We start from the raw sequence: 70,686 nt of genomic DNA, 5'->3' as shown, positions 1-70,686 counted from the left end.
GGTGAGCAGCAGGATAAAACATTTATTATGAGGATGTATAGAGCTGTGTATTAAATGCGACGATGCAGCAGAGCCCTGGAGACTGATCCCATCTGTTCAGGGCTTGGTTGTGCAGTTGGAAACTCATCAAAATGTGGTCCCCAAGGTTTATGCAGCCCCCCTTTGTCTCTCCATTTGCTACCTCTTTGTCTTATTGCTGAGAGGGTGGGGAGCCAGGGGCAAGAGCACAACCCCGGTAGTGAGGAATGGGCGGGGGGGGAGAATTGGTGGGCCCGAGTATTAATGGAGACAGTATCCATGAAATGACCCAGTGGAAGTGACGCTTCCTGGGCATGTTTTACGCTTGCATGAGCATATGGCTGGGGCAGGGTGGGGAGCTCTGGAAATGAGAGAGGGAGTGTGGAAAGAGACTAGTCAGGATGCTACTGTATGTTTTGTTTAGTCTCTCATCCATGTGCTTTTGAAATAGACAGCTGAGCCTTCAGTGGGAGTTGCATCTTCTTGACGCATTTTAGAGGATCAACCTGGACCATAGCACATACAGTAAGTCACGCTAACTGTTTATTTTTTGGCTGCTGAATCTCATGGAAAAGTTTTGATGATTTGCTTTAGTGTGCAGTTCTGGTGAGGTTATTTGATTTTCCCTCTGCTAATCACATGTGTGTGGTTGTCCAGTGAAAATATTTCCTTATACTGTTTGCTCTTCATGATGTAGACATAAATTTCAGGATTTTTTTGTTCAGTGCAAAAGGAGTTTGCACCTGCTAACAGCTAAGCACCAAGGTGAAGCATAACCATGCAACATGATGACGTAGCTTATGAACGTCTGCTAGCTTGATCCCTTTTGACAAATCCTGTTTCTGTTTTACCCACGTGGATCAGAGTTTATGTAACGTCATATTTCACAGCTTATTTTGTTCCAGCTCCTTTAGGAGGGCTTTCCTGGCCCTTTTCAGGTTTTTTTCCAATTAATAGAGCTTGATGTGCCAACTGGTACCGAGAGAATTGCTTCAGGCAGCAAATAGCCTTGTTTAATGGGGATGAATATTAATTTGTTTTGAGTAATTATTTCGACAGTGCTGTTACTTATTGATAAGGGGATATATGTACAGTATAATGCAACGTATTTTCTGGAAGTAATTTTACTAGGATTACACCAAGAACGGCAATGTCTTGATTCCCACTTATACAAATGATTACCACATTTTTTTTTATTGTTTTTGTCAACTTCCTAACCTCCAATCAATCCAACCTTCTATCAATTGACTTTAAGGGAACAGGCAATTTCTTCTTTGTCAGAGTCGATACACTTATATTTACACAGTATATCATATTTATTTTGATTTGGAAGTTAAATTGCTACTGAGGCACAGGAATGCACAAAAATAAATGTTTTCATACATTTTTCGGACTGAGAGCCCCAGAAACTCTGTGTGTTAAAGCATGAGGTTGGGTTTCCAGTAGGTGAGATGGGGACAGTTGCTAAAAAGCGCAGCCCAGACAAGTTCTTTTGAAATGGCTAAAACAGAAACAGACATTTTTCCACTCAATATTTATTACAATTCAGAGAGGGCTGTGACTTTGGATTGACCCTGGAGTAACAAACCTACATTTTCACCTTTAAAAAAGCACTGGCTTCAAATGTTGGCATGACTACACAATCCATGTAAATGTCATGAGTTTTATGGCATTTTATTGCATTGAAATTAGAGTATGAAGTAACAAAGCCATTATTTCACAGACGGATATGGATATTTATAGATATATAGCACTGTATAAAGCCTTGGGCAGTGGCAATAACACTTTCATGTAGATTTCCTTGCTGTTGTAAATTACTGGAGAGCTGGCTTGCATCTGAGAAGTGATGTGAGAATATAGTGTTGCTGTTCTATGTGTGTTTGAGTGCCATATACAGGAAATGGATGTGTTCTTTGCTGTTTACAAATCCATGAACGTGGTGGCAAAGTGTGGAAAGAGTCAGGGAAAGGAATCACGCTGGAAGCCATGCTTAATTCATCTATTGTTTCATCTTACTTGTCGGCCTAAGAGTTTAGTCACGGTCAGTGGGAGCAGAGTGACCCCTCTCAGGTATTGTTGTCCTGCTAAATGTGTCTTTACAAATGTATTTTCCTTACAAAATGCAGCAGACTTCAGATTGGCATGGACTGCTGGAAGGGATTGGAGAGTGACAGACAGCAGTGGGCTTGACTGAGAAACAAACAAGCTGTGAAGAGAAGAGCTGAACGTTTGCCAATGAAAAGATTAGAGTGGCATTTGGTTCAAGTGCCAAGATGCATCGTTGCTCTTGCCACACCGCCATGGCAACGGGAGCTTTATGCTTTCCTTCCTAGTCTCCCCACTGAGTGTCCAGACTATACTAAAAAGTCATTTAAACATTTTGTGATTATTCACACTGACCCTAACATTTACCTATCTAGTCGTGTACACAAATGACATTTGTATAAATTCAGCTGCCTGAAATAGACATTTACCACATCAGCTCACGCATTTCCATGTTTTCATTTCTTCTAAATGACATGTAAATGAGTGAGCTGCATACAAGTCTATTGTAAATGTGCACGTAATCTCAGCTGAGCATCTCTACAGGCCCATCCATCCCAGTGCTCCCATTTGTCATGCTTGGCACCTCTGTTCCTCAGTGACCAATCAGGAGTGCCTCCTTGGCGACTAAAAGCACCCCCTCACCACCTCATCATCAGATGTGATTGACAGCCTCCCACAGGAAGGAGGGGGGTTATTTACCTCATATGTTCTCATGGGACTAAGTTAATGATCCCAGCCAACAAAATAATACAAAGAGGGAAAGGGAAAAAGCCTGAGAAGTCGGTGCCTGGTTGAACCATTTGGAGTAGTGTTGGCTTCCTTTAGAGAGGATTAGAGAAGAAGAGGCTGTGTGAGGAGAATTTCAGAGATAGCGGTGAGACAGACGAAGCAGCAGAGCCCTGGCAGAAAGTAAGAGCTAAAAGGAGGCTTCTGAGGCAAGTCAGTGTTTTCAGTAAAATCTCTTCCTGGGCTTTATTTCTGTATTCATCTGTCACACAGAATATGGACGGTCTTATTGACTGACTAACCGACTGCGAGGTAAGGGATCATTTGTATTTCCAATGGGTGGCACTTTAAAGTCTCTTTTAAGTCTCCTTTAGACTTTTAAGTTTGGCTCTGAGAAAGTTTTGGTGTGCTGAAATAAACATTTTTTGCAGTATTATGCATGCTTTTGTTTGAATTTTAGCAGTGTATTTTCCTGGATTTACAGAAAAGTGAAGATTACAGGGAGAATGAAATACCAATGATGATGTTGCAGTCAGCAGGTCTGGTCTGTTTTTTGCACTGTTCTCCACCATGGAATTAAATTATTTTTTAAGCTTGACTGCATATAGTTTAACACTTAACCTTATGTGCATACTGGAGTTACCATCGGATTAGATGTCATGCAATTACCAACATGTTAATGTGTTTAGATTTTTTTTTTTAATTAATTCTTTTTTTTTATATAAAATACTTACTGAAAATACCTTAGAATTTCAGTTGTTTTCATTGCTGTCATATCTATTTTCATACTTTATTGAGCCCTACAGGCTAAACTGAAACACAGGAATCTCTTATGCTGCGGTTTTACCACATAACACAAACATTTATTTTACACAGAGAGACTGTATTGAAAAAACTGACTTTATGTCGCTGACAAGTTTGTCTCAGGTAATGCCTTCCAACTAAATACCCCCAAATCTAATAGTTAAACAATGAGCGTAGGTTAAAATCCACATCTGTGAAACTGATCAAACTTTATCCAATCAGCATCACCGTTTGGATGCCAGTCGTGTCAGCCAGCACATGTTTGTGTTGGGAACATTTTCCACGCAGCCAAAGACTGGTGAACAGATGCCAACAATCTGAGACGACTTTCAGTCAACTGTTTCAACCACAGTAAATTCCTGTGTGCTTCCATTTCAGTGAATGTTTTCACATGGAAAACAAAAGAGGGCTATGAGAATAAGGTTGCTGAATAAAAGCTTTCTACCCAATGAGGCTGATGCGCTCGATCGAGATCTGCGCTAATGAACATGTCAACCAACATCAGAATGTGGTTGCGAGTTGTCTGTTCATCCATGTCAGCATTGGGCCATTGACATAGACTAAGCCTGATCAATGATTGCTCCTGCACTATTTTCCAGCTATATTCCTACTGCAATAAATTAATAAGGATAAATATATAGCAGTTCAGATTTGGACTGAATACAGTTGATATTAGCTGCACCTGTGAATGTCATTATACCAATTAGGCAAAAAAACAAGAAAGAGTGTGTCATTAATTAATTGCTGTTTCTTGTGGTGTGGGGATGAGATGTTTGAAAGATGTTTTTTTGAGGATGACAAAAACAGCTTTGTTGAAAATCATGGCAACACTCCATGCTCTGATAGCCCAGAGTGATAGATCTACTCTGCAGAAGTCCTGCCCCTTTCATATGATTGGCTATTGCAACAATTTGCAGCCCTCTGTGTCTAAATGGGGTAGGTACAGTTCTCAGTGAGAGCAGAGGAAGGCTGGAAAGTTTCGATCCTGTTGGTTTTCAGTGTAGGCTTAGAGAACAGGCTTAGAGGGTCAGAAACTCACGTAAGACACTTGGAAAGACGAGTCACTACTCAAAGTTCAGACCACCGCAGTGGATCAGCTTTGCAGAGCCCAAATATCCACACTGACTGACCTTAAAGGTGGCTCTTCCCTCTCCTGCCTGTTTATGGATGTAATCATGTGGCGGGTAAGTCTGAGGGTCATTCTAAACTTAAAAGCCTCAATGTGCATGCAGTCTGTACTTTCGGTGACTCTGTGTTTTGCAAAAACATTGAGTCATCATATGTTTCTAAGCCTCCAGGCTCCAGGGCTCTGTTCAAGTGCTGAGGTTGTTTGGCTTTGTTGTGTTCACAGATTCCTTCATGTTTTGAGCTGAATAATACTTGAGGGGTAAGATGACCTACTGGGAAGGCTGAGGGGAATTTTGTGACTAAAAGCGTCAAAGAGAGTGGGAGTAGCCAAAGTAGCTTTACAGTGTCAAAGCAGCTGTTCAGAGTTTCCTACAATACACATATACTTCTACATGGACTCTATCTAAAGGAAAATAATATAATTTGCGGTAGCACTCGTTGCAACATTATGCTATTCTTCTCCATTCCATCATAGAAGTTTTTTATTACCTTTACTCAAACTGAGACATCCACCACAGTGCTAGGAGAGATAAACCAGCCTTTCATCCTTAATCTGGTAACCTTTGACCCACAAAATACTCCACTGATAAGATAAAAGATACATACATTTCTTGCCTGCTATGTTCATATATGTAGTGTCAATACATCTGGACACAATTTTAGACAAGCTTAAGTTAAAAGCGTATACTAGTCATTTTACATGAGGCTAATGAAGGGTAAAACTGGGACGTTGCAGTTGGGTCTGAAGTTCCCCTTATTAATTAGTAACTTATCTTGTTCCTGTGAGGAGGAACGTAAGACATCTTCCCACCAGACTGCGCTGCGTTTGATCACCAGTGTGACAAATAGATATCTAGCTGTCACCATGGAAACACATGGAGGTCTTTAAAGAGTACATTGTACCATTAGTTTGTAGAAAATGGTAAGGTTTTTTGCAGATTAGTGAATAATAATGATGATGGCATTATTATTATATATTATTTTATTTATTATTATTATATTATTATTATGTTGTTATTAATTTACTTAAAATTTACTTAAAATTGAATACCAAAAAAATACAAAATTATTTTATTTACAGATATTCTGGAGTTGTAAATGTATAATGTCACCAAGCAATCTTGGCCTTTTTCATTGTAGGCCAAGTTTCTTCTGTTTTGGGATAGATGTGTGCTGTATTTTATAAATCAGCCACACGGTGGTGCTCTGTGAGTGTTTCCCACAATACCAAAACATCATTCTTGTTGTTTTGTGATGTCTGCAAATTGCTGGTCTATATATAAAGTACGATGAATAAACACGTAGTGGTTTACCCATTTTGATTTTTAGAAAATGCGTAATGCTTACTTTTAGTTTCGAGCCCGGTGACATATTTCCTGTGTCTGAGTTTCGAGGCAACAGGCTGCAGCAGTCTGCCTGGAAAGTCACATTCTGTAAAAGTTCCTGTGGTTGTGGGAAGGATACAGTGTTTCCCCACTGATGCCACCTGCCAAGCCGCGGAGAGGAAATGAGAGTTTGGTGCAGCTTCTGATGCTGACCAGGGTGACCTGTACAGCACAGACAGTAAGCATGCGGAGAGAGGAAGGAAAAAATAACTTGTTTGACTGACCTTTAGACCTCCATTTCAAGCTCTTGCTCTGTAAGAAACTCATTAGCTTCAGATATTACGTAGTCTACATTATATATTTCAGTGCTATTTCTTCATCTGGAGCTTCATTATAGAACATCCTGTTCAGTCGGGAAGGAAGCTCAAGCCTCTGAGTGGAAAGTTGATCTCTTACTTTCATTACAATTTAATGTCTGTTAACATCAGTTTGCCAGATGTGTGTGCACAACAAAAACATATGAAACTGTTAAACTTCTCCATGTAATCCTGTTTTTGTTTTACTTTTTATTATTAATAACATTTCAAGTTTAATATGCAAACATATGGGGAAGGGAACATGAGGTCTTGCTTGGTATCAACAAATATCAGAGAGAGGTAGACGGGTACACTTCATTATGCAGGGATTTCAATATGTAGCATTGCTGCTTAATGTACAAGGGACAGAAAAATCAATTAAAAAACCCTAATCAGTATCTGTTTCCTGTAAGTAACAGTCCCATTTCCTTCAGTATTTTTCCCCTGTGTTTTTCTGTAGACGAAGGGTATAAGTCATCTTTTCCATGGAGCGTATATAATTGACAATTCCTGTGAAAAGGTCCACAGCAGGAGGATTTCTCACAGCTTTTATTTCTGACAGCTTTTTTACATGCAACCAAGAAAATCTTCAGAAGGTAGGCATCATCTTTACATAAGCCTTCAGGTGTATCTACAAGATACAGAGAGAAAAATGACACATCCATGTTAAGGCCCAGGATCCTAGACATTATACGTCCCACAAAAAGGTTGAATACATGGACGCAACCAAAATATGTGGGCATGGTCCACTTGCATTGATCCACACTCCCTCCAGCAAGGGTGCTTGGTCCCAGTTAATTTGGATTTCTATTTTGGTGTTATAAAGGACCAAATCAAGCTCTTCCAACAAAAATCCCTCCAGATCAGTGAGTTACTGGTGAAACACTGAGTGTAAATGTGTCATTTCAGTCTTGCTCAGATAGGTCCCACCAAAAAGCCTCGCTTGGCCATATCCTCCACTGCTTCGAAAGCGTTGTTGTACAGTAGGTGACGGTGCTAGAGTTGAGGTGTCTTGGTTAGCGGGGTTTAGAAGCAGCTTTTGTTTTCCTTAAGCATCTGCTTGATTGAAGCGTACTCCTTTCTCTTCTGTTACACCTCTTCAGCATAGTCATGGTTGAAATACACCCTGTCCTGCACATAAATATTCTTCTTCTTCAAGGCAGCATGCAGGACTTTCTCCAAAGTTGTAAACTGCAGGAACCAAACCACAATTGAGTGCGGTGGTATATCAGCTTGTGGTTTGGGGGCCAGTGCTTGATGAGCCCTTTGATTTCTTAGTTCTTTTCCCTGATAAAAGTTCTGTCTTAATTAAGTCCTCGAACAAACATGTGCATGGACGTGTCCACAACATTTTCTGGGACACCATATATACAAATGTTGTTGCACTGGGAGTGATCTTGCAGGTCCGACAGTTTGTCCTGGTTGTTGGTTGTTGAGTAGTTAGATTAAAGTCTCTTTAACTTCAATATCTCACTTTTCTGTTTCTGCCATGATGGATGGCTTTCTTGATTTGGCCAGCGGCATCTTGTATTTTCTGGTCGATTTAAGTAGTCAGGTCATCGAGCTGTACTTTCATATCCTGTCAATATTTCTTTTCTCATATATGACTTCAAGTCGCTCATCCCTTTAGCCATGACTTCACTCACCACTTTACAAATCGAGCTGAGTGTAGCTGCTGTGCCCCCTTTGTCTTCAGAGTCACCATTTTCCCCTGAGCAGGCTTTGCTAATGGTCAGTGTTGCCAGATGGGAAATGTTGAAGTATTGTACCAGAGGCTTAAAATTGTTGTACTTTGAGGAAAATTATCGGACGTGAGTCATAACCAAATGTAGAACAAATAGGTGTAAAAGTGTAATTTCAGAAAACATGTATTTATTAAGGCGAAGAACTTTTTGACACTGCCTACAAATCTAGCCACATTGTTTTAAAAAATAGAAATAAAAAATTGCTGGTGTAGTTATATGATATGTGGAAGGAGGTAGTCTTTCGGGATTCACTCAAATAAAAGTGTTCCAACATTGAAAACAAAAGCATAGCTGTTCAATAAACTAAGGAACAAAAACATTCCTGTATGTCTGTTGGTAATACTTAATTTTTGGCTGTTCCAACAGCAACTCTACCCTCTTCTTCACCTCTCTTTTGTCCTTACAGTCCTCACCTTCTTGTTCAGCACTCATTTTCTTTACTTTTTTTTCACATGGATGCAGCAGTGAGCTATCTCTCACAGGAGAATGACAGCCATACTTGGCTGGAAAGACATAACATGAGAAGAGATGCGAAAACACAGATGTAGGATCCATGTTTTTACTATCCCGATCGTGTTGGGAAATTAATAAAATGAGATAGCCTAGACTGATTAGTGTGTCACAAAATGATCAAATTATTATACATTATGGGACTTTTGGCATTATTGATCATTATTGATTGTTATTGTTATGATTGTTGTTATTCTCTTGCCTATTTTTCTATTTTTGTCCCTGTTCATTTTCCTTTCAGTTTGAATCTGGTTTAGAGAACTAAAATACTTGAATTTCGGGGATTTTATTTGGCTGATACCTGAGCTGTATCTTATGATGCCATGCTTTAGCTCGTGCCACCGGAAGCCATCTTGTATATCCATGTACTCCTATTTGATAGATAGCCCAAATGTTTAGATATATAATTAACTTGTCCTCTATAATTATTTAAATAACAGTATTAATGGATATTGGTCAGGACCAGGCTTTCAGTAATGTGTGCAGCTGCAGATCAGGTACATTTGTCAGTCTAATCAGCTGGCTTGTGCTCCTATTGCTGTAAATCACTTTAGGCCAGAGTGGGCTGCTGCTGAGTTGGCTGCTTTAGGGAGCAGCAACAGGCCACATATTGGTCACAGCTATGCTGCGAAGACAGGATTACAGATAAATATGTTAGGTGTCTGCCCCAGGAAAGAAGACAAAGAGCAATCATACTCTTCTAGTCCCTGAATACATGGTTCACAGCCATCGTCAAGGGTGATAAAAGACCAGAACTGAATAGATTAAAGAAAGTGCTTGAGCAAGAAATTGTCTTCCTGTCTTTGAGATTGTTATTGTTTCATCTCCAAATGACCCATTACCTCCTAATCAAATAAAACTCCAAATGTTTAGTTTGTCTTTTGACAAAGACTCACGCAATTGCGATGAGTGCATATGTCTCACACCTGTCACATCTGCTAATACTCAGCATTAAGCACTCTGATTCATAATTCTGCTCTGCCGTAAACTACGGAGCAATTAAATTTATATGAAGTGAGCCCAGAAGAAGGACATTTACTTAGACTTTTCGTTGGTTAGCAGACACCGTACTCTTCCAGCCTTGACTGAATATTGTTGGTCAAACGTGGTTGTACAAGTAATTAGAGCCAGCCAATACATTTAATATTGATCTTGTGATATGACAGAACTTTAGTATTTTTCTTGTCTTTAAGACAGCATTACAATTCTTAGCTCATCTATCTGTTGTAAGTGAGCAACGTCAACTGTGAATCTGTTTGGTTACCACCATATACATATTACTAGACCTGCAATGATTAGTCTATTAATCAATTAGTTGATCAACAGAAAATTAAATGGCAACTATTTTGATAATCGAATAATCATTTTAGTCTATTTTTAAGCAAAAATACCAAACATTTGCTGATTCTAGCTTCTCAATTGTGAGAATTTATTGCTTTTCTTTTGTCATATGTGATAGTAAACTGAATATATCTGATTTTTGGATGGTTGGTCAGACATTTGAAGACGTCACCTTGGGCTGTGGTAAAGTATAATACATTTTTCAGTATTTATAGGCTTTTTATAGACAAAATAATTGGCAGATTAATTGATAATGAAAATAATCTTGCTAATAATGCTTTTCAATCTTAAAACAATCTTTTGAACCTTGTGAACATATGAGTATTCTTTGAGTAGAAGAGAGGAAGACTAAGATCATAACTGTTTTCAAAAGAACAACTCAAAATCTTTTTTTCTGGTTCTCTTCGAATACTGAGTTCGTCTCGCTAATCACATGATACTAAATTCCTTCTCAGTTGGAGACTATATAGAAGAAACTCAGGGAATGCCAGTCACATTCCCATGTGCATCTCCTAAGCGATGTAGCTCACACCCACCGCTTTGTCTGAACTTTAGCACGCCTTTAATATTTACAGTGTGTATCTGTCTATCAGAGGGGATAGTCACTCTGGGGACTCCTTTGAGTGACAGGAGGATTCAAATGGAGCATAGCAGGGGTGTGTCTGGAAATAGAGGCACATGGTAAGCAGATGGTACCTCGGTGATTTCCACATGAGGGCCAACTGGGACAATCTTGGATGTAGCAGATGATGTTGCATAGTGTCTTCATTTGTTGTCTTATCTGTCAGAGAGCAGACTTCACTTTTTGCTTCCTGGAGGTTGATGGAAATGTTCTAATCTAGTCAGTGTTTAACCTTTCAGCTATTTTGAGGTAAATTGTGTTTGAATTGTAACATTTGTTAGACATATCTAAGTATCTGGAGAAAAAGACAACAGACTGTTTGCTGATTCCACATCACCTTGTTTGTTAGATACTGAGGGAAGCGCATACCACTGTCCCACTTTACAGATGAGTCCTGCTCCCCCTCAGTTATGTTGTATCCTCTCAGCTTTTCTCTTTGAATCCCTGGTGGCAGAGCCAAGAAAAGTTCCAGTCAACAGCATTGTGCTGCTTGGGGCAGAGGGATGGTCACGCACACAAGTAAACCTGAAACTGATCCTGACGCTTTGAATTTCTGAATGGGCTGGGCTGAGAGGACACTAACCTGCCTGTGAGGACATGGGCCGGGACTCTGCACAATCCTGTGCCTCGCTTATTTGCCGATTATGACTCTCTTTCTCTTTCGCTCTCTCTCTCTCTCTCTCTCTCTCTCACACACACACACACACACACACTCTCTCTCTCTCTCTCTCTCTCTCTCTCTCTCCCCCCCCCCCTCTCTCTCTCTCTCACACACACACACACACACACATACACACACACACACACACACACGCACTCTCTCTCCCTCGCTCTCGCTCTTGTCTTCTTCCAGTACTGGCCAGCTCTCCAGCTGTAGGTGGAGCTGGCTTTCCTGGAATTGTCGGGCAACTTTTCCTGTTGTGCTTGCTACCTCTTGCTCAATCTCTTGCCTAATGACAGCTCTGCTGCAAGATTACTGTGCTGTGGAGACTTGTGCCATCTGGATGCCCATCTTTACAGCACGTTGGGGGTTTATGGCTGGTGCATTTGTTGTCATGAACATATTTTCATGATTCAGGTCAGAAGTTTTCCTTCAGCAGAAATGTCTCGGCAGTGCAAAGTGGGGCGAAATCCATCGGTGGGTAAAGTAAACTGTGTATGAATGGAGGAGCTTTCAGGAGTGCGTAATGTACTTTGATGCTGTAACACAGTTTTGCCACGGTGTTCTTTTACAAGCTCTCTTGAACTTCAGGATATTTTATACCGTAGGCAATGACATCACAGGATTAGTGTCTTTTTGCATTGTGTTTGTCATACAAAGCTCTTTGTTCATGTTGTAGTTAGGATAGCCTGCTTGAATTAGGTCTTAACTAAACCTGTTTGACAAGACCTGTGAAAGTACAGTAACAACTATGTTGTAGCTGATAGTTTTGCTAAAAAATGATGTGATGTTGTCTTGAATCTCAAGAAGAACCCTGTCAAACAAATAGATAAAGTTAAGTAGTTTCATGTGCCAGAGTTTTATTTTTTTGTAGAGATGAGTTTGCTTTTATGCTATTTGCAGTATATATATGCATGAATAAGTTAAGGATTATGCAAACATTATTTAAAACTGAAACCAAAATATTGTGTGTAAAATTAACAGTATCTAAAATTTTAGAGAGAATATATTAATGGATAATAGAGGCTCTAATAACAATATAGGTGCCAAAGGCTTGATTTAGCATGTTTATGAGTAGTTTGCATAGTGGAGAGGTTGTCTTTGATCCTCAATAATAACTTGAAGACACCTGAACTTGCTCACTTTGTCTGTAAAGAACAAAATAGCATAGAGACAAAGGCCCACAGATGCATCACTGTCACAAGAGACAAGTGCAACAATTGCCTCTTGTCTGGTACAGTACAGCGGGATGGTTGAATCTGAATAGAATGGAAAGAACAAACCCAGGTCTGTAGCTCAGAGGTAATTGCTGTATCCTCACAACTTCAAAAGGCTACTTGTGCCCGAGTGTCCTAATAATGAGCTTTTGCCTTCTTCACACATAATGAGTGGAGGTAGAGAGTTCACATAGAGAGACGCTGTGAGCACAGTGTGTCCACTCGCAGCTGGGGTGTCTGACCGGCCATGAACAAAGGCTTAGTGTCTGTGATAGCGTGGAGCTCCACTCATCAGCAAGCAGGCCAATAGACTTCTGCTTGGCTGAGCTGTCAGTCCTCGCTGGCCTGCTGGCCTTCGGGCTACAGTATAGAGAGGAACACATTGGGACAGGCTAGACTGCTCCTGTGCCAAATTAAAATGAGCCACTGCCGCATTTTCTAAGTTGTAAGTCCAGCCAAACAGACCATACAGCATTCTGATACATTTCTAATGTGGAGACACATGTTTTTGTTTAAGTATTCTGCTTGTTTATTTTATTTCCCCAATTTGCTTCATTTCCATAATCAGATTTCTTTTACAAATATTTACATAGTATTTATATTCATAATTCACATCTAGTTTGCAAAGGAAATTTAATGAAACTCAAGGCGGAGATGAATCATTTTGATTTTATTATGATAAGCACTTGATAACAAAGACGGAAAATGCATGATGTCTGTTTTATTCACTTTGTTCCCCCCAAGTAACCTTAATGTCTAAAGCTGGACATGTTGAGGGGACATTACCTCCTATTGAAGAACTTTTTATAGTTGTCCCAGTTTTTTAAATTCATGTCTGTGTCATCTTTGCAGATAGCTGATCAGCTTCCCTGGATTTCGCTGACAACCCCACTTTGTTTTGCCTGAAAATGGAAACATTGGAGTCGGAGCTGACCTGCCCAATCTGTCTGGAGCTCTTCGAGGACCCGCTGCTCTTGCCCTGCGCTCATAGCCTTTGTTTCAACTGTGCCCATCGCATCCTAGTCTCTCACTGCACCCCCAGCGAGCCAATTCAGTCTATCAGCGCCTTTCAGTGCCCAACCTGTCGCTATGTCATCACCCTCAACCAGAGGGGCCTAGAGGGACTCAAACGTAACGTAACTCTGCAGAACATCATCGACCGCTACCAGAAGGCTTCTCTAAGTGGACCTAATTCTCCTAACGAGACTCGGCGTGAGCGAACCATCCCCAACAGCAAAGCCATGACATCTCCCAGCGACAGGGTGCAGTGTCAGTTCTGTGAGCAGGACCCTCCACAGGATGCTGTGAAGACCTGCGTGACCTGTGAGGTGTCATACTGTGAAGAGTGTCTCAAAGCCACCCACCCAAACAAGAAGCCTTTCACGGGCCACCGTCTAATCGAGCCCTTGCTGGATTCCCATCTGCGTGGGCTCATGTGTCTGGAACATGAGGATGAGAAGGTCAACATGTACTGTGTGACAGATGAACAGTTGATCTGTGCCTTGTGCAAGCTGGTTGGCCGACACCGGGACCACCAGGTAGCAGCCCTCAGTGACCGATATGAGAAACTCAAGGTAAGAAATGATCTGTAGTTAGAGGAATGCGTGGAGACCTACAGTATGATGTGCTGAAAAAAAAACAGTTCCTACTTTTTATTTTATCTGCACAGAGCTGATAAAATCTGATTTCTGCATTCTTTCAAAGCCTGTTTTCAGCTTATCCTTGTATGACAGGTGCACAAACAGATATAACCTGATAATATCCATTTTATATATGAAATATGTAATCAAAAGTGACCTTTACTACTGCTTGGTTTTAGCGATTGAGAGATAACTCGCAGTTCATCAGCATATTTTTAAAAAAGTTGCTCACAGCATAAATTCAATATTATTATTTTGGGGTATTATGTTACTATAACCCAAAATCTCTTCAATTGCTTTAAAACCGTGCAGTTTAGCTGAACCGGTTGTACTATAAGAAGAGTGAAGCTTCTGACATAATTGTGTTAAAAATTTAGTAAGTTAGTATCTTCTGTGAAAGGAAAATTATGTAAATAATGCAAATGATCTGCCACTCAATAAATAAAATGTAATCCTGCTTGCAATTATAAATAAGTAGATGCTGAATAATTTATTGGAAAGTAAGACAATCTGCAGCACAGTATAAACACAATAAACGACCTACTGTATGATGACCGATACAAAATAACAAACTCTACAAACTCTTTCAGTTACATTTGACAGTAATGCGTGTGACGGTAATGGACTCAGAAATTAAGATAAACATTTTCACGAGTAACGCCTTCCAGTTAAATGCATGTGAGGAATATTCATGAAAAAGCCTTGGAGGACTGGGTCTCTCTTGGACAGTTTAAAATGTAATGACAGCCAAAGCAAGAGACTGCTTTCACAGTTTTAGGTTAAGTGGAAATATTCACTCTCAGCAGATGCATTAACATCAATAAGCCATGACAAGATGCTGTTACTGTAGCTGGAACGTGTAAAAAGGAGGCTCTGCGTTCCTTCCATTGTAGGTGTGAGCGAGAGTTCGATTTTTGGAAGTCATGGGATCATTTCATACTTAACCACAAGGCAAATAGAAAGTTAGCATCACGCCATTTAACACAATTCAAGCAAGGCTCAAAATCAAAATCAAAATATCCACTACTTTAAGGTCTTTCACTCAATGGATTGAGCTGGTTTGAGCTCTTCAGTCCAGCTGAAGTTTGCTATCCTAAAGTATATCCTGAGAACTGCATGGCATACACTGCATGAAACTTAAAATGAGGGTCCTCCTTGTTTTCACAAACACTCACAGTGTTTCATGCATGACTCACAAAAAAAAAGGGGGGGGTGGGGGGGTTTACTGTATCTAAAGTTTCACTCAAAACCCTTTTGTGCCTGCTCCTCTCTTTCACAATGCTTGATCACAGTGGAACTGGGATGCAGCAATCTTTTGCAATATATTTGGCAAGATAGGTCAGAGGACCCGTCTTAACCTGTCTCCTTTGTTTGATCATGCTGTCGTTGTGCAGAAATCTCCTGGCCGCTTTCTCTGTGTGGGGCGTGATCATTCACACCAGGAGGCAGACCAGGTGATCAGCATTATTTCTTTAATTCCACATTCAGGGACAGGTTTATTTTATGAAACCTGAACGTCACTTATCAAGGGCTTCTATTGGTGTTGTTATAACAACAGAATGAGTGAAATGAGAGTGAAACACATTCTGCGCTCATTACTCCTGGTCAGCCACATAAAGTAAAGGGAATGTAGTCTCGCTGGTTATTAATGTGCAAGTAATATTCTGCTTTGTGTTTTCATTATTTGATGTAGTAGTTATTGTATTGTTCTTTCTCCTTTAATACGGACATTCTCCAAGACATTTGGATACTGGATGAATCCGAAGGCGAGTCTGCTTTATCTTCTTATAGATTTACAAGCTATGATCTTTTTTCTCTGATTTATATTTTCAATTGCTTGATGCAATTTTATAATGGAATTTATTCTGCTATTTGATGTTTTTATTTGCTTTTGTATCTTGCTGACCTTATATTGACAGAAGAAACAAGCAATTCCCATCTTAGAGAAGAGAGTTTTTCTATAAACAGAAAGGAAGAGAAACATTGTTTTCTTTTCTCATGGCAAGCAGGCCAGGACCCAGGTGGCATGCAGCTGAGCCTGTTCATATTTGTTGATTTTTTCCAAACACATGTTTACAGCTACAGTGCCTCACATTTCCCAGACTTTTCCACACAAAGGGATATTGTGATATTGTAAAGGCATAAGTGTGTGCACATGTGTGCATCCAAGTGAAACGCAGTGTAATCTCTTTAGGCAGTTTTTTGCACTTTATAACATGACCCTGGTCAGGTATTCTATCAGTTATTATCTATCCACCATCTATTTTTATGTCAATTTAGTCCTATTCAGAGTCAAAGGAAGGGATGGAGTTTATTCCAACATACCATGAGTGAAAGGGTTAACTGTCACATATAAACAGACAAAACTCTTCTATCTATGGGCAATTTGAAGTTTCAACTTCATTTGAGTCAAATATCTTGAAACATCAGGAAGAAACTGATGTATACACAGCGAGAACATGCAGAAATTTATGAATGAAACTCAAGGTTAAAGTGCTAACCACTGGTCCATAGTGCTGCCATATCTATTATTAGTAATAGTGGAAAAATGGACAGCTTGGACAAAAACATAATGTTGGTAAAAAAATAATGATATGTAGTTCAGTCTGTACATGTTTTAAAGAATATTTAAAAGACTGTATTATACAGCATTAATTATCTTAGCAACAGCTCTAAAGACACACATTTTGGATAAACTATACTTTCATATGTCTTTGTATTATTGTATTACTTCATGATTACTGTTCATAAAAACCTTAGAGTAGTACTGGTAGGCAACTGGGCTACAGTACACCATGTTTGCAAAGCACCACTTTACAGTATCTGCTATACCACATTATGAAATCTTAACAGGCCTATGTGAAAAGCTTTTTCTGCTAACCTGTTAGCAATTAACTATAATTATAAAATAACTATAAAATACCATTGCTTTATACATTTCATAGAATATTGTGTATTCCACTTTATTGAGACACACAGTATGACACACACACACATGCTATGTATGTGTGCGCTACATATATGTTATTTTTATCAAAGGGTGTGGGCCCAACCATCTATGTTAAAACAGGCCTGGAACCTGCTTAGTAGGCCTGTTTCACAACAGATATTTTGACTTGTCATAGCAGGAAAAACAGAGCTGTTAAAGTAACATTAACAAAAGTTCTATTAGCTTCAAGTGCTTCAGTGAACCATGACAGTGAGCCCACATGTACAATACCAGTATCCTGAAACTGAAACAGCTAAATGCAATTCAGCCATCATAAGGGCACAAACTGCCCATAACAAAGTAAAACTCACACATGTGTAACAGGAGCTGTAGTGCTCACAGGATAAAGCGACAAACTTTGACAATGGATACAAATCTCACATGTTGACACAGGATAAAATTCCAAGTCCTGACAGTGACCTGTCAGGACTGAGAGAGGAAGGAAGAGAGACTGGCCAAAGCAAAGGTGTGGGACCAGAAGCTTTCACACACAAAAGGAAGCCGCTATTCTTTCCTCGCATCAGGTTTAAATGATTTTAGGAAAGAGAACTCCATTAGAGAGATCTGTCCAAACACAAAAAGGGTATTAATGTTGCAGGAGAAGGAGTATTTTAGGCACATGGAGAAATCCACTACATGAAAAATGGTAGAAGAAACTGTGTCTCTCATGCTTCCTTTCATCATTTTCTTTTTCATTTGCTATCCCTCTCTCTGTATGGCTTTATTTATGTGATATCTATCATATTCAAACTACAAAAACAACTCGGGGAGTTTTAAGCTTATACATTTGGCTATATTCAACATCAATTGAATGAATATGTTATGCCTCTTATGTTCGTTTTGAACTCGGTTCACCTTTACCTAGTACTCAGCATCTGAAATGGCTTTCATCACCTCCTCTTCTATATAAATAAATCATATTTGTGAGAGTGGTAAAATAAAGCCTCGGCTATTTTAGTACACACGACGCACACACCTTATGAAATCACAATGTGAAACGTGTAACCTGAAAGCTCTGAACTTTGGATCTTTGCAGGCCTCCCTCTCTTGCTGTTTGTTCTCTTCTTTGATTATTTGCAGCATTTGTTGATGTTCAAAAATATCTTTTTGCCCATCGAAATGTCCCTATAAAATTTTTGAATCGGGAAGTTGTACATTGTGTTTTCAGCATATGGAGATGAATTGAATGTTATATACATCTTGGATTACATACCATTTACAATGTGTAACCATCTCAGACATCAATTCATCAATATATATTTTTCTTAAACCTTGCGTGATGATTCACAGTGTCATTCCCAGGATAGTGCACTTTAAAGGCTTAGTCGGGCTGACCTATTCACATAGGCTATATAATTATATAGATGTAATAATAGATTAAAATAAGCTTTTTTAACTGATTAAATTTAAAACATAGTCCTGCCACCACATAAGAAAAGACTGATAATTTAGATTTAGCTGTTGTTTGGGGTTGGTTTGTGTATTAAAACACCTGCCAATCAATTTGTGAGTGATATTTAAGTGATGCCATGACAGTAGATTTTGGGAGGACAACTTTTTTTGTCATTTGAATCATATAAAGCACAATTTAATGTTATGTAATAACACATAAATCCTTCATTCAAGAAGAATAATGTTTGATATTGGAATACATTTTGTACAAACACAGTACAGAGTCATCATGCTACCCAATTACAGTAAGAGATTAAGTTTGAAACATAAGCCTTTGATCTGAGTCAGTGATTTACACAGCCGGGGTTTAGTTGGTCCAAATCACTGGCAGATGCTCTGCTAAGCTCCATGGCCTCAGCAGGCAGTATGATGGGATCTTTGGCACACAGGGAGGACTGGGGGCTCCGTACTGATCGGAAACGAAATGTGGCCAGTCATATTTAGTGGCAGCATTGTCTGTCTTCTCCTGTGCCCGTGCCAGATATGAACCCTATGTTTCCATTCACTTAACTCTCCTCTGAGATTCATTCACCTGTTTATAGCTTGATCAGGGGGGCAGTGTGTAATGAAATATTCTTTTTCAATTTTGTTTTTCAGCAAGCCTTGGATTCCAACCTCAGCAGTCTACTCAAGAGGACCAGTGAGTTGGAAACTCTGATGGGCAAACTTATCCAAACCTGCCAACACGTGGAGGTGAGGTTGTTTATCTGTTCCTGTTCACATGGGGGCTCTTTGCCTCTGTGACATTTCATGGGCAATAACTTCTTAAATTATTAACATAGCGATGAATTGTTGTATCTGAAAAGTGGCTTTTCATCATGTCAACAAGATTAAGCTCCTATTAGCCTGTAAATCAATAGTTTCTATAGTTAATATGCATGTAGTTTGCAACAAGTTGAGCATTAGGTAGGTTAAAGATGAATAACAGAAGGCCAAATATTTATCAATTAACTGGTATATTGTATTTTATTATTATTATTATTATTATTATATCACCTCACTGTACATTTAGTACTGATCCTTGCTTAACATAGATTTAAAATGGCATGAACTGTACTCTAATATGGTTTTTCTGTCACACGGGGTTTGTGTAAGATTAATTATGCTGTCTGTAATGCATGCTAAAACGATTTCATCAAACGAACCTGAAGCTGTGGAGCAAAACATATTGACAAAGCAAATGACTTCCAAAACACTTCCATTATTGACTGTTACTTACGTCCTGTCTAGGTAAATGCATCAAGACAAGAAAACAAGCTGGTTGAGGAGTGTGACCTGCTGATTAATATCATACAGCAGCGAAGACAAATCATAGCTACCAAGATAAAGGAGGGAAAGGTAATGTTTGTCACCTTTTGTATCTTAATAACCTTGTTAGCTGACAGCTGACAAACAAGCTTACAAGTCTACACCTGAGCACACTGTTCTTATTAAAATGCAACATTAACAAATCATTGTTGTTGGGTAAAAACCAAATGTCTCCAAAACATTTTTCTTCTTATAAATGAATAAAACACACTCTATTACAGCCATACTTGGTCTGACGGTGGCTAATGTTAGCTAACATTAGACAGATATTCTTGACATTACTGAAGCTGTGTCGCTAACGTTATTACCCTTCTCTACTGCTACTGTAATGCTACTGTTACACTACATTTTAGCTCGTCACAGATAAACATTTTAAGAATTTGATTACAAAAGTATAACTCAACTTTATTGATATAAAGAAGTAAAACACAGTGCACTTCACCATGAGACATGTTTTTTGTTTCCTGCTTGGAGTGTTTAATTCGCTCTCAGCCAGATCGCTGAATGATGATGTCTTCAAAGCACCTGAATTTAGAGAATCTAAAGCAAATTAAATTCTTCTGTAGTAATAGTCTCGCTTTAAGAAACTAAAATATCTTTTTTTTTTTGGATTCGCAAGTTTTTGAATTTGTCTTATTGGTTTTGAATATAAACCCCAATGGTTGTAGATTTTTTTAACGCCGAGAGGAACATGTATAGCCTAAATTTAGGGTTACAAGTTTTTAATCCAACAATGATGTATTGCTAATTGTAGACTGCATTCCGATTAGAAATGTCCTTATATGTGTTGTAGTTATTATTTGCGCAGAGAAGCCTATAGTTGCATGAAAAAACACACAAAGCATCAAACATTCAGAGGAGGCTCTTTGACATTTCTGCTTATTTAAAATCATTATTTCTTCAGATTTGTTTGGATAGAGTCTTTTATTTGGTTTTGTATATTTTTCAAGCTGCTTCCACTAAAATACTCATCTTGTTTTGGGGTACTTCTGGCACAGTGTCCATACATTTAATATAAATGTCCTGTGCCTTTTGTATGATTTCCCTTCATTTCCCCATGTTAGACACATGGCATGCTTTGCCATGTTCAGTGTCAGAGTAAGATGAACCCTGCTTCCTGTGATCGCCCTCTCTGGAGGAGGACTCTTTCCTTCCTCACCGCGTGCCTTCTGTCAGGTTTTGAGGTTGCTATCAGCCACTAAGCCAATGAGGCACAGAGGGGGGACATAGGAGGGTCTGGTTACTATGGCAGCGTTAGAAGAAGAATGATCTTTATTGTCATTTTGCATGACTTTTCCAGTGTAGTTAAAATAAAACAAACAGCAAACATATAACAGCAGTACCAGAAAACAGCAGTGCTAGCATAACATTTAAAAAGTAGCGCTTGTGCAAGTACAACTAGGCACTAGTTAAATTAAATTTACACATTAACAAATTTACAGAGGTTGAATGCTACAAATTTTTAATAAATAGATGCTAAACGTTTGTGTCTATAAATTGTGTCTGTAGTAACAGTCTCTGAGGATGGAGGTGGGTGTGTGTGTGTCACAGTCCTTGATGTATGTGTGTGTGTGTGTGTCACAGTCCTGGTGTGTCACAAGGGATGCTTCATAAATACACCTCTAATACCAGCTTATTAAACAGGTTGAATCTCACAGCCTTGTGAGTATTACACAACTGAAAAAATTATCAAAGGTGTAAATCAGATTTTTCTCCAGTAGGATTTTCAAATTGGCAGGGAAAAATCTAATCTAGCATCTGGCAGGTTGGTGTCTCCCAGGTTGCACATTGGTTGGTTATTTACCAAGCTATTAATCTATCCAGCATGTCTTTTTTTTCTGTCCAGGCTGTGCGACTGAGGAAACTAGCCCAGCAGATAGCCAGTTGCAAGCAGTGCATTGAGAGATCCTCCTCCCTCATCACTCAGGCCGACCAAACCCTCAAGGAGACAGACCACACTCGCTTCCTTCAGACGGCTAAAAGTATTTGCGAGAGGTGAGGCAACAGTGAACATCAACATTGTCAGCAAAGGATAGATACAGTGTATAAAAGTGACAACACCTCATAATGTACTTCTGTATTACAGAGTCTCTATGGCAACGGCGTCCTCTCAAATCCTGTTACCCGAAATAAACTTAAATGACACCTTTGATACTTTTGCTTTGGACTTCACAAGGGAGAAGAAAATGCTAGAAAGTTTGGATTACCTTACAGGTGAGCGGGGCCTTGCAGGTTAAATACACCATATTGTATTGTTTGGCACAAAGTACATCTGTGAATTATCATAATCTATGGCTCGCTCAATATGTGGTGCCAAATTAGTTTAGTTTCACAACTTTTGGCCAGTTTTCCACACAAACACTTTATAATCCTCCAATTTATAATTTTATATAATTTGGGGGGTTCCTTTATCCAAACTTAAAATTATTTTTACCTTACCCTTGAATTATGGATTTGTACAATTTAAAGGCTTTGGGATGGGTACTGTGGAAGCAGGGAGTTTATATTTCAACTAAGTGAGAGGGCTAAGCTATAGAGAGTGACAGAAAACAAAAAAAAACTTACAAATGTTTGGCTGCAGGTAAGTTTTATTTTCTGCTGAATGAAACAGGTTTGATTGTTTATGCTTAGTGCCTGTTGTGCAGTGTGAATTTAACTCTGCATGGGGGCTGTAGCTGCAATAGCTGGAGGAACTGCAACCCAGCTTAATTACACTTGTTAGAATAAAAAAAAAACACAAATGGGTGGTGCGATTTGGCACCATCTGTCTCTGCAACACACTGTGATTTTTTTTCTTTGTTGTTTTTTTGTTGTGCAGAATGAAATCCACTCAGCTTTGATTATTGTCTTAGAACATCAACATATGTCTTTTGTTTTCCAATTGCAGCACCAAATCCACCGGTAATCCGTGAGGAATTGTGCACAGCTTCATATGACACAATCACAGTTCACTGGACATCTGACGATGAGTTCTCTGTTGTATCGTATGAACTTCAGTACGCCATCTTCACCAGCCAGTCTAATGTTGTCAGTAAGTCTTTTGCTGGAGTGCAGTGAAATGTTCGTGGTGGAAAACATGACAATCGTGGAGGGATTTGAAAGGGATTTCACTTGAAGGGCTTTCCATTGTTTGGTGGCTATGTTACAATACCCAAATAATATTGTATTGAAGCAGCAGGAGAGGAGACTTCTGTTCGGCAAAACTCGTTAGCAAAATACACTGCCATTTTTGCAGTGTGTAGGATGGGATATTGAGAAAAAAATTACAGCTCAGTCAGACTGGATTTACATCCAGATGCACATCATAAGCTCGATATTATCTCGGAGTTGAAATGAGCAAGAGACTGTTTGAATTGATTGCTCTAACAAGGTCACAACATGCTTGATCAGGCAATTTATTCTCATGTGCCTCAGTGCTCTAGTATCCTAGGATGAGTAGTAATGCGACTTTATTTGATGAGACAAAAATAGCAGCTATAGATTAAAGCTCTGCATACAATTACGCTGTATTGTCTCACTTCTTGATTTCAAATACTGAACAAGACCCAAACTCAACAAGAGTTTTAATGATGAATTGGTTTGTTCTTTGTCAGTGACTTTCTGTCTGTCTGGACTGCAGGTTTGTGTAACTCTGCTGATAGCTGGATGATAGTACCAAACATCAAGCAAAACCACTACACTGTGCATGGGCTCCAGTGTGGCACCAAGTACATTTTCATAGTGAAGGCCATAAACCAGGCTGGGAACCGGAGCAGTGAACCAGGGAAACTCAAGACCAACAGTATGTCAAGTTCGGCAACTGCAAACATTAGTTTATTCTAGCACTAATAGACAGTGAGAACTGTGATACATTTTACAAACCAGCATTTTTAAAAAAAAGTTTCAAATGCCTGTCTTTCTTACAGGTCAGCCATTCAAATTGGACCCAAAGTCTGCTCACCGGAAACTGAGGTTGTCCCATGACAACCTGACTGTGGAGAGGGACGAGACATCGTCCAAGAAGAGCCACAGTCAGGACCGCTTCTCCAGCCACAGCAGCTACGGTGTCACAGGAAATGTCTATATTGACAGTGGCCGCCATTACTGGGAGGCTCTGATAGGAGGAAGCACATGGTAAAAACACCCAATACCTTGTTTTTTTTATGTTGTTTCAGATTTACCACGCTATAAATGTATTTATGACATTTTGTTTCCATCCTTCATGCAGGTTTGCAGTGGGCATCGCCTACAAGTCAGCACCAAAACACGAGTGGGTCGGCAAGAACTCAGCCTCCTGGGTACTGTCTCGCTGTAACAACTCGTGGGTAGTGCGTCACAACAGTAAGGAGATGCCCATCGAGCCATCGCCCCACCTGAGGCGTCTTGGAGTATTGTTGGACTATGACTCTGGATCTCTGTCTTTCTACGACGCCGTCGGCTCTCAGCACTTGCATACGTTCGACGTCACCTTTGCACAGCCAGTCTGCCCTGTGTTTAATGTGTGGAACAGATGTGTAACAATCCTCACTGGACTTCCCATCCCAGATCACTTAGAGGGGACAGACTACAGCAACTGACAAAACCTGTCCTGCTGGATTTTCTTTGTGTATCCAAAAAGAGACCAGAATGCCTGCACCTGCACCTCTTTGACTGTGCCCCCCATACTGTTGGCAAAATTTAAAAAAAACAAACAAGATGCAATTAAAGGTCAAAGGTGGACATTCCCAATCACGCCTTTGTTGAAATTAACTGATATTTTTGGACGTATTTAAGAAATGATTTTTGCATTTGTAGATGTATTAATTTGCTTTGCACATTTATGTACTGTACATTACTCTGCTGGATCATTTTAAAGGTTTGCTTACAGTTTAAAAGTTGTGGAGATGTTTTTGAATAGGTTACAGGTTCTTTTTTTAATTTCTAAATTCGTATTATATGTTTTTACATTCATGTGTTGTTAAAGGTAATGATAAACCTTCATGTGCAAGCAACAGGGGACTAAGTCTTTGATCCTAATGTTTCTGGAAAGTTGTGTGATAGGATATTTTCTAATGTTTTTGAACAATTTTTTAGCACTTTGAGAAGACGAAGCCTGCCACTATAAAAATGTATTTCTAAGCCACTTGTACCATAAAATGTTTCCCTTTCTTCTTTTTGTATTGAAAAAGCACCCGATGAAATAGATCACATTTAAATGATTAACAACAATCGCTCTTAGAAATGTCAATTTAAAATCAGTCTTAGCAAGTTTTCCAGTATTTATCTGTAAATGCTCGATAACAGTCCAGCATTATGAGATGATTTATCTCCTCATGGTAGCTTCATACTGGTTTGAATAAAAAAAAAGAGTACAGTTCATCATCAACCGCTTCATCACAATTTTCACATTTAAGTTTCTCTGTGACAAGATGTAATAAAAGTGACTTCATTTGATAATCAGTGTGACTTGTTCTGCTTGTTTTAAGAGGTACCGAATGCTAAAAATGTTTCTCATTAAGATGATAATTTAGTACATTTGTTTATGCTAATTTACACATGATCTCTCATTAAAGCTTGAGCAAACCCTCACAACATCACCGTGAAAAGAAAACACCACAACCATAGAGCAAAGTGTCAGTCTTGCTCTACGGGATTCACTCTGACCCACACTGAGCCAAAATACTACTTCTGACATGATTTGCTCTGACATCCCTTTTTGTACTAGTGTAACATGGCTCGAATTCTGCAGCGTCTCCTTTCAACTAAAGTAGACAAGAGCAACAAAGAAAAAAAATATATGAACTCTGTGTGACCTCCCCATGAGACACCCTGCAGACAGGGCTGTAATACGTGAACACTACCTCCTCCGTGTACTGTCACCAAGACTTTGTTGGATTTTGAGATGTGAACATTTTTGCATATTAACAAATACGGGAAATGATTCAGGAAATTATAATAACTTGTATACATAATTCTGGTTTTGAATTTTAGTTATTTTCACAAATGATTTTGCCAAAAAAATAAGAATCCTTGGAAACAGTTTCATATAGAAAAAAGATTGCGTAAAAAGATTTAGGTAATAAAAATGTTTTCCTCATGTAGGGATCAGTTGGTGCGCATAAGTTAATATGCTGCATAACACAGCAGCTAAAAATGCCTCAAGACCATAAAAATGTAATGCAAAACAAAATTATATTTCTGTTTTGTTTCATTTAATCATATACAGAGCATGTTGTAAGAAATCATTTCTTTTTTAACTTTAACTTTTTCTCAAGACAACAGACCTCTGATTGAGTTGTTTGCAGTTATTTCATCACTGATAGTATATTGAAACAAAGTAAAAAAAAAAAAAAAAAAGTAAATATATTTGTCCAATGTCTGCTTTCCATTATGAGATAGAAAGAAAAAAAATCCGCTGTAACAAAGAACACATTTCAACAGGACATGATTTTTGTTCTTCAGTGCTTTATCAGCTATATGACTACATGACGACAGACAGCAGAGTTGGCAGAGATTTAAGTTGAAGTTCTTGTTTGTTGGAAGTTAAGAAAAATTGTCAAGTGAGTAAATGCAATGCTTGCAATAAGTCTGTTCAGATGATTCACTCTGAGTGTGTACCAAGAGGAAAAAAAACAAAACAAAAAACAAAAACAAAACTTATTTGCAGACATAATGAGAAACTGCAGAAAAACCTCATTTAGAGTATTAAAATATGCCTCAAGGCTCCACCTGCTGGATTTGTTTTTTTTTTTTTTGTGATTCATTGATTTCCTGGTAGAGGCAAAATCCCAATCAGGAAATGTCTCAATCACATTGTTCTAACTTGTCTTGTAATGTTAACGTTTTAATATTTTTATGGGCTCCAGCTGCCATTCAGGTGATAAAGGTAAATCCAGTCAAAACAAAATATAGAATAAATAGCCCTTGGTCAGGAATAATCAGAATGAGACTGATAAAGATTATAAAACGATATAAAACTATTTTGTTCCAGCAATTATGTATCTTTATTTTACAATTTAAACCTGAGTTTAAAGTGTGTTTTAAAGTGTTTTTTTTTTCTTCATGATCCTTTATGAAGTAACTGATTTAATTTGCTTAGATTCTGTTGTACCCCCCCAAATAAATAAATAAATACACTTAAACCTGATTTTGAACTGATCAGAAGACTGCTACAGAACATGATGCATTACTTCTGCTTGGGGTCTTAGAAACCCCAGCTGTAAATAGGGTTAAATGCTGTGGATTTTCATATGCTTCATATCTGTGATTGGTGTTGACAGTATTTTCTTACGCCGCACTACCCATTTCAAATTGCACATATTTGCATTTTTTTCTTTTTGTTCTGGGGGAGTTTTGAGAGGTCTAACAGGGTGTTTAATCTCTCTGGGGTCTAATCGACCCCAACTATAAGCAACATCACTGTGTGGGATAACATACTGTTCATTTCTTTATCTGTGATAGACTTTTTGGCAAACAAAAGAATGTGACATATGTATATGTTATATTTCCTTATTTGGTATAATAAAAAATATGATCATTTACTTATTCTGTTATCCTCATCAAATAGAAGCCCACTCTGTGGCCGAAGGAAAGAAGAGTTACCACTTCAATACATTTTCTACATATTAGGTTTTAATTGGTCAGTGGAAAAGAAAAGAAATATTCTGAGGGAAATAATTGGTTGATTTCTCAATTATTGTTCCTATTTCTTCACACATACAGAATTGTGCCAAACAATAAGGAAGTAAAGCATATGCCAACTAAAACATTTGATTAAAATTTCCTCGAGGATCGTGTATAAACGGTAACCCTAGATTTGCGAAAGATCTCGCGAGAGTGATAATTTTAACCCAAACCATGATGTTTTCCTAACCCTAACCAAGTACTTTTTTGTTTTTTTGTGCCTAACCATAACCAGACCTTAACCACAGTGTTGTCACATCATAAAACATAATTATTTTGTACAGCGTACACAGCGAAGAAACAACGCGTGCAGTCTCGCGAGAGTTTCACAAATATAGGGTAACCATCAAGACCACGATCAAACCCAAACCACTTCATCAAACCCCGCCCCCGCTCCCGGAACAGGAAGTATGGAGTGCCACTGCTGCCTCTGCTGACCTGCTGACGTTGGTGCTGCTGTCTGTTCAGAGTGACGATGGCGTCCACAGACCAGTCCCTCCTGGATCTAACAGATAAAGAAACCCGGGAGAAACTGTCATTATGGGATCGCCGCACCGATGCCATGGCTCCCCTCACGGAGAAACAAACGGACTCTGTGCTGGAGATCCGAACCGCCGCTGAAACGCTCTCTGTCCCGTCAGAGGTAAGATGTGAGACAGCTAAACAGCTAAACAGCTAACAGTATTGCTAACTGACTTTATAACGCCAGCCAGGAGAACTAAACCCACAAGCCACCTGTGTGTGAACACTTCCCTGCTATGTAAACAGGATATTAAAGTTGATATATCACTGAATGCTAGTTTGTATGCTAAGTAACTTGCACTCCGCCACGTCAGGCATCCAGACAGCTTCGTACGAAGGCTAGCCTGTGTACAAACAGCCCTGACTGTTTTGTTTTGCGCAGCTACCCATCGAGGACCTGTGCAGCCTCTCTTCTCGGTCCCTGCAGTCTCCTTTCACAGCGACTGTGCCCGCCTCAACAGAGGACGTCCTGCTCAAGGGTTTCCAGATGCTTGACATGGACAGTGACAGGATAGAAACCGCACAGCAGGTGACCTTACAGGCGCTGTATCCAGTCACACATACTGCTCCACAATAATATGCATGGTTGTAATGTAATGTGATGCCAATTTGTGTTGCAGTTTTTTGCCTGGTTTGCCAAGTTACAGGCAAACATGGACCAGGACGAGAGCGCAAAATACAGGTGCATTAATGTTAAAAGTGATTCAGACTAGAGATGCACCGATACTAATATCAGTCCAATACTGACTCAAATAGCTGGATTGTGTATTGGTGACAATGGCCGATCTGGTATTGATGTGGATACCATAACTTTAATATATAACAATTCAGTAAAATTATGTCTATGCATTTATTTGTTACATTTTGATTAACAAAGTTGGGAAAGCAATGTTTAAGTCAAGCCTGATTTTGCCTTACACATAAAATAATGATCCCAGTCTCTCTTATTAATTGAACACTGGTATCGAGTCGGTACTTGGTATCGGCTGATACTCAGATCCCAGATATTGGTGTCGGTATCAGGGCTGAAAAAGTGGGATCGGTGCATCCCTAATTCACACTAGATTGTAGTGTCATACTGTGGGCATTGGTTTAGGGCTGCAACTAATGATTGTTTTCATTATTGATTAATCTGACAATTATTTTCCCGGTTAATCGATTAGCTGTTTCTGAAACCAGAAATTATTCATATTTGAGAAACTGGAACCAGAGAATTTTCTTTTTCTTCAAGAATGACTCCAAACGATTAATCGATTATCAAAATAGCTGGAGTTTAATTTAATAGTTGGCAACTAATCGATTAATCGACCAATCGTTGCAGCTCTACATTGGTTGGATGCTTGTTTAGAGGAGCTTTAGAGAAAGGTTTCTTGAGAAGGTAAATGAGTAAAAATCCACTTAGGAAAGAAAAGAGAATTTTATTTATATATCATAGCAACACATAATTACCAGTAAACTCAACATGTGTTACATTAAAATGCACTTGCAAAGACCTTCCTACTCAAATATGGAAAATAACCCTCATCAGCCCCACAGACATAAACCATAGACACACACACAGCACTCATCATAAGCCTGTGAAAATAGAAATGTGAGAATTTTGAGTTTACTTTTGTATGTGGGCACAGTTATGACAGATCATCAGACAGTTCATTCTACAGAGTAGGAGTAAAATAAAGGCTTCTGGCAGAAATTTGCTGCAGCGCTGCTGTGTTTGGGTAAAACTTTCCTTCTTATCTCCTAGCAACACCCCAATAAGTGATGTTACAGCAGGTATTTTGCCTTTGACATCTGGTGGAACACATCAGCTGTGACATTACTGTTGCGGGTTCAGCCTTCACTGCATTGTCCGTCTTTAGGTAAACAAACAGATGTCTACTTTCCCTTCAGGAAAACCAGAGATGATCTAAACTGTTACCAGGAGCAATGCGATGCTATTCTGAAAGATGTCAGTGCAGCTCTGGAGCAGTTGGACTCCCTCCAGAAACAGTACCTGTTTGTGTCCAATAAAACAGGCACATTACATGAGGCCTGTGAACAACTCCTAAAAGAACAAGTAAGTTGCACACTCTCCTATCAACTGTAAACCAAAGCTTTATTGACATGACAACCTGATTTGAATGTATTTTTCTTACAGTCCAGAACAGACTTATTAGTATTTACGAACATGAGCCTCCATCTCAAACCTTGAAACGTACGATTTTGACTTAACTGTGTAAAAACAACTGTAGAAACATCCAAAGGGGCCACTGAGGACGAAATACTTTACACTATATCTAGATTAGAACAGCATGACATGGTTAAAACCTGAATATAAAAACACTAGCAAGCACTCTGAAGGTCAAAAAATCTGTCTGCTGCTCATTCCCTCTGTGATATATTTAATACCTTCTCGACTCTGCGGTTTTCATTCTTCTGTTGTTTCTTGTTTTTTTTTTTTTCCAACTCCTGCAAATAGATGTTCATGTTCGTAAATATATGTAGATTGGACCAGGAACTTGAGCTGAAATTACACTGTCACGCTGTATTGTGTCAACTGTGCTTTGTTGTTTTTCTCTCTTTGCAGGCAGAGCTTGTTGACCTGGCAGAGAGCATACAGCAGAAACTGTCATATTTTAATGAGTTAGAAAACATAAACACGGTAAGCTGGGTTTCTTGTTTGTCCGTCATCTTGAAACATTTGACAACAAAATTTGTGTGCATTGGAAATTAATTGAATATTTATTATCATTAAGGATCGTCAGTTATGTTTCCAGATTGAAAATCTTATTAAAAAAAACAAAAACTTGGATGTTAATTATATTTCCTTCTCTCTAAAGAGCTTTATGACCGTGTACTCCAACTCCAACAATGTAGTCCAACTTTATTGTCTTTTTCATCACTATCTACTGTTTCTTTCCCTGAATAAGACATGAGATTTTGTCTCACCTGATCCACAAAACTTTTAATCATATTAACTTATATAAATATAATAAGTAAAAGTTGTAAATCAGTCTGGCGTCAAATTAAAAGCAACACGTTTCTAGCAGTGCAAACTTTGCCAAATGAAAAGAAAAAGAGCTGGAAGATTATAATGAATTTGTTTAAATTAGCAAAAACTTCACACTTGGCTTTCTCTCTGTCTTCACAGAAACTGAACTCACCGACCTTGTCTGTAAATAGTGAAGGTTTTATTCCGATGCTGTCTAAATTGGATGACTGCATTGAATATGTTTCTTCGCATGTAAGTAGCTTTCACTCTAATCAGTATCTCAGTTCTTTTTGTGCAGATCTCATCTTACCTTTTAAACTAATGAATGAAAAAAGTAACTAAGCACTAGATAATGTTTTAGGTAGTAAAAGTGTTTGAATACCTTCTATGTAATGAAGCTTGTTCATGACCCCCACTCACCCCCTTACATCAGTCTGGCATTAAATGAATACTGTTTGATGTTATACAGTTTTGTTTTACAATTGGTTACACATTTCTCTATAATGAGTTCACTTTTTCGAAACTCTTGCCACAGCTCCCTTTACCAACATGCAGCACAAATATTCAAAATGCACTAATCCAACAAAAACAACGATACACATCTCAGAATCAACTCGTACCATAACTCTAATGACACTGACATTTGTCTCTCATAACACAAAGACCACAACCACTTGCATTACCATATGTATCAATATTGTGTTTGAAGAAGCTTTTTTAAAATTTTATTTATTTATTTATTTATTTATTGATTGATTGATTGATTGATTGATTGAATAAATGTAGATTTCATTACAAAAAAGGTACCTCTTTACTGCATGGATTGTGTTATCTTACGGTATATGTTACAGAAATTCTGCTTTATACTTTACTAGGCTTTATTTTTCTAAAGTAAAGTTATTCCAGGACTACAAAACAAAACAAACTTTCCACTTCCACGAGGAAAATAATTGTTTTTTTTGTTTGTTTTGATATAGCAAATTGCAGTCTTATTTACAGTGTTTTTTTGTTATGTTAGGTTTTGAACGTAATTTTAGCAGTTTTTAAAGTAGGATGTAAACATGCAAAATGGACTGTAAATGAGTTTGAGTGAGAAAACAATTCATGAGATTTGTCATGAAGTCCACAATGACTGTTGCTGACTGTGAAAAGTTCAGAAGTGATTTCAGCATTGAGAAATGTGTGTAATCAAAAACCTGTAATTGCAGAACTGTGCTAATACCTGTAGTGTGATCTATAGATAGGATTATATATTGTATGTGACCACTATGAAAGATGTCTAACGCTTTTTTTTAAATCTCTATCATTTGCAGCCCAATTTCAAAGACTATCCAGTTTATCTGGCCAAGTTTAAACAATGTCTTTCCAAAGCTATGCACTTCATGAAGATCCACATCGTAAACACTATACAGAATCTCACAAGCCAATTAACAAAAAGGGTAAGAAAAAGACACAAATCCTCCACAACAGTCAAGAACAACAGTATGTACAGAGGCATACAATAGATAGTTGTATGCGCCTAATCCAATATCAGTACTTGAGTCTATTTTTTTTTGTTTCCTCAGGATCCAATGGGTTTGACCAATGCAGACAATGCCTTTACACTTTACTACGTTAAGTTTAGAGCAGTTGCACCGAAAGTTAGAGTGAGTATAATGTGTTTTTCTTTGGTTTGTTTTTGTTACCCACAGAATACGCATAGAGAATTCTCTGTAATAAAATGACAGATAAGCTTAGGGTACACTGACATTTTTTTTTTTCTCTTTCAGTCACTGATTGAACAGATTGAACAGCGAGCAGAGAAGATTCCAGAGTGAGTGTTGCTATTTGTCCAGAATAAAGAAGCAACCTACTGTGTGTATATATATGTGTATATGTGTATGTATGTATGTGTATATATATATATATATATATGTGTATATGTGTATGTATGTATGTATGTATGTGTATATATATATATATATATATATATATATATATATATATATATATATATATATATATATATATATATATATATATACATACATATATATATATATATATATATACATATATATATATATATATACATATATATATATAATGTTTTCTCTAGAGTTTCTGTGCTACATTAACTAATCCCTCCTTCTATTGATATGAGCAGGTACAGTCAACTCTTAGATGAAATCCACCAGTGCTACCTTGACCAGAGAGAGCAGCTCCTCAGTCCCAGCATCACATCCACCATTACTGAGCTGACCAACCAAAACAGCAAAGACCACTGTGCTCTGGTAAGGCATGACTAGCTGAAAGCAGAGTTGCCCTTTGGATATAGTCAGATGACATTTGAGCTTGCAGAGAATGCACAGTATGGACTCTAGGATATTTTCTGGAGTATTTGTTACAGACACTAAGCCGTGCTCATGATAGATGAGTATAACCTGAGATTGTGTGCAGCAGGCATCCATATCCCATTCCTGTTTTGTTCACCATTGAATTGCTGTGCAGAGCATTGACGTTGTTTATATACACTCAGTCATACCTCATCTATAAAGCTATTGTGTTCCTGCAGTGCAACTGTTTAAAAGTTCAACATATTAATAGTGAAGTATTTTCATTTTAATGTGAGATTTCAGCCAGAACTGATTCAATTTCAGCACCAGGACAGACTGCGTATTTTAATGTTGTTCCGGCAATTAAAAACACCACTCACTAATTGGCTTGATGGGGATTCAGTAATTAAAGGTCATTTCATGCAATGAGACGTCATAACAGCCACATCACCTGTCCAAGCTTTTTTTTTTTTTTTTTTAATGAAAGGTTATGCATCTTGTTAAGGATGGCTGTAATGGGGGGACCTGCATCATTTATTGGGAAGGATGTGTTTCCTTGTTTGAAGGTGTGCCAGAGTGTTTTATAGACACTGCAGCGGGTGATCATTATGTGTATTTATGCAGGTCCGCAGTGGCTGTGCCTTTATGGTTCACGTGTGCCAGGATGAACACCAGCTATACAACGAGTTCTTCTCGAAACCTACACCCAAACTAGAGTGAGTAGCACCCACCTCGCTGGCATCAAGAGTCACCTTTTAGCCCACACACAGGCACGATGTGTTTGTTTAAGGCGTGACTCGAGCCTGTTTCTGTCGTACTAGGTTACACTTATGTACTTATGATGTGTTTAGTGTTTGAAATACCAGTTGATGCACCATGGGTAAACGCATTGTATGACCATCTAAAAGCAAAAAAAAAGTTACATGATGCAAATTAATTTTTAGCCATTACTGTGTCACATATCACTTGAGAAAGCCACATAAATAACCTTAACTTTAACAATGTTTAATCTCTGACAGCGAGCTGTTAGAGAAGTTATGTTTGTCGCTGTACGATGTCCTCCGGCCTCTTATCATCCACATCATCCACCTGGAAACTCTGTCTGAGCTCTGCGGTATTCTCAAAAATGAGATGCTGGAAGACCACGTTCATAACAACGGTAGGTTAGAGCTTTTGTTCTCCTCAAAGTTTCTCAAATGTCACATAGGGTGTTTGAAATTGTGTTATCAAAATGCAGGTGATGCAGGCAGTCCAATGAAAAGGTTTGGACACTCGTTGACTTAATGACAGGTTGTTGTTCTCCAAAATTGTCTTTCAGTTGAAATTATTTGAACTTCTTTTGGCTTGTTTTGTGTATCACTAAAGAAAAAAGAAAAATATACTTTTCAAAAATGAATGAGCTGCAAATAAATGAAAAATAAGGCACTCACAAATATCCACTTGCATCATCAGGGCTTATTTTTATCAGTGAGAAATGTTTCGTCTGATTGTAACTACAGGTCTTGAGCACTCATTTAATTTTTGGCTAACAAAAAAAACTGTAGAGGTTCACTGATTAATTTCATTGGATTCAGGTCCTCCAGATTTAACGTTGCTCATCCAGAATTACAAAGGGGTGCTAGTCCAATTTAGTGGGTTGGTATCTGAGAGTAGAAACTCCAGAGAAAGCATGTACTTTTGGAAAAACAAAAGGAATATAATATTTTTTTCTTTAAAACATGAAGTCTTTTCATGCTACAGTACCCTGCTTTTTGGTTCTCATTCACCAGTTCTGATATTCACATCATGACCGTACCGTATCCAACATCACTCTACATCAAGCATATACCTCAGACTCGAAAGGATTTGTGTCTGTTCACATCAAAATGGACTAGAAAGGAAAGGTTGTTGTGATTTTAGAATTGGTCGAACTGTAAACTGACCTGTGTGTGTGTGTGTGTGTGCCTTTATGTAGCTTCTCAGTTGGGGGCCTTTGATGCAGTAGTGAAGCAGATGCTGGAGGATGTTCAGGAGAGGCTGGTCTACAGGACTCACATTTACATCCAGACTGATATTACAGGCTACAACCCAGCTCCAGGGGATCTGGCTTATCCTGAAAAACTGGAGATGATGGAGGTAAATAGTTTTAATATCCTCAGAAAGAAAACATCCACCAATTGTAACCAGTTGGCTTCTACTCAGCCAGCTTTTACACAACATGTAAAATGTCAAAAATAATGAAAAATGCCCATCACATGTTCCCAGAGCCAAAGGTAATGTTTTCAAAATGCTTGTAATTTCTGACAATAGGAGCAAATCCTCACATTGGAGAAGCCAGAAACTGAATGTTTGGCTTTTTTGCTTGACAAATGACATAATAATTTATCAAAAACGTATCATCTCAGCAATAAATGCAATCACTTGAAATCGATTGTATCTAAAATTGTTGTTCGTCTTATTAATGTGGCAAAAGGAATCTCAAAAAGTGCTCTGGTGTTATCCAAAGTGAAGCAAGTCTTTATGTATTAAGTTGAATAATGTAACTTCAAGGTTGCAGAAGGACTTTGGGCTTGTGAATGTCTGCACTTGTAGTTAAATATGCCTTTGAGTCTTAACTAATGTTCAAGAGCCCTTTAAATGTGTTGCTTGTACACTATTTTCTCAATGTCAAGAGCAAGTGTGTGCTCTGATATTTCTTTGTATATTATTGTCATTCTTTCTGTCTTCAGACTTGTTTTGCGAGTTGATTTTTCTTTTATGTTAATTTAACCTTCAAGAACCTGGAGACCTCCCATTAGAGCAAATATGAGAGTCTTTCCATTATGTGTCACTTTATATCTTCTAGCTCTTGACTGTTTTTGTTGTTCTTGACATCAATAGAGAATCGCTCAGAGCTTGAAGGAAGAGCAAATGAAGCAGATGTCACAAGAATCCACGTTTTCTGATGTTCAGCTTGAGGATCCTGATGGCAGAAGAAATAGTAATGCTGGTACGTGTCTCCGGATTTTTGATACTTGCTTTTTTTCTTTTTTTACAACTTTCGGTGTTATTGTCATTTGCCTGATGGCTCTTTACCCATTTTTACAATGAATACAGGGAATGTAGAAGCATCACGCCTACAGACCTCCATCTCTCCTGCTGATCTGCACGGCATGTGGTACCCTACTGTCAGACGAACGCTGGTTTGTCTGTCCAAGCTTTACAGATGTATAGATGTGAGTCCTCAGTTCCTATTAGTTGCTAATATACTGATGTATCGTTTTCACATACTTTTGTATTTATGTTTCCTGTGTTGCTTATTGTGTCTTCTCCAGAGAGCAGTCTTCCAGGGTTTATCTCAAGAAGCCTTATCTGCCTGCATCCAGTCGCTTCTTAAAGCCTCTGATATCATCCTTAAAAACAAGGTCGGCACACATGGTTGAGAGTAGAGCATGGTTTTTGTATTTTTACTGAACTTTTCTCTTTTATTATTATAAAAATAGCTGGAAATATGCCTTTTGTTTGACATAGTAAACAAGATCAGTTCCATTTTTTAATTAAAATGTGTTCTCTTTCATTTAAATTCCTTCAGGCAACAGATTGTTTAACGAAAGCAGCTGGGATGTCATTTAAAAGTTTATTTTAATGGGTGCTTTATTATGCTCTACAAAGCGTTCAGCAGACCATCCTTTATTTATTCTCACACCTTCAAATTTGCTGTCAATATCAGCGGTAACTGGCCCGTTTCAACCTCGCGCTTCAAATTAATGCAGCAACATCAATCTCAGAGGACGTGTTTCCTCCCCGTGTTGATGATGTCTTTTTCCAATGTTTTAGTCACTAGCTGAGCGATAAATGGTTTCAGCTTCCTTTTTTTTGTCACAGTAATGTGTCCCTTTCCAGCTATGGTTAATCAGGAGTTATTAATTAGACATATTCCCTTATCGCCTCTAAGCCTGCGCTTTTTATGTTCTCTGTAGCTCGGATAGTCAGCAGATGCCCTTTTGTGTTGGCAGCCTGCAGTGTGGATTTTAACAGTGTGCTATCATTTTTTCTGTAGACGCAAATAGATGGGCAACTTTTCCTGATCAAGCACCTGCTAATAATGCGTGAACAGATTGCTCCATTTCACACCGACTTTGCCATCAAGGAAATCTCACTAGACCTGAAGAAAACTCGGGGTAAGATAATTAAAGGTGGAGGGAACATTGATGTTCAGCTCCATAAAGCCAGTCATTACATTCTCATGCTCATTAAGCAACTTGTGCCTATCGCATGCACCGGTGGCAACAATTAATGTGGAAATTACAGTGTAATCCAACACCATAATGTACATTAACCGATGGCTCACAGGGCAGATTCGCTCATCCTATCACCCTTATCTCATTCAAGGTCATGTTAAATTTGTAGCACTAGAGGGCACTCTAATTCTACAACCCAGCTCAGATTTAATCTCTTTGTATTTTTTTTTGTCAAGACGCTGCCTTCAAAATCCTGAACCCTAAGGCTGTTCCCAAATTCTTCCGACTCAACAGTCACAACGCCATACTTGAATTCCTTTTGGAGGTAGTGTTTTTATTTTTTTCCCTTTTTTATTAAAACATACCATACACTTTATACACTTTGATAGCTCCTGCCAAGGGAACTGCCACTTGATAGTACTAAACCCTTTTTCTCTGTGGCCCCTAGGGAACACCAGAGATAAAGGAGCACTACATCGACTCTAAGAAGGATGTGGACCGACACCTGAAGTTCAGCTGTGAGCAGTTTATTCAGCAGCAGACTCAGATCTTTGTTGGGAACCTTGAGGAGTTTCTGACCAAGGTAACTGCTGAAGTGAATGCCGACTTTAGCCTCAGGCAACGACAGCACATTCTGACCTTCAGTTTTTCAGCTTTTACCTTTTAAAACCTTTAAGAAAAAAATAATTTGCGTATTCACTGATCACTGAAGGTCTGACAACTGTAGATAAAATGACTATTTTTCAACCAGGATATCTAATTCTGCTGCTAGTTTTTTATGGATGTGTTGATATCCTATTGTCTTCTGAATTCTTTCAATGCAGTAATTCTGTTTCAATAGTCATCCATTTTTTATCCAAAACAACTACTTATCTAATACAAGACTGAATTGAATTGACTAGATGGCTGGGTTCTTGTGCTTGTCTGCATGACTCACAGTACCACAAATTAAGTCATTATGAATTGTCTTGTTTTGTCTTGACTGTGTCTGCACTCAGGTTGCAGCTCTTAAAACCATGGCCATCCAGGGGGGTCCCACATACAGTCTGTCTCAGCAACCTTGGGCACAACCAGGTAGGTTTTATCTCAGGAAAGGCCACTGGCATCAAACTGCAATTCATCAAAACTTGTATAGCGCATGCTCGAGGGCATGTCAATGTTTTTGTTTTTTTTCTTAGTACTTTTTTTTTCCCTCCTTTCAGCAAAGATCAACGATATAGTGATGGCAACCTACCGGGTGATGAAGAGCAAGCTGCCAAGCACTTTACAGAGCATGTCCTTGTACTTGGCCAATAGAGACACAGAGTTCATCCTTTTCAAGCCTGTCCGGGTGGGTGGCAGAAACACTAGGGTGTAGCATGTACTGCATGAATCATTTTCTTTTTAAGTCATTGTTGAAGCTCAAAGAATCTTTTTATATGGCATTTACAAAGCTGGGATTGCATAATATAATGTAATATACATGTGTATTCACATGAAGAGCTGAACTCATAGGTAGAAAAGCATTTATTGTTTTTTCTTTATTCCTCAGTCACTGTGGTAAAAGACCAATGAGTTTGGGAGACAAAAAGGATTTAAATCCTATGTTTTGAATATTGGTCTTGAGGTGACCCTTTTTGTTTAAAGCAGCCATATTATACCCCTTTTACACAAGTTGACACAGTTCCCTGGGGTCTTTAATAAAATGTGTCTGACATGCATTGGTCAAAATACCACAAGGATCAAGCACCACAGTAGCCTTCTCATCCTGTCTAAACAGCCCTGTTTAGAACAGCTGGTTTGAGTGCCTGTCAGGCCCACCTCACCCCCCTCTTCCGTAGGGTGTGTTGGCTACTATGGCAACTGTTGAGCATGAACCCTGGAGCAACATGGCTGCCAGAGAAAACATAGCAGTGCAGCAAACACACAAAATACCTTGTGTTATTTGCGTGAGTTTGACAGCGGAATAATTTGTGTTTATTCGCCCCAAACAGCCAGCAAGCAACAGCAGACAGCTAGTCCTCAACCAGCGCCGAGATGTTACTGAAGCTCAGCCTGAATGAACCCAAAATTAACTTAGATTTTGCCGTGATTTAATTGCAAAAAACAGATTAAATAGATGCTGAAATAACTACATCATGATGCCGATTTATAAAAAGTCTGAATTCCTGCTGTCAGGTCTGTCTGCAAGATGACAAGCAAATAACTTTTAAAATGCTTGTTTTCTGAATGGAGTTCAGATTGATCAGAGCTATGCTAACATTGTAGCTGCTCCATAACTGCGTAACTTTAAAATTATATAAACTCATCAGCTTTTAAGGTGTTTATTATTGATGACAGCAGCTGAGCTGGTGTGTGACTCCGGTGTTCACTTAGCTCCGGCTAGATTGAGATTGTGAGATTGACTCACAAGAGTACAGAGCAAGCCAGCCCACACTAAACTGACTGGGTGGTCTTATTTCACAGTTTGTGTTAGTCGGCACATTAGAGATTCAAATATATACCCGCAAGCAATGAAAAAGTGAGTTTTCCATAATATGGCCCCTTTTAAATTTGGCCAGATTGAGCCTTTAACAATAAATTGTCACAATGATAATGCATACTAATAATAATAAAGTTTATTTGTGTAGCACTTCTCAAAACCAACATTACAAGGTGCTTCACACAAAGCAAACAAAAACAACAAGGCAAAATCACGGACATCAGAGAGAAAAATAATAAACATAAAAATTATTGTTAGGCCAGTTGATATAAATTAGTTTTAAGAGGAGATTTATAGAAGATGGTGAATAGGTATTGGTCATTCCAGAGCCACAGTCCCCTCTAGTCTTAATCTGGTTTTGGTACCAACCAGCAGGTCCTTATCTGAGGACCTCAGGCTGCGTGTAGGTCAGTAAGGGTAGAGAAACTCTAAAATGCAATATGAAGCCTAGTCATGAAGAGCTTTTAAAATAATTAATAAAATCTTAAAATCAATTCAAAAATAGTAGTTGGAGCTTGTTAAGTGTTTTTAGGTTTACTGTTCATGAAGGTGACAAGTGAAGCTGAATGAGAGACAAACCAAATTCTGCAGTTGAAATGGAAAGAAGTTAGTTTGGAAAGGTAGGCCGGACTAATTTCCCCTCCAGCATTCAGTAACATGATGTCTTTTCCACAGAATAACATTCAGCAGGTATTCCAACGACTGCACACTTTGCTTCAGGAGGAATACAGTGGAGAAGACCTTCAAATCATTGCATGTCCATCTATGGAGCAGGTACAGTACTGTGACTCAGCCAAAAGGCACAAGACATAGTTTTAATAATAGCAGTACTTGTTGAGAGCAACTTCAGCAGAGAAATGTTAAATAAGCAACTAAGTCATGGTGAGTACTCATTATTTTTTCCGTCTCTTTCAGATTAACCTGCTGCTGTCTGTGAATAAGTAATGCCCAAGTTCGACGTGGCGATGCTGGTGAACACCCCCCACCATAGCAATGTAATGTTGCAACTCCAGCTGTGACCAGGAGCTGTGAGATGGAGTAGGCAGGATGACCAGAGAGCGGCACCTGAGCTGCAATCTGAACTGAATGGTAACGGTAAAAAAAAGTCCTGCACAAGGCCAAAGATTTTGACTCAAGCAGCTATGAGTTTGTCGAGCAATTCATAACAAACTGCGAAGTGGAGGTTATTTCTTTGGGTACTGGGTTTAATATTTTATTTGACTAAGACTGAAGATGGTGTTGTGATTAGGGTCATGTAGGAGTAATCCATCTGTACATGAGTGGATTTGTGATCACAGTTGCATCTCTCCTAACACCAATTTATTTTGAATAAAAAGAATTAGCACACTGTGTGAGGGTGGATGGTGGGGGGTTGAGGGTTAGCAGGGTGAATTATGCCTGAGTGTTCAGACAAGGACACTTTGGGTGTGCAAATAGAGGAACTAAAGGGTTGTTCATCAGCCAGGTAGCTAATGGCCAGTAAGGGGGCTTGCATCCAGATGCCCAGATTCCCTTGATGGTTTTGGAAGGATACGAGGAGAAAAATGCTGCAAGATATTTTATTCGCCTATTTTTAAAATGTAACAGTCTTTGTAAGGTTCATTAAAACTCTACGGTTGCCTGTGCTACGTGATGCTCAGGTCCAACATGTTTCCTTCTCTGATCATAGAAAAATCTATACAGCTGTTCTTTACATGTCAGATGTTTTCTTAAAGATTCTTCCATAGTCTTCTTGTGGATTTTGTTAACTAATTGCAAATATGTAAAAAAAAAAAAAAAAAAGAAGAAATCTTATGTTTTATACTTTTTTCTTTTATACTTAGGTTGACAAAAACTAATATACTTTAACTCTGACATGATAATGGACCTTTGACTTTAGCAGTTTTGCACTGTATGAGAGAAACAACGTATGTTCCTAATGGTCCTCACAGAGTAACAAAGGTAACAGGAAACTGTAATTGTAACATTTGCTTTGGTGTTTCCCATGTAAAATGATGTGTACAGTTATATTATTTATGAACATTCTGATTAAAAAAAAAAAAGTTAATGATCTTCTCTGGTTTTATTTCTTGTCATTTCGTTCAAAGTTAGTGAATACAATGAGTCGCTTCACACAAATGAGACACTCCTATTCAAGGACTTCAGTGGCTTTAGGGGGTCTTTTTGGCAGACCGTTGCTGCTTCATTGGCAGCCGCCGTCTTTCCATCTGTGAGATGAGGCTTTGCTGGGGCTTGACCTTCTGTTGACCTACAGTCTTTTGATAGGTGATGAGGGACTGGATGTTCTGGAGCAGGACATTGATCTCTGCACTCTTCTGCTGCAGATACCTCTGAAGCATGTCAGACCCTGGCAGTGTTAGACCTTTACCTTGATGCAGCTGCGAATGAAAGGATATAGAAAAGCAAAATCAATTATTTCATCTGCTCTTTGCATATATTGTATTTCTGCTATTGCTACAAATGAATACTAACACTGCAAGCTACGTACTTTTAATTTTGCCCCTATATTAAACCGTACACTGCATCTGCCTGAAGTGAAAGTGAGGTAGATGTGCTCCTGGGACTGGATGCGGATGTTGAGATTAGGGCTCAGTGTCAGGCAGAGGGGCTGGCAGGGCGGAGCATGAACATGATGAGTATTGTCCAGCCAGCTCCAATTCTTCTTCAGAGCACCTGTGTCAGTGCAGTAAGTGCCTCCCCGTGGAGTCAGGTTCAACCTAATGAAGAGAAGCAGCTTGAGAATAGTGAGCCGCTCAGTGGTTTTATTGTCTCACCCAGACAGATTGTCATTCCTGTCTGTTGTCAATTAAACTTAAAATGTTTCTACAGACAACAGGCGATAATAAAATAGATTTTAATCACAGAATAATTTGCCAATATTATGTCAATCAATCATACCAAATACAGCCATTTTTGTGATAACAGGTACCCTGACCCCCTGTCATGAAAACTGCCTGAATGTGAGGGTGAAGGTGTTTGTCTTCCAGGACCACATAGTACCAGTCAGCTGATTGTGCAGCAGACACAAGAATAGCAAGCCTTCCTGATGGGTAGCTTTTAAATATGATTAAGGTGAACATTGAAAAATGAAATATTATGTGATATCGTGTCAATAAATGTCCAGTTCAATTCACCTCAAAGGATACCATACCTGCCCAGTTCCATCAGGAAAAATCATGATAAATGTTTGACCACTGTTGTAGTGTTTGACAAGCGGTGTGTTCCTCTGTTGAACCAAACAGATTTCTTAATGAATGTAGGCTTCTATACTCTCATCTATAGTGAGATTTGAATTTCAACACATGATAATACCTTTAGTGCAGCATGTTCTCCATTGAGAGAAACTGTGTTTTCAGAATCCATGATTTCTATTTCAGGGAATGAAATTTCGTCCTTAGCAGTCCCACCATCATCAGACAGTCGATAGTGTAGGGTGGCAGATTCCTCTTGTTTATGTCCAGCAATGTAATTAAAGGTGTCATGACACCGATGAACAAAGGGGAAAGATAAGTCAGTTTAACCTGCAGGAGATCCGTGATAGATGCATAGGTTAATATAAACTGTGATGTCTCAGTGTGTAACCTGCTTTAGGGGTCTGATGGTATGAGCTCCTTTGAAATTCCAAACATTTCAGCCTGCAGTGTATTGTGGAAAATGTAGCATCAGAGGTTCAATGGCATATAATTGAATTTGAAAACCATCTAATGGTGGAAGTTAATAATGGACAAGAGCGATTCTGACCTTTGATCTCTCTCCATCACTGGATCCCAATCAGTCACGGTTTCTTTAGTGCTAACTGCCGCACCCTTCAGCCAAATGTCTGAGAACTCCCAAGCATCCTCACAGCAGAAAAACTGACACAAAGAAGAGAAAAAGACGAGTATGAATGTAAAAATGCTACAAAATCCAGAATCAATGTCCATTGATATAATTATCATACAATTGTTCAATTATTATTCATTCATATTAATGAATAGAACCATAATGTATGTTTTGGATTCACTGTCAGTTTTCTATTTTATGAGATGCAGAAAATTTAAAATATAAAATTTAAATATTGTACATTAAAGGACTCAGTTTCTCATTCAAAGGGTGACATACTTTGAAAATAATGACAAAACAGGAATTTCTTGCCAATCAGTTAAAGCATAACAAAGAAAACTCATTAATCACAACGATTAAAGACTGAGAAGGAAATTTATTGTACAACTCAGAAGACATAAACAGAACCCTCCATGATGTTTACCAAACACTATCATTCGGATAATGCATCACATACCTTGGACATCCATACATTCCTTGACAGTATTTGACTATCAAAACTAGCCATAGAACAAGCCAACCCATTAGACCACTTAAAGCACTCTTCTCTATGCCAAATAACAAAGTTTAGACAGATGCTGTGTGGAATCTTTCAAACAATTTTGGCAACTAATTTCATTTCCTCCCTTATTTACCGGAATGGTCAGTGAAATACAATCATCAAGAAATTGTTCACACACACTCATTTCGGTTTTGCTCAACCCAATAATGACCCCACTCTCACTTCCAGACCCATAAGCTTAATTGATTGTGATCTAAAAATAATCAGCAAAGCATTAGCCAGAAGAATTTACTCGGTTATAAGCCTACTAATCCACTCAGACCACTCAGACCAAACAGGCTTCATAAAAGGCAGACAATCATCAAGTAAAATGCTCCAGTTATTCAGTCTAAGCAACATATCTCAAAGAAAGAGCCTAAAGAGCATCACTGCATCACACTGAAAAAACCTTGAAATTTGGTTTTGGAGAGTTTTTCATTTTCATTCAATGGACCAAAACTCGCTCCTGTTATAACAAATTGGTCATACTTAACAATGTTTCTCACTTAAACAAGGATGACAAGGATGTCCACTTTCCACATTATATTTTGTAATTTTAATTGCTGCTATTTGTTCAAGCAACAATTACAAGAATGCAAAAAAACACTTTTATATGCAGATGACACAAAATCTTTTAATATGCAGATGACATTGTATTCTGACTATTCAATAAACTGCTGCTGGAGAAGCTAATGACCCCTCCCATAATATTATGGGACACTACCTAGCTCCCTTTGCTCCCTAGACTGTCTCACACTATTGATGGATCTTCATAATCTCCATTTCCTCTACTTGATTAATATACATGCAGATGTACTAATAATTAAGTCAAAAATGATACGGATTGTTGTTGTTACCACCACTATTACTACTACACATTTGTATGAATTTTTGTAATTTTTGTCTGGTATGTGTATATTATTATTATCATTTACTGGTTGTTATCTATCTATCTCCATCATCTCAGCACTTAATTGTATATTCTTGCATTTTTATTTATTGTTTCATTAATTGTTTCCTTTATCTCCTTATTTATTAATTCTTATTTAGTTTTTCCTTTTCATTTTTGTGATGGTGCACAATCACTCACACACACATCTGTGCATGTGCACAAAACAACATACTGAACTTACAATTTCTGGTAGTTGTTGTATGTCTTTCATCTGTCTTGTAATTTATTTATTTATCATGTCTGTTGTGTACCTTTGGTCTTTCTATGTGCTATATAAATAAATTTGACTTGACTTGACTTTGTTAACTTGTCTAATCGTTCTTTAAAAAAGGACAAAAAAGAGCCGACTACCGACTATATTAACTGCAAGGATTCATGTGAGCTCCCTCTCTCACCTCTTTTGGGTCAACACTGTTGGCTAACTGATCACTGGTCACAGGGGGTTCCTTCAGCTGCCGGCAGTACTCACAGCAAGTGTTCAACACAGTCTGCAACGACTCCTCTGATGAGTCTGATCCACTTGAGGCCGGGATCTGAAAACATAGTCGGAATAGACACTTACTGATTTTATTTTAATCACATTTTCTCTCTCAAGAAGGCCCTCTGTCACAAATATATCCAAATATTCCAGTTAATGAGGTTTTCAAAAACCATGTTGACAGTCTGGCATAATTTAAAACAAGCAGCAGAAGTGACAGGCAAGTTTTGATACAAGACAAACAGACTAATTGCATCTTTCATAAATTAATTCATATTTATGCTAGAAGAGAGGGAAAGGAGCAGTTTAAAAGTACCCCTCCCCCACCCCCCTACACCCCCTCATACCTTGTCCAGATTAGTTAAAGACTCCTCAGTTTCTCCTTGGCAGGCTAGGGGAGTTTCCATGATGAGTGAATCCAACACTTCATTATCTGGGGATATCTCCAACTCAGACTTCATGCTTTTAGGAATGCTCTGAGGAGAAAAAACAAAGACACTTCATAATTTAATAAATTCTTTGAGGTCTTTAACTTGTGCTTCATGAATAAATCAAAACCACAAAAAAAAAAAAAAAAAAAAAATTCAGTGTCTCCGGATATCATGTTATACTGTCTTTCACAAGATGAAACTTACACTGTGACAAGGAGAGACTGCAAAAGCTTATATTCAGTATTAATTTGGCCATAGTAAAATTATCTGTAAAACACAAAAAGACCTCATGTGGTAATTTCATATTCACCACTCACCAAAGTGCATTTAAATGGTAATTTGATTACATAAAAATTATACAGTCAAGTTCAATCCTTGTAAAAGATTTTACTTTATCAAGGATATCACAGCTGCAGTTGAGAGAGACAGGGGGGGTTCTACAAGAATACAGTACCTCATTCTGAGTTTGTTGTTGTAAACCATCTTGATGGTATTCACCCACACTTAACACACTCATCTGCTCAAATGTCAACACCAAATTCTTCTGAGGAGCTTTTGATGTTTCTTGGTTTGGGTATTTATAATCTGCAAATGCAAAAAGAATTATTGATGATAATAATAATAATATTAATAATACCAGCCAATGTTAGAGTTTCATACTTAGCATGAACAATTAAGAAACTGTACCCTGACTGCACTCTTCCTTATGTCTCCAGTCGGTCTGGGTACCAACGCTGACTCTGGTGACGACTCTCCCGTCATATGCATGGATCGTCAGATATTCACGTGAACTTACGCTGAAATTAGTTCTTTATTATGAACTTAATGAGCCCAAACAAGTACAGGGAGTGGATGCAATAACTCAAGCTCCTAGTTTACAATGTACAATGAAATCCAATAAACCCACCCTTCAAAAACTACCATCTATTGGAAACATAAGGTCCATTTTTTGAGACTGTATCAGAGAGGTTCTGATTCAAATTTCAAGTTTGTGTTAAAACTGAAACATAAAAATATTTCTTACATGGTTATCAAAAGAAGGCCAACTATGGATACATGAACAACTTTTCTTTTTTGATCCTGTGAGGTTAGACAATATCCCTTGCAAGCCAGGTACCGAAATGGTTAAAACTGGATCTCCATTAGCTGCATGGATAAGTATCTATTCTTCATGATGCTGTGACTAAAGTCAGTTTGTAGTATTGATTGCTAACCTCTGTATGGTTTCAAGGCCAAGACTTGCTGATGAATCCATCTCTACTGATTTGCCTGCCGTGTCAAGTGTTTGCATCTTCAATTCTATGAAACCCTTAACTTGTTGTAAAATAGAGAAACCACAATAAAGGCAAACATTTTGAATCAGATTCAGAATGGCCAAATAAAAACAGCATGTGTACCATGGCAACCATGCAACTGTTTCCATGGTAGACACAAAATGGGAGAGAAAGGATAAAAAATTGCACTGAGGTCTTTCAAAAAACCTGCCTCCATCTCTCTTCCCCTATAGTTCTTACCATTACCATTACATTTGGATATCCAATTCACTGGAATACATTGTTAAACTACATCTCGTCCTATTATATATTTTCTTTTAAATAAATCTGTTTCCAGTTTTTATTTTATCATAAGGTAGAAATGTGAAAGCCATTGGCTTTTCTGAAAAGATTCAGACTTATTATACTTAAATTGCAAAGCTTGCACTACCTGTACTTAATCGTGCTCATGCCAGTAAAGCAAGTGACTTGACTTGACTTTGAGAGGAAGTGAGAGAAAGATAAGGAGAGAAAATATTTATCTCTCTGTGGCTTGTTTTCACCATCTGCAATTGCTATAAAAATCTTAAGTGTAAATCACACATGTACCAACATTCAGTGGCCATAGCAACGCAATAATTTGGTGATCTGGGAATAACACCAATTAACCGTCTTCCACTAGGCCATATAGTAATAACATAATGTAAATAAAACATACAAATATTGCATGCTACAAGTAAATTGGAAATGCATTGAAACGACGATCAGACTGATTTGCCGCAGCATGTTTATGGTGGCTGAAAAGCCTTCATAATGTACTGTATGATGTCATTGTCTTTTATTGATAAGGTATGCCACAAATAGAGTTTATTTCAAGAGCATTCATGGGTTTTATTGTGCTGTGGATTACCTGTGCTTTTGTCATGTTAAAAAAGCCCCAAACGCTTGAGACTCTTGGAAAAAAAAGGTTATCAGGCCTCACAGACACTGATTGAATGGTAATTATTTTTAATAAAATGTATGCCTGCAAAATTTGGGGAGTGCAAAAGAAGTTGCAATAGACTGGAGGCGCACTGCAGCCATTAAAATTTCCTTTAAACTCTACTAAGTCCATATAATGGTAAGCTTTACTGTACAAAAATTATAGATTAGTCTCCAACTCATGCAATTCAGCATTTGCAAATGTTTACTCAGTGGACCCAAAGGAACCTGTGTTGCAATGCAAGGACAGTATCAGGTTTGATATGGGGACATAAGGGGACACAAGTCTGGATGAACAGTTGGTTACAGTGATAGGTGCAGAGAAGGGATTTTAGTGGCAGCTGAGCATTTATAACTGTTTGGTGTTTGTCAGTAGCAGAATTTCAATGCGAAATAGCCCTGAATTAGTTAGAATGCGTGAAATGGTGTTTCAATTGTGATAACACAGGCATGTGATGTTTCTAGTAGATAAAAGGTGGAATGGAATGCAAAGAAATGTGTGAGAGGGTTTTCTGTTCAAATCTGGGTATTCATCATTTAGTGTTTATTAGCTGTTGTTGCTTGACTTTTTAGTTTTCCAGTTAAGTAGAAGACATGTATTTTATAGCTTGTGTTTTTCTTGTGTTGGGAAAACCAAGACCAGCTGCAATTAAAAGTCAGGTGTTGGAACAATTACTTTGGTCTCCTTAAATGTTAAATAAGACTTTTGAAGGAAGAGAGACTACATTCTTGCTGTCACAAATGATTAGCTGGAATTCATAAACAATATAAGTTTGCTCAGCACACTGCTTTAGGGGTTTTATTGCTGTCTTACTAGGTCTGATATGACTAAGAGCTCATGGTGACTAATGTTAGCTAATGTTCGCAAGTACAGTATTATTAGATAGATATTGATGTGGAACTGGCCTTACTGAGTCAGTTCAGTGACATTAATTATGTCATTAACTGTGCCATTACAAAAGGCTAAATATTTAGCTGGATTTCACATTTTTTACTCATCATGCAAGTTGTCGCTTTTCTCTTTTGTGAAAACGTTCCAATTAGCCTCAAATACATGCTAAAAGATCCCACTAGTATGACAGGAAGATTCATTTGTTCCTGATGATCTTCTTAAATACGACCAATATGCAATCAATCTTGGATTTTTCCCTAAGATTTTTTACTTTGTCCTGCCAGATAACTCCTCAAATCCGACCTTGGCAGGATATTTTAACTGTGAACTGATTTCTAATGTTTACAAAACTGTTTGCATCTCACACTAATTGACCCAATCTTTTACAAATCTTTTTCTATAAAGCTCAGCCCTTTGTAGTCTGAATGTAATTGGATCGACTGTAAGCATCACATACTCAAGCTGTTTAAAACAATACAAGGCAGTCAACTGTAACACCACCATAAATTATATTAGTTTTGCCAGTTCTGTTTTTCTCTCACTTTACTTAGTCCTTTATCTTTTTGGGTGACATCTCTTTTTCCATTTGTCTGCTTAGCCGCTGCATTTAGGCAATGAAACTAATGTGGCTTAACATTGTGCAGATTTGCAGAGTGGTGGGTCATGCAGGTCTGCATCTGGCCGAGCAGAGAGTAAATCTCTGAGCTCTTCGTTCGGATATATCTCTCCACAACGTCTTGCTCCGGCTTCTTTTCATGGCTCTCTGGACAAATGAGCTGCATTACAAGAAAAATAACATGATCGTTTTCTTATTCATTATATATTTCTGTGTATACATTGCAGATCATTAATAAATGTTGTCATGTGCTGCATACAAATTAACATGTAGGCTGGTTTCCCTATATATTTCATGTATTAAACAAAAATAAACAAAAATGCACAATTCTTAGTGTATTCATACTACATACATACTATACCTTAAGCTTTGACCCGACATTGAAGCGCACGCTGTTTTGATGATGTGCAAACGTGATGTACACATGTTCTTGTGAATGTATGCGCACACTGATGTATGGACCCAGGGCAAAGGTGAGAGGCTTGAAAGGAAGCTTACGGACATGTGGGTAGAAATCAAGCCAACTCCAACGCCTCCTCAAAGCTCCTGCCTCACTGAAGCACAGACCTCCAATAGGGGTCAGATTCACCCTTAGGACACACCAAAGAGATTAGCAATACACACATTGTGACCTGTAGCCTGAGAGCCAGAAGGTTAATCAAAAATCTCTATCTGGTCAAAACATCATTTCATCATCATTTAGGAAACCAAAGGGATCCTAACTGTTTGGTTTCTATGATAAAATATACTGTTTGGATCAAGGTTCGACATGTAATGACGTTTATATTTAATTTCTAATTCACTAATTACCTTAAGCCCCTATTTAGCTAAGCAATTGGTTTAAATTATTAGAAATAATAAGCTGCCATGGAGTAATAAGTACCATATTATTCCATTGGGATGGTAGCATGTGGCATGGCCTTTATTTGTGAAAATGCCTTTGATGCTGGGCGCCACGTCCTTGTCCTCCAGGATTATATAAGTGAAGTCAGCGGCTTCGGCAGAGGATATTATAATGGCTATTTTCCCAGAAGGATAACTTTGTGTATTAAGGATCATTAACACTGTGCAAACCTTTCATCAAAGGGAACAAATGTGTATCCTCTCATTAAGTATTTGATCTTCTGCTTTGTGCGCTGCTTCAAAGGATACAAAACATTACCCGTTCTATCTGGACACAAGGTGAGAAAACAAGTCCTGTTTTCATAGAACTTCCTAGTAACTTCCTTCAGCTGTGACACAGGATAGTCAAGTTATTGATTACATTTTTGGTAAATACACAAATAATAAAATGCTTATTCTAGTTTAGAGTCATTAAGAATGCATGAACACACCTTTGGCTCACTATCTGTCTCTTCTTGAAGTGTAAACATGCCGGTAGTATTTTTGAGATTGATTGGAGGGATGTGAGCCTCATCACTGATGTAGGGAATCTCTTTTGACAGCCTGTAGGTGAATGTATGCTTGATCTCAATTCGGCCTGAGCAGACAAAGGAGAATATCCTTTTATTGATATTTTGTCAATGAGAAGCAGGAAAGACTACATGCTTATTATCTTCATTGTTGGTCCAAATTTGTCAAGACTAGGAACCCAGGTTGCACACTTACTTAAGTCTTTATTCAAGTTGTCATTGTTGGTTGTCATTGGTTTTCTCTGGCTCAGCCTACATTAGAAGATGACCAAGTTATTTTCTGCAGCAGTAGGAAAATGAACAGTACAAAGACAACACTTGAAGGGCATGTTGAGGCACAAATTTGGATGCCACCTCATTCTTCTTGCTGCAGTAAGAGAAATTGAGCTCTTTTATAGCATACAATATAGTACAATCAGTATCAATATACGGTATAAGCAATAAAGTACAGTCATTATTTATATGTTTTCAGCAGCCTCTCCACCAATGTATAAATTTAAATGCAGGTACATTTTTAAAAGCTGTTCTTAGAGAGGACAGGGCATGCATATTACTCACCTCTCCCTTGCCTTCTCTTTAGCAGCTTCCCTCTCCTCCTCACTTATGATGTGTGCATGAGGCTCCACATCAATCTTTCTTTTTGACTCATTCTGTGCCAATTTTCCCCCTTCTTCCAAAATAAGCTCTCTCATTTGTCTAGCTTGCTCACAACAAAAGAGCTGAATAAAAGAAAATTTCAACATTACACATTTCTTTTTTTTACTTACAGCACTCTTCTCCTACAATTTTTTTCCCACTCTGTTACCACAAATAGGGATGATTCTGTCATTAGGGTAAGGTGAACAGTCGTTATTTCTAATGAATTTATTTTCAATGTTTTGTTGAAGGTAAGTGAGCGACACTCACCCTCTCAAAGTTGGGTTCATTTTCCCATAGTTCACTGTGCACGAAGGGCTGACAGAGTTGCTGGCAATAGTCACACTGAGCAAGATGCACATTGTGTTTCAATTCAACCTCTGGAACCTACAGTGCAGCAAAAACAGATTCACAATCACCTTTCCACCTCTGATATTATATCCCCCACACACTGCTATTACTGTGGGGAAATGAAAAAGGCCATCACTGTCATTTCCAGGTACTATGTGCAATATAGAGAGACTGGACTAAGTCAAAGGTACCTTCTCAACTTGAAGAGCTTGTTTTGGTTCTGGCTTGTATGCTATGAGACGTGGCAGACCCACATGAGGTGTATCATGTTCCTCCTTTGGAATGTTTTCATCCTCGGTCTCCTCATGTTAATAAAAAAACAACAACACTAGTGTAGACTTTTTGATGTAAGCTGCATATGCATAAACTATAGGTGAAACCTATATATAGCCTATAACATTATCTACACCAGTTTGTGCCAGAGAGCTTTACAATTCATAGTGTAAAGCCACCTGAGACAAATGAGTAATTTTGGCCTGTCTTGACTTGACTGTATCTAACACACACTTTTGCCACAAGCAGACTACCTCTGAAGAATGCTCACCACTTCTGCCTGCAACAACTGGGGATCTTCAATTTCCTTTTGAACTGCACAAGAGAGAAATAATTAAGAATTTGACAGATGTCTAAGTCATGCGAAGCACGAGGGGGCAGGAACAGGTGACCCCTCCGTACCCAAACTGATGACATAGCTTACCTTGACAGCTGAAAGAGAGGCTCTGCTCCACCCACTCCCAATCTGTCTGGGTCTGAGCGCTCACCAAAGTAATGAATCTCCCATCCAGCGCATGCACCTCCATGAACTCTGGAGAGACCAGACTGTTCAGGACACAAACAGAGAGACAGGATTACATCAGTGTTTTACCACAACAACTTTGTGTGCATTAATTGATTTTTTGGGGCCTCTCGGGGGAAGAACTCCACAGCAAGCTAGAAAGCACATACACATATCTCACCTTATAAAACTGTTTTGTCTAACTCGTTAGCAAACAGCCGGCACAGACTGAGAGTAACTTTAGCAAATAATTTGGAGTCTTCTTGTGGTCACCTGATGGATGTAAACCAATATTCACTCTCGTTCTAGCTCTGCTTTAGGTCTAATTGACTACTTAAAAGAAATATCTTGGTCTTAAGCCAGTAGATGTTTGACTAGATGTTTGGTGGAGCTGCCTGCTGAGCTAAAAGTGGCTAACAAGCTAAGAGGCTAAGGTTGAGGCACGCAGAGTTGGGTGATAATTGCCTGTGTTTCACTACAAGACACCCATTTCATATTAGAGGTGTTCAGTCAATGTACAAACAAAACTTTAACATAGACTCTTTAAAGTGAACTCACTATAACCTACTGAATCCCCACTGTCACAGACTGAAACGGTAGCTTTTAGCGGTAGAGCTCTCCTCACTGGAGACTGTGAGCGCCGTTAGCTCAGCTGGGATTCACAGTACTTTACTTCCTCATTAAAAGCTTAAAAAACACAAACAAAGCCACAGAAACATCATGATGTGATAAACTGTTTTAAATGGCTGCTGAGCTATAAACCTTATAAGCAGTGCTGTATACGCTTAGTTTTGTACTCAACTGAACTGAAAAGCTAATAGCTTGAACGATGATGCAATCGCTTATCCTACTAAAAAGTCAGCGAACTTCAGTGACTACAAATCTTTGAACTAAACTGAAATATTCAAATCAGCACAAAAAAGTGATTCATAATGTTTCTATTTCACATGGTAATCAGTTTCATTGGTTATATAAAAATGTTCATTAGTGGAGCTTTAACGCCTCCTTGTAGCCCTAATATGAGCTGATGGCCTCTCCAGGGTTTAGAAATGATAGATTGCAAGATTGTTGATTGATAAACATAAGCAAACAAATTAAGCGAAAAAGAAATGCTGATTAGGGCAGGTTAGTTCAGTTAACAGATAGAATTTTAACATCTATCCTGTTGAGGTTGAACAAAAGTGGGAACATTAAAGGGGACATATTTTGCACATTTACAGGTCTATAGCTTTAATATGGGACTCTGCTGGAAAATTTTTGAATGGTTTACAGTTAAAAAAACTCCTTATTTAACTTATACTGGCCCTTTATACAGGCCCTCAGTTCAGCCTCTGTCTGAAACAGGCTGTTTTAGCTCCTGTCTCTTTAAGAGTCCCCTCCAGATGAGCCTACTCAGTTCTGATTGGCCAGCTCTTTGGGAGACTTCCACCGGCTCTGGAGGAGACGTTCAACAAACCATGAAACAAACTATAATAGTAGGATTTCATGACTTTTTCTCATTCTGTACTTGAAATGTCAACTTCTCAAATACATCCATACAAGCCGAAATACAATCTGATTTATTAAAATGGACAACGCAAATAACACATGGAAGAACCTTAGCAACATAGCAACAAAGGCTACAGAATGGACGGACGTTTATGGACGTGTGCAACGAGCTGACATCAGCTTGTCGGCAAGGTGGAAAAAAACGTTGCAAAGGAAGCATTCAGAGCAGGTTGAAGCCTGGGTTTTTGACTTGCAGGGAGCATCTCTACATATATTAACCTCAAGTTTTGGAGTACTGACCATGTTTAGCATAAATATCCAGCATCATAACAGTAGACATAAATCACAAAAAGCATAATATGTCCCCCTTAACATTTTTTTTTCTCCCAGTGTTATAACTCAAGTGTTTTGAGAATGAATAACACTCACAGACCACCTTTATTTAGGGGTGATTGCCAATAAACCCAACCATATATTTTCAAATGAAACTGTTCACTTCGTATGTGTGAAGTAATAGTGGCTTTAGTGAATATAAATTGGATGGAGCACTATCACTGGTTGAATAACTTATTGTACATTCCTGACAGTTTTTTTTTTCGCTAGCAAGCTTTTAAACTACTTCTTTAACCAACTTGACAAGCAAGATGTCAGTGTGTGACCATCAGAACAGCCTACACCAAGGACCCAATGTCATCAACTGGTGTCAGACATAAATCAAAATATGGTTTAAACATAGTAACAACTACTGCAGGAGAATAAAATGTAACAATGCACGTCAGTGATAATCACTGTGAATTCCTTATATTATGAATATTACTGTTATGTTTATAGATCTGTCAGTCAGGCTACTGTTAATTAAAAATGTTCCTTACAGCTTCTTTTTTTACAGGCGTGGTACTGAAGCACCTTGGTTCTCTCCAATGACCTATATGGAGAAGAAAAAAACAGTTGCAATAATGTTGAGCTTGACAGCCTAGCTGTAAACAGTTGTCATAATTTCTCATATCCAACTCAGCCAACTCACTTTTCTTAATCGGCTGTTCTTGTGGAAGCATGCCAGCACATGGTTCCCAAGGTCATTTGTAGCCAGCGGAACACAAATTTGAATGTTCAAAAGAGAGCTGGAGTAGTTGTCGGGTATGATATTAACAATGGGATCTTTCTGGTCTTCACATGTCTCATGCTCCTCCAGGCTCTGCAGGTTGTCATAAACTGTTGAGAGAAGAACAAGTCACCTTGTTTAGGACTCTCAGGAGATGCGCAGGCAGTATCTCTCTGGTAGGATAGAGACTGACTCATATTTTAAAAACGTGATATGTCAAATGAAGCAAATCCTCTAGAGGACACTCACTAGATGTTGCACGGTTCCATTTGTATCTTTTTATGTTATTGTTCAAGTGCAGTTGCCCGGCAGTAAGCTAGTTCTGCATGAGGCTCATGTACATCCAAAATGTCATACAGTCACAGAAGACAGTTTCCCTTTTTCCATTGCATTCACTAATGATAACTCTGTGGCTTTAAGAAAAGAAAAGAAAAGAAAAAAAAAAAAAACATCGCTCCTTCACTCAAATAGACATTTTGCTACATTTAGATTTTGTGTTTTTTTATTTCAGACAGGAACTTTTTCAGACAGTAAACGACTGCAACATTATATCTCGACTGAAGCCCATAAAATGATCTCACTCCTTGATAACAGACAGTACACCTCAATGCCATCCTTTCATTCAGGGTGATGCATCAAGGGAAGTAATTACAGTCACTACTGACATATCAATGAGTAATGCTGACAACAATACTGTAGTCTATAAAACCCTGATTTCCCTCTGCTGGGTTGCAAGATTTATATCAGGCGCAGCAGCAAAGAGTAGGCCTTTGTGTTAAACATAAAGCCTATTTTGTGGGTATTACACAGACTGAATTCATGCAGAGTTTGCATATGTACATCTAAAGGTAAGCTGGCATAATTCTGTTTTTCATGCTGTATCAATGCTGTTAGCCCTATTATTATTGCCTTTTGATCAGTAAATTAAATAAACCTTTTACCTGACCTAAATGTTTTGCTGTAAATCTCAAGGCTAAGATGTTGTGATAATTATTTTCACTCTCATTTTCAGTCCAGTGCCGGCAAAAACAATTTTAGCGCCTTTGAAGAAATCATCAACAATGTGGACTGCGGCTCTTGTTCTTTGTTTGGGAAATATTCTCATCAGCGGAGAGGCCAGTGATCAGCATTCAGAACCGTCCTCTGTAATTGAACTCTCTGAAACAGCGTCCCCTGGTCTTTTAGTACTGGGAAAACAGAAATCCAACAGCTCAATTCATCCACCTCAAGTAGCAGGACCAAAAACATCAAACCCTCCTATGTGCTTAGAGTCAGCTGGAATCAGAGACATCTTCAAATATATCAATACTATAGTCTCTTTTGTTGTTTTTGTTGTTGGAATAGTGGGGAACTCAGCCTTACTGAAAATCATATATGTAAACAAAAGCATGAGAAGCGGGCCGAACATTCTCATTGCTAGTCTTGCTCTGGGGGATCTAATCCACATTGTGATAGACATTCCAATCAACACATACAGGGTGAGTTATTCACTTCGTGGTGTGCAATTACAATGAGAAAGTAATGTCGCACCTTATCCTGTTGCTCTGCTCTTTCTGTCCATTTCAGAACTTCAATCTTACCTTAAATCGATTGTGTTTGTTATTACAGAAAATGTGCTTCTGTTTTCTTTGCAGCTCATGGCAGAAGATTGGCCATTCGGTTTGGTATTGTGCAAGCTTGTCCCCTTCATACAGAAAACCTCTGTTGGAATTACTGTGTTGAGTTTATGTGCTCTGAGTGTTGACAGGTGAGGAGATAAGCAGCACTGTCCCGTGCACTACAAGAAAATATAGTTTGCTGGCTAATGCATTTCATCAAGCAGATAGATTTGTTTAGCATGAGCCCTTGAAATGTTCTTTAACTGGAAAAATGTATCATCAGATAAAAGTCCCCCAAGTCATAACATTTTTCCATTGATTTTGCAGGTACCGAGCTGTAGTATCCTGGAAACGAATCAAAGGCATTGGGATTTCAGTGTGGACAGCAATCGAAATAACTTTGATATGGGTTATTTCTATCATGCTGGCTGTGCCTGAAGTTGCTGGCTTTGATATGATAACAATGGACTATAAAGACAAGCATCTGAGAGTATGCCTGCTTCATCCTATGCAAACAACGCGGTTTATGCAGGTATTTCCCAACCAGTGCAACAAAAAAAAAAGTAAACAGATCAACACGTGATTGACAATAATAACAATAATAATAATAATGTAAGAAACTGCTGACAGGAAATGTAACACATAATAGCTCTAATTTCATTTGTCCTAATCTCATCCAACAGACAACCCAACACTTTATTATACAATGTCATCTTGTGAATGATGTCTGTGTGTCTCAAATATTGTTTTATGCATAGAATGCTGATAGGAACCACTGAACACAAAGTCATCTGCAGCACTGACTGACTGTGGGCTTCTGTCATGTTCAATCAACAGTTTTATAAATCCTTAAAGGACTGGTGGCTCTTTGGCTTCTACTTTTGCATGCCGCTGGCTTGGACTGCCGTCTTCTACACACTGATGACCAGGAAAATGCTGAGGAACACCGAGAAAACATTAAGTGACTACACCAAGCAGGTTAACCCTCTACTTTTAGACACATATTTCCAAATCGCATATTTCCCATTTTTAGGTCTTTAATATGTGTTCTATATTTTCTTTTTAAGAGGCGAGAAGTTGCAAAAACTGTCTTCTGCCTGGTGATTGTGTTTGCGCTCTGTTGGTTGCCACTATACCTCAGCAGAATCTTGAAATTAACCGTATATGATCAGAAAGATCCTAATAGGTGTCAGCTACTGAGGTGAGCTTGAAGAATCCAGTATTTTTGTTGTATATTGCCAGGTTTGTGCTCTTTTGTGTGACATACTTAACGGTTATCCTCCTTTTTTAGTGTCTTTCTTGTCCTGGACTATTTTGGCATGAATATGGCATCACTCAACTCGTGCATCAACCCTATTGCATTGTACACAGTCAGCAAAAGATTTAAGAGATGTTTCAAGGTGAGATATACTGTTTTATTGTCTTCCCCCAGCTGTTCCTATATATGCCGCTATTCATTTCTAGACAGATGTGGTAGGGGTGAAAACCTTGCTGGATGAGCTATCGCATGTGTCATCGTGGACATATGGAGTCATGTCTACGAAATGGACTGCAGACTGGAGTAAGCAAGGACCCGAGGGTATAATAAGTGAAAATGGTCTGGAAAAACATCATCAGAGAAAAACCAACACTTGGCAATCTTACGAGAAGGAGGGCTTCAAGGCAATTTTCAAGGAAAGAAAATGTAAAAGCCTTTATTGTATTGCTTGCTCATGTCTTAACATGCTTTTGATTTCTTTTGATTTCAAAGAGGTATTTGTACTCCACAGAAAATGAAGAACTTGTTTTCAGTTTTCTATTTGATAATGGTTATTTTTTACAACAGATATATTTTTTATGAAATCAAGATAGCCCTGGAATTCCTTCCCCAATTCAAACACAATCCACAACTTTGTTTTTAAGGAGATGTCTTTCTACATGGAAATTGAACAGGGCTGTGTTCCATTTTCCCTATTTTAATTAACGAGTCTGTATTGAAGCAATACAGCTTTTCCTGTAGGTCACTAAGACATACAACATAGACAAGGCTACATTCCACTGAGATTACACCATTATTACTCTATAAACATAAACCTTCAAGAGTGAAATTTTCTCCATGTGAAGTGGATTGGAAATTTGTTTTGTCCTCTAACCAAACGTCTTTGTTTGTGTGGTCCTTCAGGCATGTCTGTGCAGTTGGTGTCTACCTCATCAAGTTGTTACCCATGATGAGGCGCAGTCTGTTTTGAAGTCCAGAACGCAGGATCACGCCTCAGAGCAGAGCAGCAACATCAAAGCTCACAAGCAGACTTCTACATCTCTTCCCGTTAAAGAGAACACCTCACTGTGTTAACAAAACTCGTGTGAAACTGTGAAAATACATTGTGAGTGCTCTATATTTCTTTACTAAATGTAGCTATCAAAGCATTTAACCAAAGTTGCTCTCTCTGTAGCTCCTAATTATGTAAAATACCTTGTGAATAACATGCTGCGCTGTCTTTTGTACTGCTGTCGTCAGTTGAACATCTGCTTTGGCATGAGCAACCTGGAGTCAGACTGTTCAGACTATTTGCCCCTGGGGCCTGACTCACTCTCAACCATTACATCAGATTTTACCTACTACCTATCCTGTATCATGCATCACAGTTCTCAAATCACTGTTTTGGGCACAATGTTAACCTGGCACCCATCAACAGAAATCTTGTCACAGCTTACTGACTGCAAATATATCATTTTGATTCTTTTTCTGGATTCTGGAAAGACACTGTGCCACAGGAAATCAAGCAAATGGGAATTCAAAATGATTATGGTGGTTTTATGGGGTACAGTGTATTATTAGCACATAAATGTGTGTTTTCATCTCTGTTAAGTTTCCAACACAGAGCAGCTGAAGAGTTTACGGCATTCCTTTCATTCTTGAACCTTGAGAAACATATCAAATTGGTGCCACAAGTAGATTCTGTCTCCGCTGCTGAATGACTGATTGATGGTGGCCTATTTTTAATGCATTGTTAAATGTGTAATGCATGGAGACACTTTATAAAAGACCTGAGAGTGGGGAAGAAGGAAAACGAAGATGACAGAATGAGGTCAGGAGGAGAGAGGGATGGGAGGGGGAGAGAGATGAGCACCTGATAGGTCTTCCTGTCACAGGACAAGGCAAGCACAAATAGAGCGCTGTTCTTCCAACTAATGCTGTCTCAGTCGGCAAAACTGTTTTGATGCTGTGCGCTGGGATGCCTATTAAAAGTTTATCTTGTGTCAGTAAAGAGCTCAACTCTCAACTGTTTGTAAAGATTGTTTGTTTAATAAATAGCTGCGTGTGATGTTTGTGATGCTTATATAAAAGAAAAGTGTAATAAGGACACAAATTTATGATATTTTCTACAACTAATTCAACCTTCCACTAAAGTACTGAAATTAAACTTTCATCTTATAGTAATTTCTGTTATTCAAGCATGTATGGTATAAATTCTTATGCATGGAAAATGATATATTTAGAACTTAGTTAATTGCCCCACACTTTTGACTTTTCTTCATTTTTAAATAAAGGTATCAGCTAGCTTTTCATTTGAAAAGACACCACGTGAATAAAAATAGCAAACTTGCTTTATATCATGACTTTTTTCATATCAGTGCCATTATACAAAGTGTTTGGTGCTCTAATAGCTCTTGGCACATCCAATAGAGAACACAAATAAATGCTGGTTTCATATCACATCACTTTATGTGCCTGATTGCTTTCCTCAACATATAAATACCAAATTGACCAAATTACATTTAGAATCAGCTTTAGGTATGTTATTACGACAGACTAAGAAGGAAGAGTCAATTTAATCCTTTCACTAATTATTGTAGTTGTCCAAATTGTAAGTCTAGTCATAACTCATGTACTGCTGAAATGTCATCTTGTTTGTAAGTTGTCCTGTAAAGGCAAATTTGAGAATCTGACTCAAAATGTGTTTGTTTGTGATTAGAGATGCCAGAAATATGTTTCAAGAGAACAGAGAACGTAACATGTGTGCTTTCCAGCCCACACAGTCATATTTCCTGCTGTGCCACATACTCCTGCACCTCTCTCTGTTCTGACATAAGAGAGATGGTGTCTCTGTGTCTCTGAGGCTTTGACTGTATTCAACAATGTTGGACAGTATATGGCAGTTCAATATGCTCATTTACACTGAAGCCAATTTGTGCTTTTTTTGGTCTAGCTAAACATGGTCCATGTTTTGTGTGTTTATGTGTATTTGTACATTTTAGAATCACTCTTGGTTACATCTCAACCTCTTATTTTGTGTTTTTTTTTAGACTTTCTTTTTATAGTTTTATAAATCAAATAGCATTTTCATGGCACATGGCTTATTTTCATTGATACAGTTATGTTAATCCAAAATTTACATACAACAGCAACACACTTTGTCAGACACTAGTGTCAAATACTAATTTGTGTCAAAATGCTGTCAAATACTTCAGTCTCCTTTGTTAATGCAAATGCCAGCAAATAATCAACAAATGGTGCAGTGCTATCATGTCCCCAGCAGTAAAAGCTCACAACTGCCAGATGATATTGACACAATCGTGCTCTGGTATCCGGAGAGGGTGACGTCAGTGTCAACAGCAGTCAGAGAGCGGGTGTCTGAGACCTTCTTTAGTAATCTCTGTACACACACGGCTCAGATAGGGCTCCCCACGGTGCTGCCCAGACTCCCCAGACTGTGGATTTAATTAAACAGTGTGAAATTAATTAATCAGTGGGGTGGCAGGTAAAAGGACTTCTCACTGGAACTGCTCACGCAACCAAGACAAGCATTTCATATGCGCTGACAGTTATTAATTTGCTGTATGTTTTATTATAGTGTTTCTATATAGAGATGCTGAAATTCTGGGAGATTAAAAAGCTTGGCATGGGAAAAAAGTCATGCAAATTATCAAAATAACAGCTCCCGAAAATCAAAGTGTAAACCTATGTTTGATCTGTTCTATCAATTAATTAAAAATTTCAGTTCTGTATAATAATGTGGTGCAAATTAGATGGAAATGAGATAAAATATTCATTTAGTTATCTGGGGAATCTGCCTGGAGGGCTTTTTAGTCTTCAGTCTGGCTCAAAATGCTGTCCATATGGCAATTATGTACAGTAGTGTTGCAGGAGGATTGGTCTGATGCCTACTGGCAGAGAGGAGCCTGCCTGTGACAAACTGCTGCTAGGATCTGATGTGAGTTGAGGGAGATAATGAGGCTGTTGTAAGCCTTAAGTATAGAGCCTGCCCCCGGGGTGGCATATCTAAGCGCTCAGGCTCCCTCATTGTTGCACGTGCTGCTGAGGATTAAAAACACATTTACTTTTTTTTTCTTCATAAACTTTGTCAGTACTTCTCGCAACTCTTTGGACAACTTTTGCTTTCATGTGGCAAGCCTCTTGACATTGCTTTGTGGAGGAGCTGTTTTTTATTTTTTTATTTTTATTTTTTTTTTTACAGTTTGTAGATGTGTAGTCTGGATTTGATTCTGCTTTGAGCTATCTATAGCTCTTTTTAAGCACCCCACCAGAGGATGTGTGTGTTCTGGGGTACATCCTATAGTGACTGAAGTTTTAACAAATGCCATATTTTGATGGAGAACCTTTTATTGAGCCCATTGGCATGGCTTTTCAAATTAAATTTCACTGACAGTGTAAAAAAATTACAGCGGGATTATGATTTATGTTTGTGATTAAGCAGCATCCTTGCGGAGAAACAATGCCTGCTGTGTTATAAAGATAACTGCCCTCCTCTTGTGAGGCAATCTTGACATCTTGACTCTTGACGTTGGATGCCTTCACCACACTGTCTCAAGTGTGGTCTGTTTCCACGAAAACAATGGTGTAAATTCCAGTACTGTGTCCAATTTAGACCTACAGCACACTACAGGTTTTCTATTTGAGTGAAAACAAGGAGACCATGCAACCAAGTGCAATACACAGAAAAAAAATCCCTGCAGTGTGTGCAGAGTAATTGAGTCACCCAGGAGAATTGCTATAATGTTTCATTACATAGAAAGTGTAATTCACTGAATGCTGTCTATAGACAATATTTACAGTTTTAGTTTAGTGAAATAATCAAGACTAATTTATATAATACTAGCAGGCATTTAATTAATAGCCATTTGAGGCTTGCATACTTAATAAGAGGATGTTTGTGTGTGAGAGAGGGAGAAGTGGACACTCCAGCCAATGGCAAGGAAACTTCAGAGAGACCTGCAAATTGCAGGCAGAGTCAGACTGGTGGGCAGAGCTGCAAGTGGTCACTCAACCATGGGATTAAAAAGCATTTAAGCCGTGTACCAAGCCCCCCTTCGTCCAGCCATGTTATTTCTGACCATTCAGGAGAAAAGAAAAGACAAATGTTAGATGCCAAGGTTGTTATTGCCGGTGCAAAACTGTGGGTTACAGGTTTTTTTTTTTGTTTTTTTTTCACAACGCCAGCATCTATAAACGTATTGCAGTGCTTTCTTGCAGAAAAACATAATGAGCTAGCCTAAAAGGGTTTCTGTGTTCTGGTTAAGGTGCAAAATGGACTGTCACTACTGTTTATTTCATTCATGTCTGGATGTAATGGAAAACATGCAATCAAATGTAGGACACGTTTACTAGAGTGGTTCACTTCACACGTCTATTCACACTTCTAATGCCTCCTGGGCAACAACAGGCAAATTTATGGCAGGCTATTGACGTAGCCTATTTATAGGGAGCTCTAGTGAGTGCGCGGGCTTGATTAGCACAAATCCATGCCACAAAATAAATCACCAACTAATGTATCCCAAATGTACTGTGTTGAGTGTGAGTGCCAAGAGGATGTTAGTGAAAAAGCTTTTGATTCGGTGGTCACCAGAGCACCCTGCCTGCCTGTGCTTGTTTTGATGGGCAATGATGAAAGCACAGGTGGATGCGAGAAAGCTCCCCTCCCCTGGCTGCTGCGGACTCCTTGTCTGCGGTTTCCTATTAGCACAGGAGTGGAGGTTTGCAGTCTGGCTGCTGGGCACAGTGGGTCAGTGCTCACAAAGCTCTGTTTGTTCCCTGGCCTGCAGGGCTCCCAGGGTAAGCCTGGCTCCAGAGGGGAGACAAACAAAAAGGCACCACTGTCTCACACACTGAAGCCGCTCTCCAACACATTCGTCTTTTCTACTCAACGGGGTACATTTCTCTTCTTAGGAGAGCAATGGCAAAAGGAAACAAGTTTTTTAGAAACAGAGCCTCGGGATAACAAAACTGCTGTTGTTCTGAGCTATGTGTTTTTTCTCTGTTTAAATGCCATTTTGAGTTGTTGCTTGTGGTGATGTGTTTTTTTCCCTTTTGCTTTGTGTATTTCATCTCCTTTTGTTGAGCTTAGACTCAGAGCTCTTTGTCTTGTGCTGCTGTATCAACATATTCTGAGAGAAACCCAAGGAAACCGCCGACAGCAACAGGCACATAACACGTCATATTTAAATTTCAGCTGCTGTTACTGACTTTAGTGATTATATATAGCCCTGCCAAACCGAAGCTGGCTCAACTAAGGTACAAAATGTCTGTCAATTAATTAATAATTTCACAGTATCTCTTATGTTCATATAGAGTGTCTGTCTGTGATTTCTAAAGAAGAAATAATGTGCAGAATACTGTCACAGCTGCTGTCAGGTCAGACATTCACTGTTGTGCTGCAATCTGCAGTCCAAGTATAACTCCATTATTGAAGGGACTTTAAAATGGGAGCTGTGTGACACACAGCAGGATGATTTAGTTTAATGACCATGGCAGTGACAGCGCTGTGATGGAAATTGGACTCCCCCTGCAAATTTACATCACTTGAGGGTACTTTGGGCTCTTTTAGTGGCTGCACTCCAGAGCATGAGCCATCAGGAGGTCCTGGATATGTCATGCTTGTCACCTTCCTTTAAGTGCATCTGCAGACGTGGGAGAGGGATTAATATTATATAGCCTACGGAAGCACAGAGGCCGTCTTATCAGCACTGCAGATGTGATAAGCATCTCTACCCCCATGAAAACCAGGAAAGATCTCCAAGCAAAGAGACAAGCATCTCTTTGTGTTGTTTCCTCACACTGCTTCAATGCAGCTTTGGTGGCAGATATGGTGCAATTTCACATCTGTTGTAATTTGATATGCCTGGATCACCCTCTGTGAAATCGTCTTGATCGCAACATGGCTCCTCTCAATTATTTAGAAAGTTGGCATATGGCTTTAGAGATAGTAATCTGATTTCTTTTGATTTTGAGGTATTCAGAATAGCCTTGGTAACAGCGGTGAAAAAAAAAGAGAAATCCTGTCTCTGTGATCATGTTATTTGGTAGCTTAGCATTCACACTTTTCATAGGAAAAAAATTTATTTATTTAATAAAAATGTCATGTTTATAGAAATGTTTTCCATCATTGCCATGACACTCATCTCGCATTAGTTCACGTCGATGCAGATGTCAGTGTGCACAAATTGCATTGCCCTCAAACCGATTCTGAGCTGTGAATGGAAGTTGTGGCAACCATTGCTGTCACTTCAGCTTTATCAGAAAAGCACCCAGTGGAACCATGAAAACAACATGTGACACCAAAAAACATCTACATCAAAGCCAGCATATACTGTAATTAGAATTTATTGAAGCCTATTCAGTCAGAAAAAGGTACATGATCTGCTGAGCCTTTGGATTCAGTCCCATACCTTCCATTAAGCACAGTACAGTGCATTAAGCCTTGGTATTACACGATGCAAAAATGAATGTGCTCATTTGTGTAACCCATTTATGAGTGTGTAGCTGCAAACAGGAAAATGGCATTTACGTTTTCTAGTTTTACTGTATGTAAGGAAGTAGTATATGCCTGCAAACAGAAAACACCAATTTACCTCTTACCTATGAAAATGATTAAATCATATATAGGTTTTCTTAGTAAAGCATACATCATTATCTGCATATCATGCTAAAAAGTGTAATTTTATGGTAGTATTTACAGTCAAACTCAGAAAACAAATATCTGCAATCATATCTGCACAGAAGCTGAAAGTTTAGAGACCTTTGGGGTCTTTTTTGGGGAGACAAAAAAAGTTATCTGACAAATGTAGCGTGCATTTCTACACAACACCTAAAATGCGTGCCACCCACCAGCGACAAGGCATAATGACTCGGCAAGCTACCTGGCACCCTCTGTAGTTGTAAGGCCAGGGCCAGTAGCCACGCAGAGGCTCGCATATCCTCTGACAGTGAGTGTAGCTGCGTTGGCATTCTGAGCAGCAGATCCCCTGGTGGTCTAGCATGGTGTCAAAGGTCATGGCACCTTCCTCTCCGGACCCTCTGCTGCGCTGCAGTTTTGAAGCAATGTTAATTTTGAAGAGCAGCCTTTTCTTAAAAAAAAAAACCCATTATACTCATTTGCAATTCAAATATTTTCAAAACTTAAACCTCTCATACTTTCAAACATGTGACTCCAGTTCTCTTAGGCGGTATGAATTTTTATAACCAATGGGAATTTTCACTTCAGTTCATAAGTTCATCAACTTGGAAATGGCAGCTGTTACCCAAGTGACCTGTAATTAGCTACTAATGTGACGCCTACTCAACAGCAACAGCAGCACATACCCACAGCTGACAGAGACACTAAATCCAGGTTAACACATTTCCACATCACGCACTTCTATTTCTGTGAATATACATTTTTAACAAGCCTGGCATCTTAAGGATGGTGCTCTGAAGTCATCTGTAAAAGTGTTGACAAAACAGAGAAGTTTCAATTCATAATGTTACTTTAAGGGTTGCTTCAGGGCTCAGTAGATGTCTCTTGATAGTTGATAAAAAATTCACCAGCTCTGAAGCCTTGTTTATCATAAGCAATATTGTTGAAAAAGTCAGTACTCACATGATAAGGATTTTCAGGATTGTATGCTGACCCTGCAGAAGACTGCGACCCCTCCTCCTCTTCCTCAACTCTGGAGGTGTCATTCTCTGCGTGACTCACTGGGTTCCTCTCCTCAGCAGCTGCGTCAAACTCCTCCATGTTAAACTGCCGTTTGGCGCGCTGTGTGTCTCTCTTTCTCCTCTCCCCATCTGTTACAGCAGCCACAAGAGGCAAGAGTATTGGGTCAACATCCACAAGACGCCATACATGTCCTCAGAGCTCAATCCTACATAGCTGCAGCTGTCTCAGATGTCCTGAATAATTAAATTAGCAGCAGTGATATCAAGCAGTCCTGCATATTTCAAGATCATTCTTTTTTAATACAAGACCGGAGCCATTTTTGGTGTACGACTCTAAATGTAGTGTATGTTCAAGATGTTCATGTGTTTCACTAACTTCTCAGACAAGACTGCTGATTGTACAAGTGTGTCAGCAGATAAGCAGGGCAATAACAACCAGGATCTGAATAAACTATGAAGAAATGTACAGTACTTCAAATGAAATAGACCATGCTCTATGATATCAGGCCAGTTTTCCTAGGCTCTGTGGGATGGTATAAATCAATATGTAATAAAAGATATAAAGGCAACCTTTAGGAAAGACAGGTTGGAGCCAGTAAATGGGAAGCTCCCCGCAAAGATTCAGAATTTTCTTGCTCAGGAAACTAGTGTCCTTCAGTGGCCGCTCAGCAGCAGCCCAGGTGAGGAATTCCTCATCAAACCTCACTGGCATGATTTCATCTGTCTGGCAGGAAAAGAAGAATATTTTCCTTGAATTACTCAGGTGGTGAGAGAAATTGCAGTGCTAAAAGAAAGCAGAGGATAAAAATCAAGTAGTGTGCATATACCAGGTCAAACATCAGCGACTCTTTGTTCAGAACTCCCATGTGTGGAAGGTTGGCTTTGATTTGGGATTTTATATAGCACTTGTCTCCTCCGAAGAAGCGGATTCCAGTTATTCCCTGCACCAAATCACAGAGATGCCATGTTTACACTCACAGCTTTGCTACTTTGCTAAGCACACAGACAATCTCTGCTGAACTACCTCAGGAAGAAAGAACAAGGACAAATTCACTCACAATTTGAAAGTCATGAATCTCCACAGCTTCCTCAGCTCCACTCCCAGTTGTAAATCTCTCCAGGTTGTTGTCAGAATCAATTTCCATGGAGCCTTCCCTCGCCTCCCCATTGATGTTCATACTGTAACGAACATTATAAACCTGGCAGCATTCAAAGTGGAACATTAAATGACTGATTAGTCAAGTTATGTAAATCGCACTGTAGCAAACACAGTAGAAGAGAGATGCAGAAAAACAAGCTGCGTATTGCTTATGCCATTCCCCTGCACAGTAATTGTTGTTGTTGCTTCTCTCTTAAAGAAATCCTGTGTAGTTTTAGCACGCTGAGAATTGAGCAAAGCACCACAGGAGATGCTGCTGCAGACCTTGATGGGGATGCTTGCCCTACAGGTGAGCTCATTAGGACACAGATAAACACAATATTTCTTATAAGATGGGGTAGAGTTACGGGAATATGTTATGTAGTTTGAAATATGTATTGTAGACAGAATTAAATATGCAATTTCACACTCTGAATTGTGTTAGGGCATCTTAATCATTAACATAAATATCTGTTGTGACAGTTTCAAGAAAATACATCTATGCCTGTAATAAAATTTTCATTATGAGAGGATTCTGTAGTCTATTTTGGGTCCGTTTGACATCAAAAGCATACTGCCTGCAAATCTGTTACTGAAGTAGCACTGTAATACCTCTAACAGCATAATCCTTGGTTGACACTTACATTTTTATCACTGACTTTCCACAGGTAGACAGCAGCCATGGAGGTGCACAACATGAACACGGCACCAACAATAAGAGCCACAGCTCCAAATCTCAGGAGGCGACTGACCGTAGTAGAGGTCGGTGTGTTTTGTACCTTCCCAAAGTTCAGAAGAAGCAAAATAAGAAATGGCACACACTGATCAATGAGCAGGACAAATTCCTCAAGATTTCATGGAGTCTACTCACTAATTCACACGTCATGGATGTCAATTATATTTCGAAATCAAAAAACATATTAAGCCTGTCTTACCGAAGTCGTGCAGTGTTCAAAACAACCAGATCCATGTGTGGTATTTTGGACTTTTTCCATCGTCTCCCTGATGATGTCCTCTATAATTCCTCCTCTAATACTGTAATACTTCTCTTTGGAGAATCAGGTTATCCCAGGGGAAGGCTATTTCACGCTTGAGTGTGAATGACGTACAGATGATGTAAATTCTTTGAGCTAAATTTTTCATCTGAATGTTACCTGGAGGTCCAGGTTGCATAAAGCAAGGTGGCCATCCTGTGGCACCAAACTAAAACAATACTTTTGAAGCAGTTCTGAGTTAATCAGAGATTGGCTGGTGTCATATGTGACAAGCAGTGATAAAAGTTACTGTCTGACCTTTCAGTTAGGAGGAAAATATGTAAGTTATATATATGTTATGTATAAGGCAGCTATGATTTTAAAGAATATTTTTATGTTCAGAAAGTTTGATGCCAATGATGATGACTTATATAAATCTCTATGAGTATTGTGGACTTCTTCCAGGTCTTTTCTAGTTACAGGAGTCAGTGTGAAGGAACAGACTACCTGTAGTCAAACCTGTAAGTAGAAGCGAGTCTTCTGATGTTTTTATACTCTTACGATATGCAGCAACACAGCACTGACTTGTTATACCATACAAAATCACAGAGAGATTCAAATGTGCAGTGCTGCTGTTGCTTGGTAACAGATTGAACCACATTTTTTGGGTAATTGCTGAGCTGGGAGGCAATCAGAAAGGTGACGGGATTTTTTGACCTTCGAAAAATATGTAATTGTAAGAGCATTTGATCAACAATGCAGTATTTGCATGCAAATTGAAGGCAGCACATTACATTGTGTACCATGAAAAGAGTATGACATTGGCTTATGCTTGTTATCATTTTGGCTGTGATCGTCCAAGAACCACATTTTAGTTATTGCGGCTTATAAGTCTTGAAGGCAAATTAAATGTATTCAGTGAACTCATTTGGCTCGTTTGAGGTTATTTTTTGAGCTTTATAAATATTTCCTCAGGACAATAGGTTGCACTCTGCCTATGAGATTACATACCTGTAAGCCAAGATAACTAAATTTGTTTTTGAACAGCAAAACAATTTTCTTTTAACTGTTTTATTTGTGCAACAATGTGACAAAATCTACCACAGACATGGTCATTTTTCATATTGATTGTTTTCCACAGCAGAAAGGCCCCTTTCAGCCTAAATGTCCATAGGTCATGCCCCTTAAATAGTAACACATGCTCTTGAAAATCCATAATAAAATTCTTCTTTACATTGATTCATTATGAAAAATATATTATTAATGTACAAAATCTTGCATATTATACATGGTACAATGAACAGTCTTATATGAGTCAAAAGACAAATGACAT

At 38.6% G+C, this 70,686-nt stretch overlaps 6 protein-coding genes across 16 annotated transcripts in view; 3 read left to right on the top strand and 3 right to left on the bottom strand.

Annotated features, from left to right (window-relative positions):
- The window catches only part of mid1 (midline 1), a 28,864-nt gene extending 3,561 nt beyond the window's left edge, over positions 1-25,303 (top strand). Inside the window, exons 1-12 of one of the 7 annotated variants that reach the window (XM_067603678.1) lie at positions 352-543; positions 13,352-14,073; positions 15,534-15,593; positions 15,879-15,905; positions 19,178-19,273; positions 19,811-19,918; positions 21,735-21,883; positions 21,975-22,102; positions 22,776-22,919; positions 23,508-23,669; positions 23,794-24,001; positions 24,096-25,303. In XM_067603678.1, the coding sequence (XP_067459779.1) occupies positions 13,408-14,073; positions 15,534-15,593; positions 15,879-15,905; positions 19,178-19,273; positions 19,811-19,918; positions 21,735-21,883; positions 21,975-22,102; positions 22,776-22,919; positions 23,508-23,669; positions 23,794-24,001; positions 24,096-24,444 (2,097 nt within the window). In that variant the 5' untranslated portion in view covers positions 352-543; positions 13,352-13,407 and the 3' untranslated portion in view covers positions 24,445-25,303. Of the gene's footprint in view, positions 1-351; positions 544-2,950; positions 3,103-4,534; positions 4,779-11,576; positions 11,760-13,351; positions 14,074-15,533; positions 15,594-15,878; positions 15,906-19,177; positions 19,274-19,810; positions 19,919-21,734; positions 21,884-21,974; positions 22,103-22,775; positions 22,920-23,507; positions 23,670-23,793; positions 24,002-24,095 lie in introns of those variants that run through there. The other 6 variants (XM_067603680.1, XM_067603676.1, XM_067603679.1 and 3 more) reach the window with 6 other exon arrangements.
- A 2,614-nt stretch (positions 25,304-27,917) lies between these two features.
- cog3 (component of oligomeric golgi complex 3) lies at positions 27,918-41,786 on the top strand. Its single transcript, XM_067603674.1, has 23 exons — positions 27,918-28,172; positions 28,434-28,580; positions 28,672-28,733; positions 29,942-30,107; positions 30,618-30,692; positions 31,182-31,274; positions 32,336-32,461; positions 32,588-32,668; positions 32,792-32,835; positions 33,169-33,295; positions 33,962-34,053; positions 34,357-34,496; positions 35,292-35,452; positions 36,197-36,305; positions 36,413-36,531; positions 36,631-36,720; positions 37,356-37,476; positions 37,773-37,861; positions 37,985-38,119; positions 38,535-38,610; positions 38,739-38,866; positions 40,673-40,771; positions 40,913-41,786. Exons 1-23 carry the CDS (start codon positions 28,005-28,007, stop codon positions 40,940-40,942), a joined length of 2,478 nt encoding a protein of 825 aa, XP_067459775.1. The 5' UTR covers positions 27,918-28,004; the 3' UTR covers positions 40,943-41,786.
- A 16-nt stretch (positions 41,787-41,802) lies between these two features.
- Positions 41,803-56,017, bottom strand: LOC137192755 (glutamate-rich protein 6-like). 5 transcript variants are annotated; one of them, XR_010930623.1, is made up of 15 exons: positions 55,977-56,017; positions 55,650-55,837; positions 55,498-55,550; positions 53,060-53,181; positions 52,907-52,950; positions 52,554-52,664; positions 52,282-52,398; positions 51,934-52,094; positions 51,572-51,627; positions 51,298-51,443; positions 51,116-51,195; positions 50,847-51,002; positions 50,325-50,553; positions 47,436-50,123; positions 46,932-47,018 (listed from the first exon to the last, which is right to left on the bottom strand). XR_010930623.1 is itself a non-coding variant. In XM_067603675.1 (12 exons), the coding sequence occupies exons 1-12, from the start codon at positions 47,642-47,644 to the stop codon at positions 42,148-42,150; spliced, it is 1,710 nt and encodes a 569-aa protein (XP_067459776.1). In that variant the 5' UTR covers positions 47,645-49,970; the 3' UTR covers positions 41,803-42,147. The 5 variants fall into 5 exon arrangements, 1 of the variants encoding a protein (XP_067459776.1); XR_010930626.1 differs by having other exon boundaries at positions 52,554-52,661; XR_010930624.1 differs by lacking the exon at positions 55,977-56,017 and having other exon boundaries at positions 55,650-55,970.
- Positions 56,018-56,314: 297 nt separating this feature from the next.
- LOC137193268 (endothelin receptor type B-like) lies at positions 56,315-59,657 on the top strand. The gene is made up of 7 exons (XM_067604596.1): positions 56,315-57,205; positions 57,362-57,474; positions 57,653-57,857; positions 58,163-58,303; positions 58,393-58,526; positions 58,617-58,725; positions 59,487-59,657. The coding sequence occupies exons 1-7, from the start codon at positions 56,789-56,791 to the stop codon at positions 59,655-59,657; spliced, it is 1,290 nt and encodes a 429-aa protein (XP_067460697.1). The 5' UTR covers positions 56,315-56,788.
- Positions 59,658-65,967: 6,310 nt separating this feature from the next.
- Positions 65,968-69,374, bottom strand: LOC137193267 (leukocyte cell-derived chemotaxin 1-like). Its single transcript, XM_067604595.1, has 7 exons — positions 69,315-69,374; positions 69,024-69,158; positions 68,300-68,440; positions 68,069-68,182; positions 67,812-67,965; positions 67,183-67,370; positions 65,968-66,628 (listed from the first exon to the last, which is right to left on the bottom strand). Exons 1-7 carry the CDS (start codon positions 69,372-69,374, stop codon positions 66,401-66,403), a joined length of 1,020 nt encoding a protein of 339 aa, XP_067460696.1. The 3' UTR covers positions 65,968-66,400.
- A 1,034-nt stretch (positions 69,375-70,408) lies between these two features.
- The window catches only part of si:ch211-199f5.1 (protocadherin-8), a 3,973-nt gene continuing 3,695 nt past the window's right edge, over positions 70,409-70,686 (bottom strand). Inside the window, exon 3 of the mRNA XM_067603673.1 lies at positions 70,409-70,686. This exon is cut by the window's right edge and continues 416 nt beyond it. The gene's annotated coding sequence lies outside the window, so the exon portion shown is untranslated.

Source organism: Thunnus thynnus, chromosome 11 (genome assembly GCF_963924715.1).
Source record: "Thunnus thynnus chromosome 11, fThuThy2.1, whole genome shotgun sequence".
NCBI lineage: Eukaryota > Metazoa > Chordata > Actinopteri > Scombriformes > Scombridae > Thunnus > Thunnus thynnus.
This window is presented reverse-complemented; position numbering and strand designations above follow the sequence as displayed.

Bases quoted from the DNA above. Each gene is read 5' to 3' on its own strand.
- cog3 (XM_067603674.1), top strand. From the start codon at position 28,005: ATGGCGTCCACAGACCAGTCCCTCCTGGATCTAACAGATAAAGAAACC. The intron at 30,693-31,181 runs GTAAGCTGGGTT...CTGTCTTCACAG, and splicing joins AGTTAGAAAACATAAACACG to AAACTGAACTCACCGACCTT. The intron at 40,772-40,912 runs GTACAGTACTGT...CGTCTCTTTCAG, and splicing joins CATGTCCATCTATGGAGCAG to ATTAACCTGCTGCTGTCTGT.
- LOC137193267 (XM_067604595.1), bottom strand. From the start codon at position 69,374: ATGGAAAAAGTCCAAAATACCACACATGGATCTGGTTGTTTTGAACAC. The intron at 69,159-69,314 runs GTAAGACAGGCT...AACTTTGGGAAG, and splicing joins TTGAACACTGCACGACTTCG to GTACAAAACACACCGACCTC. The intron at 67,966-68,068 runs GTATATGCACAC...TTTTCCTGCCAG, and splicing joins AGTCGCTGATGTTTGACCTG to ACAGATGAAATCATGCCAGT.
- LOC137193268 (XM_067604596.1), top strand. From the start codon at position 56,789: ATGTGGACTGCGGCTCTTGTTCTTTGTTTGGGAAATATTCTCATCAGC. The intron at 58,527-58,616 runs GTGAGCTTGAAG...CTCCTTTTTTAG, and splicing joins AATAGGTGTCAGCTACTGAG to TGTCTTTCTTGTCCTGGACT. The intron at 58,726-59,486 runs GTGAGATATACT...GTGGTCCTTCAG, and splicing joins GATTTAAGAGATGTTTCAAG to GCATGTCTGTGCAGTTGGTG.
- LOC137192755 (XM_067603675.1), bottom strand. From the start codon at position 47,644: ATGGAAACAGTTGCATGGTTGCCATGGTACACATGCTGTTTTTATTTG. The intron at 46,267-46,675 runs GTACTGTATTCT...TTTTCTCCTCAG, and splicing joins AACAACAAACTCAGAATGAG to AGCATTCCTAAAAGCATGAA. The intron at 42,715-42,895 runs GTATGATTGATT...TCTCTTCATTAG, and splicing joins CACAAAAATGGCTGTATTTG to GTTGAACCTGACTCCACGGG.